General features: G+C 38.8%; 1 protein-coding gene across 2 annotated transcripts; it reads left to right on the top strand.

Annotated features, from left to right (window-relative positions):
• Positions 1-12,059: 12,059 nt before the first annotated feature.
• SLC30A8 (solute carrier family 30 member 8) lies at positions 12,060-55,706 on the top strand. 2 transcript variants are annotated; one of them, XM_078441539.2, is made up of 9 exons: positions 17,911-17,940; positions 18,782-18,823; positions 24,712-24,913; positions 38,657-38,803; positions 41,134-41,287; positions 45,169-45,319; positions 47,773-47,878; positions 53,759-53,893; positions 55,265-55,706. In XM_078441539.2, exons 1-9 carry the CDS (start codon positions 17,911-17,913, stop codon positions 55,408-55,410), a joined length of 1,113 nt encoding a protein of 370 aa, XP_078297665.2. In that variant the 3' UTR covers positions 55,411-55,706. The 2 variants fall into 2 exon arrangements, with proteins under 2 accessions (XP_060467171.3, XP_078297665.2); XM_060611188.3 differs by lacking the exons at positions 17,911-17,940; positions 18,782-18,823 and adding an exon at positions 12,060-12,354 and having other exon boundaries at positions 24,714-24,913.
• Positions 55,707-72,089: the final 16,383 nt, after the last annotated feature.

Raw genomic sequence — 72,089 nt, forward strand, 5'->3', positions numbered from 1 at the left:
TGGTAGATGCATGTCATTATACATTGGTCCAGACCATGGAATATACAGCACCAAGAGTGAACCCTAATGTAAACTACAGACATTGGATGATAATGTTGTGCCGATGTAGGGTCATCACTTGTAACAAATGTACCGATCTGGTCCCGATGTTAATAATGGAGGAGGCCATGCATGTGTGGAGACATGGGGTATGTGGGAAATCTCTGTACCTTTCACTTAATTTTTCTGTAAACCTAAAACTGTTGTAGAAAATACAGTCTATTAATAATTAAAAATGACATGTATGTAATTAACTGTGGACAGGATTTTAAATTATTTCTAAAATGTACATTGAGTTGGACTACAAAAGAAAAAAAGTGTGTGTATCTGTGTGTCTATAAGTGCACAAAGGATTCCATGAAGATATTTAGTTTATCCTTTAAAATTTTTTTTAAAAAACATTTATTAATTTTTGAAAGACAGAGACAGAGCCTGAGTGGGGGAGGGGCAGAGAGAGGAAGTCACAGAATCCAAAGCAGGCTCCAGGCTCTGAGCTGTCAGCATAGAGCCTGACACGGGGCTGGAACACACAAACCACGAGATCATGACTTGAGCCAAAGTCTCACGCTCAACCAACTGAGCCACCCAGGCGCTCCTTCGGTTTAATCTTAAAACTGATTTATTCCCTGAATCCTGGCCTACAATCTTAGCTGGAGGACAAATTGTCCATTGCCTATCTTTTTGAATCTTAAACTTATTTTGCTGTGTATATATTTTACTTTTTAAACTAAAAATATGTTTAAATTTTATTTACATGGTGTTTACCTTCTGGTACATTTTGCTTATTTTATCTACAAATAACTTTTCAAATTTTAATTTTTTTAATAATATTAAGTACTTGGAAATTGTTTTGTTACCTTTGTAGGAGGAAGAGGATTATTTTTACTCACAAGAGTCTTCTGAGGTGACCCAGTAACTGTCATTCAAAGTTTTCTGGTTAGGAAATTGGGGCAGAAAGAAGCAAACTTATTTATTGATTGACATACTGAAAATCAGCGAGAGGAACAGACTGAGATCTTGCAGCCCCCAAATTTACTGACTGGGTACATTCGGTATGGTAGCATGTTCTCCCAAATAGTATCAGTTAAAATGGGTGGCTGGGCTGGATTCAGGTGTCAAACATGATAGTTCTGAGAAGACACACCTTCAGAGAAGAGTTTAATAAGTGGAAATATACCATGTTGTCTAAGCCCTTGGGTAGAAATAAATAACCTCTTCTACCCAGCAAAGACTTTGGATGAGTAGCGAGTGATCAAGGGGTTAGAATGGTACACTGAGAGGCCTGTGATCTTGCCTGTCAACAGCGGAAAGGATATATGTGAACAGACAATGAATCCAACGCGTTCAAATCTTAAGACTGATCAGTATACTTCACTTCAGCTGGAGGGCTGGTCTTTATTAATAAGCTAAGGTAGAAATGGCTGTGTGGTAGAAAGCAGATGAAGAACCATTCTTCGTTTGCTGACAGCAGCATCCATAATAATGATGATTCTAAGAAGTAGTGAAGAATTAGTGTTCTTTGGGACATTACATTAATCATAGAATCGATTTCTCCTTCCTTCAGTAGAAAATGGCCAAAAGGCACCTGACATTACTTACCAGCTTCCCTGGAAACTAACCTGTGACTAGGACGTGCAGGTTAGGCCAAACCCCACTCTAACTAACCAACTTCTATCAAAAACTCTTCCTAGTGTTTTGTCGTATGGATTTTTGTCGCATAAATAATACTGAAAATATGAGGACATTGTCATTGTGCCTTGGATATTAGTTTTTGTGGCAGTCTAATCTGGGCATTAATAATGTTTAAAATGAAATTTTTATTCTGCAAATGATGAATTATCACAATTCTGTTGAAGACTGAGAGAAAAATCCTAGTTTTAAATTCTGAAGGGTAAAGGCGATTATTACCCTAGGTACTTAAAGCTTAAAATAAGCTGTTACAAAATGCAATATTTTTCCATAACTTGCCTGTTACAATTAAATACATATTTCTGTTCTTTTTTGGAGTTAGCTGACTGTGAGGGAGACCCAGGCTCCCATCACCTGCTCAGTGGCCAATATCTGGGTGATCAAGTCGGGAATTTAGGATTGCAAAAGGTAATATGATATCTCACTTGCGTGCACTCGATGCAAATTCAAAGAACACATCCCCTGATGGTGGTGGAGAGACCTGTTACAATTGGATTAGCAGCATTTGAAAATGTTGACTCACTGGATGCAAATTCACTAACACCAAAAGAAGAGATGAATTAGTAAGCAGTGCCTTGTGGTTGTGCTTCCAAGCAGAAAACCCACCTGCCGTCCCTTGATGCATTTTGGGTTTGATGTGAAAAGCAATGGCTCAGTCTTCCAGGGGAAAGCTTCCAGGCAGCTTTTGTCTTGTCTTCTGGACTATCTCCTGAGAGGCAGTCTTGTCAGCCTCGAGTCAAATAAATCCAGACTTCGAGATTCAGAGGAGAAGATGAGCTATGTCTTTGCTCTCTTGGCATTCATCTGGGGACTTGTGTGAAAATCCTTCTCATAAGACGAAAGGGCCCTCAAGGTCTTTCACTAAAGGAAAGTAAACGGTACTCATAAAAATTAAATGGTAGCATTCCAGATAATGACAAAGGGGTCTCTCTCTCTCTCTCTCTCTCTCTCTCTCTCTCGTTTAATTCAGGAATTCAATGCTTTAGGTTTTAGTGATGCTCTGTGCATATATAGATCAAGGAGCTAACATATCAGAAAGTATGTTTTTGTCTACTTTTTTTTTAAGATTCAAATAGGGAAGTACTTTTCCGGGCAGACCAATACAAGTGTTTGTCAGCCACAATAAAAATGCTCAGATAATAGTATCAAACATCCAAGAAATGTCCAAAAGCAGTAACAACAGAAATAAAATTCTGGTGATTAGACAAAACAGACCAACGGGATTGTTGTCCTAAAGCCAGAAACAGAATAAAACTTAGATTGGTTGAAATTTTCTATGTAAACTGAGAGATAGACTGGCTTTCTGAAGTGGTGTCATAGACAAATACTCATTAGCCACTCTGAGGAGTAATCCTCCATAAGCTCTTTCCTTGAAAACTAGATAGTATGCTGGGGTGCCTGGTGGCTCAGCTGGTTAAGCTTCTGACTTTGGCTCACGTCATGATCTTGTGGTGCGTGAGTTCAAGCCCCACGTCAGGCTCTGTGCTGACAGCTCAGAGCTTGGAGCTTGCTTCGGATATTGTGTCTCCCTCTTTCTCTGCCCATGCCCCACTCACACTATGTCTCTCTCTCCCTCTCTTTCAAAAATTAAAATTAAAATTAAGAAAATAAAGAAAATTAGAGATTGCAGTTCCAAATTCTACCTTCGCTTCTAAAAGAGTAGAGATAGGACCAGGGAAAACAAAATGCAGATGGGGAAGAGAGACTCACAAAGTCTCCTAAAAACCTTTTGCAAAACCTAATCTGCCAGACACCTGACAGCAGTGGGCTGGATGGGCAGAAACAACCTCTAGGTGACACTTTGTCTCCACTGGATGTAAGAAGCAATCAGCAAGGGAAAGAAAAACTAATCGGATGAAAAGGACCCGTAGAGACGACAGAGAAGTGATCCTTCTGGAAACCAAGGTCCCTGGCCAGCCATGCACGAGGGTCCTCCTCTCAATGCAGAGCTCTTAAGGACCAGCATCCTCGAGAGCTTGCAAGCTCACCACCTAAGGGCAGCCTACCCTGGTAGCCTTGAGTACTTTCCTTCATGCACACTCCACTGGGATTAAAGCTGTCAGTCCTGGTCTCCCTACTGTCAAAGAAGTTTGTTGCAGTGAATTGTTTCCTGTAATGACTCTAGGGAAGAGACTCTAGGGAAGAGTTTATTAATTCCATCAGTGCTTGGCACAGAGTCTAGCTAAATGAATTAACAAATACACACACAGACAGACACAGACACACACACGTGCACACACACACACACACACACACACACACACACACACATAGAGAGAGAGAGCTTATACATATATAAGCTCTCTAGAGTTTAGTGAGATGCCTGGCTCATAGCAATCACTCGATACCTTCTAAGTAAAATCGGACTTTGAATCATTATAAAGCTCTGATTTTGTTTGTTTAAAATTTATTTAGATCTCTTGCAAAAGGCAGTCAATTGATGGATTTTTTTCCCCTCTGGTAGCCCCAAAAGAACAAAATAATCTTCTACCTCATAGAAGTTTGAAATGATAGTTTGAAAAATCTTTTCTCAAGTATTTCAATTACACTTTTTTCTTTCTGGTTGTTTTTGTCTGGTTAACTTTTTCGCATACAATGATGATCACCTTTATTCAAGCTGATTGAATAAGGATATATACCAGTTTTGTCATCAACATCCTAAATTATCTTTAATTCATCTGCAATCTAACTAGACAGCTAATCTTTGACCTTCTCAAATAGAGAAGGTCAGTACACATAGGCCAAAATGATTGCTAACATCATTGTTTTTTCTTTGCCATTTTTTAAAATAAATTATATATATTTTTAGCTTCTAAGGAACTAGGTGATAATAATCAGGAGGAATATTGAAACTTTTTTTAAAAATTTAAAATTTATTTAAACTAAAAAATAAAAATAGCTCACCCATTTTTCCCACCACTCCCTCTCTCCCACGAGAGAACTTAGATTTTTGTACATATACTTATATATACAAAATTTAAATATTTTAATTTTTAATTAAATTAAATTTAATTAAATATTTTAAATTTTATATATGAGATAGGCCATATGGGATTTATTTTTTTCTGACTTATTTCACTTAGCATAATGCCCCTGAGGACCATCCACATTGTTGCAAATGGCAATATTTCCTTCTTTTTTTAATGGCTGAATAATATTTCATTATATACACATACCACAATTTCTTTACGTATTCATCCATTGGTGGACACTTGGTTTTTTTTTCATATTTTGGCTATCTTAAACAATGCTGCAAAAAGCATGGGGGTTCATATATCTTTTTGAATGAATTTTCCTATTTTCTTTGGATAAACAAATTGCTGGATCACACCAGAGTTCTAGTTAAATTTCTACTTTATTCCATGGTGGCTCCACCAATTTACGTTCCCACCAACAGTGCACAAGGGTTCCCTTTTCTCTACATTCTTGCTAAATTTGATATTTCTAATCTTTTTGATAATAACCATCCTAATGCGCGTGAGGCAATACCTCATTGTGGCTTTGATTTGCATTTTACTGATGATTAATGATACAGAACATCTTTTCATGTACCTATTGGCCATCTGTATATCTTCTATGGGAAAATGTCTATTAAGACCTTCTGCCCATTTTTTTTTTATTTTTTTTAACATTTATTTATTTTTGAGACAGAGAGAGACAGAGCATGAATTGGGGAGGGTCAGAGAGAGGGAGACACAGAATCTGAAACAGGCTCCAGGCCCTGAGCTGTCAGCACAGAGCCTGACGCGGGGCTCGAACTCACGGACTGCGAGATCATGACCTGAGCCGAAGTCGGCCGCTCAACTGACTGAGCCACCCAGGTGCCCCCTTCTGCCCATTTTTTAATGATTATTATCACCGTTTTTGCTATTGAATCACATGATTTCTGTATATATTTTGGATACTAGCCCCCTGTCAGATACATGGTTTACAAATATCTTCTCCCATTCAGTAGGTTGCCTTTTCATTTTGTTAATGGTTTTCTTTGCTGTGCAGTAGGTTTTAAGTGTGATGTAGTCCCACTTGTTCATTTTTACTTTTGTTTTTTTGCTTTTGGTGTCAGATTCAAAATATCATCACTAACACCTATGTCAAGGAGCTTACTGCCTATATGTTCTTCTAGGATTTTATGGTTGCAGGTCGTTTGTTCAAGTCTTTAATCTATTTTGAATTAATTTTATATATCGAGTCAGATAGTGGTCCAGTTTCATTCTTTTGCATGTGGCTGTCCAGTTTTCTCTGCACCATTTATTGAAGAGATTGTCTTTTCTTCATTGTATATTCTTGGCTCCTTTGTTGTAAATTAATTGACCATTGTGTGTGGGTTTAATTCTGGGCTCTCTATTCTGTTCTACTCATCTATGTGTCTGTTTTTATGCTAATACCACAGTTTTAATTACTATACATTTATAACACAGTTTGAAATCTATATTAGAGTCTAATCTCTATTGGATTATGTGATGCCTCCAGCTTTGTTCTTTCTCAAAATGGCTTTAGCTACCTGGAGTCTTTTGTGGTTCCATACAGATTTTAGGACTTTTTGTTCTATTTTTGTGAAAAATGCCATTGGAATTTTGATAGGGATTATGTTGAATAGATTCACTAGGTAGTATGGACAGTTTAGCAATAGTAATTCTTCTAATCCATGAGCATGGGATATTTTTTCATTTATTTGTGTCTCCTTCAGTTAATGTCTTATAGTTTTCAATATACTGGTCTCTCACCTCCTTGGTTAAATTTATTCCTAGGTATTTTATTCTTGTTGATGCAAGAATGGGATTGTTTTTTTTACATTTAGTTTTCTGATAGTTCATTATCGCTATATAGGAATACAACAGATTTTTGTGTAGTGATTATGTATTGTACACCTTTACTGAATTTTTTTTATTAGTTCTAACAGTTTTTTGCCGGGGTCTTTAGAATTTTCTGTATATAGTATCATGTTCTTGGCAAATAGTGACAGTTTTACTTCTTCCTTTACAATTTAAATGCATTTTATTTATTTTTTCTTACCTGATTGCTCTAGCTAGGACTTCCAACACTATGCTGAAAGAAGTGGCAGACTGAACATCCTTGTCTTGCCCCTGATCGTAGAGGAATAGCTTTCAGCTTTTCATCATTAACGGGCTTATAATAAATGACCTGTATTATGTTTAGATACACTCCCTCCATATCTGCTCTTTTGGGAGTTTTTAATCATAAATAGATGTTGTATTTTGTCAAATGCTTTTTCTGCATCTATTGAAATAATCATGATTTTCCCTTTCTTATTCTTTCTTGTACCTTTCTTTTTTTGTTTTTGTTTTTTTTTAACTTTTTTTTTATTTTTTTTATTTTTTTTATTTTTGGGACAGAGAGAGACAGAGCATGAACGGGGGAGGGGCAGAGAGAGAGGGAGACACAGAATCGGAAACAGGCTCCAGGCTCCGAGCCATCAGCCCAGCGCCTGACGCGGGGCTCGAACTCACGGACTGCGAGATCGTGACCTGGCTGAAGTCGGACGCTTAACCAACTGCGCCACCCAGGCGCCCCTCTTGTACCTTTCTTATTCCAATGCCTTAAAATCATAGCTTGGGTCCTTGGAAGCCTCTCTTGCTTGCCAAAGTAAATCAAATAAAAAAGAGAGACATATACAGTTGTGAGAATGTGAAGCCAGCAGACAACTACTTTGGAGTTTGCAAGACAAAATAAACCATACCTATTCTGGAGAGTGCATTTAAGGGTTAATTAGTTTAAGACTGAAGAGTGCTTGTAAAAGGCATTGTGGTACATGGAGGCTAATCAATAAAATATATATTTCATAAACATTTTAACCACCTAGTCCCAGTACTCCTCTCTACCAAAACAGTGCTAGTTTATTTTTGTATTATTTACTTGCATCTATCAGGTTTAATAAAGTACTTCTTTTATTGTTTCAGTATCAATATTTTATCAAGTTTTTCTTTTTTCAGCAAATACAAATTGCATTTGCACTGAAACATTTCTATAGCTCAATCTTTTTAAAAATAAAAATGGCAAAAGAAAGAGTTATATAGTCCCAATTTATCAAGAAGAAAATAAAACTCAGATGGCTTTCAGTCTATTATCACGTAAAGTATGAAATATCAGGAAATGGCTTGTGTTTTATACATGTTTACTTTATATTAAAATGAAATTTTCACAATGTTCTTTAAAATACAATCCAATTAAATTTTCAATGTCTCTGTTTTCACATTCCTGGATGGAGCTTTTGAAAAGCCCACATTGTAGTAATAACCATAAAACCACCTTGCTAAGGAAATGCTACCAAGCTTAGAAATAATATCTTTATAGTCTGTGTGGGAATACAGAAGTCTAGAATCTTCAGCAGGTGATTACACTGATTGAGTTCTCATTTCCTTCCTGTTGTGTCCTTTTTTATGGAGGACACATTCGGAATTGCACTTGGCTGCTAAGTGGGTAGAATGAGGGAGGCATGAATCTATTTGAGAAATCACAAATCACAGATTATTTGAGAATATTGAGCCTAGAGAGTTTGAGGGATTTTCCCCAAACCGTAGAGCTGACAACAGGTTCAAGTCCCCAGGTCTTCTTTGCAATAACTTCTACTTCCTTGATGATTTCTTCTGTTCGTGGGTAATTCTTAGCCTTCTGCTAAGACTGGGGCCAGTTTTTCAGGGACAGCCAAGACATTTTACTTAGACATGGTCAAGTCCATAGCAACTCACTTCTATATGACACTGGTTATATGGCAGATATCATGCTAAGAACTTTTATAGACATTGTCTCTTTTACTCTTCATAAGCACCCTGTAAAGAGGGACTCCACTAGTGTACCATTCTACAGATGAGAAACTGAAAACCACAGAGGCCAGATAACTTGTTCAAAGTCACACATGTATGGAAGTGGTCAAACAGAAACTGAAACTAAGTCATTCTGATTTGAAAGCCCATGCATTAAACCACTTTACTACATTGCCTTTCCACACAAACAAGAACATGCCAAACAGAATGAAAATCCACATTATTATTTTAAAACAAGCACATTTTCATGTCTATTTTTAAAAGACAGGTACATGCGAACAATGGCAATATGAAGTGTTTCTGAAATATGAGTTCAAATTTTGGGAATGCACATCTCAAGAACTCAGTACTTTATTAAATTTTTTTTTCTTTAATGCTTATTTATTTTTGAGACAGAGAAGGGGGGTAGAGGGAGAGAGAGAGAGAGACAGAGAGAGAGACAGAGAATTAGCAGGGGAGAGGCAGAGACAGAGGGAGACACAGAATCCAAAGCAGGCTCCAGGCTCTGAGCTGTCAGCACAGAGCCTGACAGGGGGCTTGAACTCATGAACTGTTTGAGATCATGACCTGAGCCGAGGTCAGATGCTCAATCGACTGAGCCACCCAGGCGCCCTGAGAACTCAGTACTTTAGCGTCTAGGGATGCTCATGGTGGTTTTACATAAATACACCCTTTCTGCAGGTAAAATATCAAATGATGTGTAAGACACATGTGTAGATTATTTTTGCACAGGTATTAGCTACTATTTGTAAAATCCTATTAAGAAATTGTTGCCAACAACAGCTAGCACTGGGGAGCTGAACCAGTTCTTTAGTCATGTCAGTGATGTTCTTGTAGCTGACAGAATATTTATTCCCAGAGGTAACTGCTATAAATTGCATTTTGCCCCTTCAGTTGCTACAAGCTTGAGATGGTGAGTAGGCGGAGAGGACAACCTGTAATTCAGGATGGTTTGGAAGCTAGTTGCCTAGGAAACTGGGAAAAGTAACATCATGCACACCAAGACTGTCAACAGGAGAAAGGATTTTTTTTTTGATCCATGTTGCTTTCCAAATACATATTTTGTGACTTTTGTGAGTCTGATTAGGGCCATTGGTCCTTGGTGGGCAGTGCACGCCAAGTGGGACAAAGGTTAGTCAGAAAGGACGGGAAATTCTTTATAAATATTGTGCTGACAGAATACTGAGGGGGAAGAGATAATGGTGTAGTTCAAATGAGTTTATAAGATGACAAAGTTATCAACAGGTGAATATTTCACACAATGTGACATGCAAGCAATTCTTAGTCATAATTTACATCTAAATTTATAGCAGTGAAAACTTACTTTTTTTTAACATAAAAGTTTTATTTGCTGCAACCCACTCTTTGCTGCTTTTATGCTACTTACACCAGAAATTTTGGTTTACAAGGGAGTAGTTATTTTCAAGGGTAGCACTTGGAAATTCACAAATATTTGATGAAAATAATTTCTTAATATTTTAAAAATATGCATATTTAATTTTTTGTTTTTAAATGTATCACACATGTACACATATACATTTTATAAGTGTGTATATATGTGCACACTATTTAAGTAAATCATATGAAATTGCTGATTTTAGCCTATATTGGGTCTATAAAAATGACAATTTTATATATTTCAACTTATGAATAAATAGCAGAGATCACAGAAGGTATTTTTTTCTTGTCCTTCTTTTCTTGGGTCCCCATTCCCTCTTTTTTCACCTCCACCTTACCCCTACCCCATATCAGTACTACCCTACCCTTCTCATATATCCTCGCCCTATTATTGCCTCACATGAATAACCTAGTATACATCTCTGGGCTCACAGAATCATGACCAGGTGCAAATATGCCTGTGCATCTATGTATGTGTTAGTGACAAAAACTTACGGTGTAGAATCTTAGGCTTCCAGATTAATTTTTTCCCATTGATATTTATAGCTAAATATTCTCTTTCCTGTATTTGAATACTGCTTATCTTCTCTTCCTTGCACTTATTCTTAATGAATCTCAGCCTAATTTTAAGTAGTTTCTTCACTTTTGACATTCATTCACTTGAATTCTATTTTTCTCATATGTGGTAGCAACAGCTCACAAATGACTCAAGCTGCAAAATGTGGCAACGTGTCGCACAGATGGATTAGTAATTATTTTCTGGTTTCCGGCTTTGCATCCACAGAATAACCTATTACTTTGTAAAGTAAAGAGTAAGGAAAAATGAAAAAGAAATACTTTGGATTATTCTACTGACCCTAGACCCAGAATTTCTCCTGCAAGGAAAAATGGCTTCCTCCAGCCATTTATCTGGTTTCCATCTGTCAGAACCAAGTTAATGATTGGTTAGGCAATGGAGTCATATGAAAAGACCTTAGAATTTATGTTATGGATGACACTGTTTGAAATCTTAAAGATGTACAGCTTCACTGAAGATGTGATAGGAGACCTGATGCTCTCACTGTCAGCCAAAGATGACTCTCCCTCCCTGCTACTGCAACTGCCATTGAATTCCATGTTTGTCTTCAGAGACAGTATTTATTTTATTAGGCCATTGTGGCAGATTTCTGCTCGGTATGGTGGACAGATTCCCAAGATGCTGGGCAACTGGGCTATTCCATGACTACCCTACTCTGAGTTTTCTTACTAGAAAGTGAGTGTTGACAGAAGGAGAAGGAAATGAAGACTCAGTGGTTGGAGTTTTATGCCCTCTTCTCCAGTCTGCACTCACCCTCACCCCTCACGTGCATCTGTTCCGGTCCAGGATGTTCTTTGGCCTCCACACAAATGCTACCACAAAGAGCTATTGCCCTTGGGCTACAGTCACTTCTCTTACTTGGAAAGGAAAGTGCTGTATAATGAAATAAAATGTGAATTCCTAGGAGTTTGGGGGTTGAAGTTCTCTTGGGATTAACTCAGAAGATGCCATTCCTGAGTTGTCATTTGTTTGCCTGATAGAGTTTCCTTGAGTGAGTCTTTTATCCTTAGCAGAGGATACCCTGGCCAGGGAGAATACGGATCATTCCAGTTCTTGTAGGTATGATTGAGGGCTGTTACGTATTTAGAAGCTGAGTCTGCCCTTTACCTGCCTGTCAAAAGGGCTTCAAAGCTGCTGCACCAGGAACTGTTTCAGATTACAGACTTCGGTAACTAATGACCCATGTCCTCCCTTCAGTCATAAAATCCCAAAATGGTCCTAGGAGAGGAGAAGTAAATTCTGATGGCTGCTGAGAGGTCATCTTAGAACTAAATCTCAGGAGAAATGCTTTTAGGTTGAGAGAGAGAGGGCCCCCTCAAAAAAAGGAAAGGAAAAGAAAGGGGAAACATGAGACTAGTATACAGAAAGGTGTTTGCGGTTCACCCAGGTGTATTCTAAAGACCAAACCCCCACATCAGCAATTAGCAGGAAACCTTTGAGCTCTTCTACCTCTGAGGAAGCACGATGGAATCAGATAGCATGGGAAGCGTGGGCACACACACACACAAACACACACACACACTTCACCTGATTCTACCTGCCTGTCTCCATAGGAAAGGAGTTTCTGGGGCAGAGAGAATGAGACCAGCTGACAGTCCAAGGAGGCCGTAATTTTAGCAGACCTACCAAGAACATTGATGTAGGAGGCTTGTTATTCTAAATCCCGGAAGCCTTTTTATTTTTTCTTTGGAAAGTACGTGAAGGGTTGTAATGCTGCTTTGCCCCCCAAACTGGACAGCGAGGTAAACAAGAGCAGCCACAACAACAGCAAGGAGCAGAAGCTCTCATCCTGACCACCATGGAGTTTCTTGAAAGAACTTATCTTGTGAATGACAAAGCCACTAAGATGTATGCCTTCACCCTAGACAGGTAACAGACATCTGTTTCTGCTTCACAATTTTCTGTCTTGACTAATCAGTAAACCCTTGGGTCCTACTGCTTCAAAATTGAGAACTTTTGCTGTGCAACTCAGAGGCATTTTGTAAACTTTGGTAAACTTTTGACTGACTTGTATAATTCAAATCCTGAAGAATTCATGATTTAATTCCTTAAATATCCTAAGTGCACAAAGGATACATTTTATTAATATATTTTTCATCTGTAGTTTATCTTCCAGAAAATAGGCATATATACGATCCAATGTGTTTACCTTTCTTTTCTTCAAGTTATTCCATTTTTAAAGTCCTAGGTAAATTTTACTAAATTACATTTAGAAAAAAATTAAGGCTTTTAAACTATGTGACTGAATTGTGATTATACTGATCTTTAAATTAATTGCTATTTTCTTAATCACAAAATAACATAATCAAATATATACAACTATAATAAATATAGCTGAATTTAATGTGATATATAGTTCTGGTTCCATTTAATATCTCCACATTACTACATGCAATATATTCATTCATTTTCCCCTTATTTAACTACTATTGATTAAATACACCTGGATATATAACAGGAAGAAGATATTCCTACTCTCAGATCTCTGTCCTCTTGAAATTTTGAGTCTAATGTGGAACCTATATAGGGAATAGGCAATTACAAAACATCATGCAAGTGTCATTCTGGTGGTGTTTAATGAGAATATCTCAAAGAAAAGGTATTAGCGAGGCTTTAAGGGTCAGAGAAAGCTTTTCAGAAGTGCTAGAGTAAGAACTGAAAAATGAAAAGGAGTTAGACAGTAAGGTTAGGAAAACTCCACAGAGAAAATAGGGTTAGAGAGAGAGAGGCAAACCATAAGAAACTTTTAACTATAGAGAACAAACTGAAGGTTACTGGAGGGGAGGTAGGTGGGGGATGGGCTAAATGGGTGATGGGTATTAAGAAAGGCTCTTGTGATGAGCATTGGGTGTTATATGTATGTGATGAATCACTAAATTCTACTCCTAAGACCAGTATTATAGTATTTGCTAACCAGCTAGAATTTAAATAAAAATTTGAAACACACACAAACACAAAAGAGAGAGAGAGAGAGAAAATAAAGTTAGGGGACATTTTCCAGACTGAGATAATTGCCTGGAAAAAAACAGAGACATATAAGAATAAGAGTTTGGTGTGTTTGGGGAGTTCAACCTGAATGAAGAGCAAAGAGAAACATGCTTAGTACATATGGATGAATGAATGGAAATGTGAAATGAATTCATGTTAGGAGCAGAGCTTAAGAGAATACATACCCACTAATAATATGTATAATGTTTTTGTTTGTTTCGTGGAACCAAATTAATATTCTGAAGAGTAATAACATTGTGTTTGAGAGCATCAAATGTTTGAACAACAGTAAAGGGACTTTTTATAGGACATTTATAATTTTGGTTTAAAAATACATGATAGATTCTAGCACATCTATTATCTCACATTATAAAAATTATTTTTCTTAGAAAAATAATATTAGATATGATTTATTAAGACCATAAATAACCAAACCTCATTTTAGGTCAGGCAGAAATTAAATTTTTTTTAACTTTATTCATTTTTGAGAGACAGAGAGAGACAGAGCATGAGCGGGGAAGGGGCAGAAAGAGAGGGAGACACAGAATCCGAAGCAGGCCCCAGGCTCCAAGCTGTCAGCACAGAGCCCAACGCAGGGCTTGAACTCATGAACTGTGAGATCATGACCTGAGCCAAAGTTGGACGCTCAACCGACTGAGCCACCCAGGCGCCCAGGCAGAAATTTTAGACAACCAATTGTTAACACTATGGACACTATTAATAAAGCATCTCTATGTTATTAAAATAACACTATTTCCCTTCTCATTAAAATAGACCATTAACACTCTGTTACACAAAGCCAATCATTTATAGTTACAGGGTCTCTTTCACTTCCTAAATGGGTATGATTTTCAGGATATGGTGATGATAAAAACTGTCAAACTCATTTTAATTTTGTTTTCATATAAAAACAGTTAAACCTGGGAGAGATGATTTATCCTGATTCCTGATTTATCAGTTAGGAACCTGAATGCCAAAGAGAAAAACTGCCTTTCTTAAGGTCAGATATCTAATTATGACAGAGTTGAGGTCTGGATCCATGCCTCCTGTTTGTGAATTCAGTGTCTGCTACCTCCTCCATATCTCCTGCACACACACTTTCATCTTGTGCCCTCCTGAATCCTTAATCTATTTCCTCCTGAGGTCACATAGACTTTGATTTCCTCAACAATCATTTTATTATTTGTAGTTCTGTGGGTCAGGATTTCCTCAAGGCCCCATATGAGGTCAGTGAGGTTTGCTCATGAGGGTGCATTCTGCTGGTGTCTGAACTGTGCCAAAAGATACAAGATGGCTTTGCTCACATGTCTGGGAGCTTTGTGTCAGCTTTTGGTTAGTCTTCATTCTCCTTCCTATGGCCTTAAATATCCCCTCCCTGTAAAGGAGCCTGCTGTGGACTGGATATTTGTATCTCCCCCATCCCCCAAATTCATATGTTGAAGCCTGAACTCCCATGTGACTTTCCTGGAGGCAGGACTTTTAAAAGGTGATTAAGGTTAAATGAAGTCATTAGGATAGAGCCATGATATGGTAAAACTGCTGCCCTCATAAAAGAGGAAGAGACACCAGAGATATCTCTCTCTCTCTCTCCACCACATGAGGATGTAGCAAGGCAGCTATCTATAGACTAGGAAGAGAGCTTTTGCCAGAAACTGAATTTTCCAGCACTTTAATCATGGACTTTCAGACCATGAGAAAATAAATTTCTGTTGTTTAAGCTACACAGTCTGTGTTATTTTGTTATAGCAGCTTAAGCAGACTAACAAATGGTCCAGCTTTAATTGGATGGGATTGTGGAGAGATTTATGCCTCAGGGCATTGTTGAAAACACTAATCAATAAATGATTACATAGGTCAACTGTTAGATATGATACCCATTTAAGCAGAGCATCCAGAAGCTTAACAATGAGACCATGGAAAGAGAGAGTCACAGCAAACATGATTAAAAAAGATCAGCATCCCTGGGCTGGGGTGGGGGTAGGAGGTAAAGATGACTGTGTGCATCCCCAAGGCTGCACCCTTTTGCAAATGATAACAGAAGCTGTACATGTAGGGGATGTCAGAGGAAATAGATTCCACTTAAGTAGACAAGGCATTGCTAAACAAATAAAAAAGCAAACAAGTAAACAGCAGCAACAACAGGCCCACAGGAGATCAATATCCAGAATTGCTATAGTGTATTATCTAAAACATCCAATTTTAGGCAAAATATTTTAAGACCTGCAAAGAAACAGTGAAGAATAATCCATAAAAGAGCAGGTAATAGAAACTGTCTTTGAAAGGGCACAGAAATGGAACTTAGAATTCAGAGATTTCAGAGCAGTCATTATAAATATGATTAAAGAACTAAATGAAATCATGTTGAAAGAATTAAAGAGAGGTATGATGCAATGTTTCATCAAGGAGAGAATGTCAATAAAGAGACAGAAATCATAAAAAAGCAAAAGAACCAAATGGAAATTCTGAAGTTGAAAAGACAGCATTACCAACAATAGCCAAATTATGGAAAGAGACCAAATGTCCATCAACTGGTGAATGGATAAAGAAGATGTGGTGTGTGAGTACAATAGAATACTACTCGGCAATGAGAAAGAATAAAATCTTGCCATATGAAACAACGTGGATGGAACTGGAGGGCATTATGTTAAATAGAATAATTCAGTCAGAGACAGACAGATATCATATATTTTCACTCATTGAGAAACCTAACAGAAGACCATAGGGGAAGGGAAGGTGAAAAACTAATTTCAAACAGAGGGAGGCAAACCATAAGAGACTCTTAAATACAGAGAACAAACTGAAGATTGATGGAGGGGTGGGAGAGAGGGGAAAATGGGTGATGGGCATTGAGGGGGGCACTTGTTGGGATGTGCACTGGGTGTTGTACGTAGGCGATGAATCATGGGAATCTACTCCCGAAGCCAAGAGCACACTATATACACTGTTAGCTAACTTGACAATAAATTACATATTAAAAAAAAAGAAAAGGACAGTAAGTAGAATAAAAAAATTGTTAAAGGGGCTCAGCAGTAGATATGAGCTGGCAGAAGAATGAGTGAGCTTGAGGATAGATCAATAGATATGCAATATAAAGAACACAGAGAAAAAATAAGGAAGGAAATGTAACAGAACCTCAGGGAAATGTGGAAATCATTAAGTGCCCTAACATAAGCATAATGGGAGTACCAGAAGGAGAGGGAAAAAAAAGGAGGAGAAAAATATTTGAAGAAATAGTGGCTGGAATTTCCCAAAATTTGGTGACAATATTAATCCACACATCCACAATGGTCAACAGATTCTAAGAAGAATTAAGGAAAAATGGATCTACTCTGATATATCACAGTGAAAATGCTGAAAGGAAAACACAAAGAGAAAATCTTGAAAGCAGCAAGAGAGAAGAAAAAGATTCATCATGTTCAAGAGCATCTCAGTAAGATTCACAGCTGACTTCTAGCAGAAACAAAGGAGCTGGAAGGTGGTAGAATGTCATGTTTAAAGGGCTAAAAGAAAGGGCTAAAAGAAAATGACAAAAAGGGCTGCCAACCAATCATCTTATATCCAGCAAAACTATCTTCTAAAATGAAGGTGAAATGAAGACATTCCCAGGTGAACAAAAACAGATGATTTTTTGCTTGTAGACTTACATTTCAATAAATAGTAAAGAAAATTTTTCAAGCTGAAAATAAGACACCAGACATTAACTTGAATCAACACATAAAAACCAAATAGCATCAGTAAATGTAATTATAAAAGATAGTGTATTTACTTTTCTTTCTTCTCTTAACTGATAATAAATTGCATATATAAAATGTATATAATATTAGATGAAATGGAAAATTTATACAAAGATACAAACTACCAAACTAACTCAAGAGAAAATAGAAACTCTGTGTGGATCTATAATAAATAAAAATAATGAATTAGTAATAAGGAGATTTCATGCAAAGAAAATCCCAAACCCAGCTGTCTTCACTGGTGGTTTTTACCAACATAAAAAGTAGAATTAATACCAATTCTTCACAAATTCTTCCAACAAATAAAAAAGAATGAGCATTTTCCAATTCATTTTATATTTCAATATTTCACCAATAGCAAAACACAAAACTATCACAAGAAAATAAAACTACAGGTCAATATACCTTATAAATATAGATTCAAAAATCCCTGCTCCTACTACTAACAAACTGAACACAGCAAGATATAAAAAAATTATAAACCATGGCAAAGTCAGATTTATCCCAGTAATGAATTCTTGATTTAACATTTGAAATATAATCAAAGTAATATACCATGTTAATAGAATAAAGGACAAAAACCACCATATGATTATCTCATTAGATTCAGAAAAAGCATTCAACAAAATTCAACAGCCTTTCATTACAGTGTTCACCAAACAAGGAATAGAAGGTAACTTCTTCAACTTGATAAAAAGCATCTATGGAAAATCTGAAGCTAACATTATACTTAGTGGTAAGGCCTGAAAGCTTTCCCCTAATATCAGGAACAAGACAAGGATGCCCATTATCACCATTTCTACTCAGCAATTTATTGAGTGTTCTAGCCAAGGCAAACAGGCAAGACAGAAATAAAAATGAAAATAAAAGCCATCCAGATTGGAAAGGAAGACATAAAACTTAACACCACGTGCAGATAACATCAACTAGTATATAAAAATCCTAAGGGATCCACTAAAAATCTTTAGAGCTAATGAACAGGTTCAGTAAGGCTTCAGGTAGCAAGATAATATCCAAATAATAAATTGTATTTTTATATGGTAGCAATGACTAATCTGAAAATACAATTAAGACAACAATTCAGTTTATAATAGCATGAAAAAGAATAAAATACTTAGGAATAAATTTAACAAAGTACAAAACTTGTACACTGAAAATAACAAAACACTGAAATTAAAGAAGATTTAGATCTTTATTTAGATCAATGCAAAGATATCCCATGTTTGTGTATTGAAAGACATTTTTAAGGTGGCAATATTCTCCAATGTAATGTAGAGGTTCAGTGCAATCAGTACTAAAATCTCATCTGCCTTTTGAAGAAATTGACAAGATAATCCCACAATTCATATAGAAATAAAAGGGGCCTAGAAAAAGTGAAACACACTTGAAAAAAAATATTTGAAATCATTTCCTGATTTCAAAAGTTAATATAAAGCTACAACAAATGACAGCTAAATGTAAGAGCTAAAACTATAAAACTCTTAAAAGAAAACACAGGCATAAAACCTTATGACCTTGGGTTAGGCTATGGTTTCTTAATATGGCACCAAAAGCATAAGTGATAAAAAAAATAGATAAATTACAGAGCATCAAAATTAAAATCTTTTGTTCTGAAAACAATACAACGAAGAAAATGAAAATACAAGCCACAAATTGAGAGGAAATATTTGCAAATTAAATATATCAGAATATATAAAGGACAATTACAACTCAATAATAAAAAGATAAATTGGCCAATTTAAAAATAGGCTTTGGATAGACACTTCTCCAAGAAAATATACAAATGTGTAATAAACACATGAAAGATGTTTAACATCATTAGCCATCAGGGGAAATGCATGTCAAGACCACAATGAGATAGTACTTCATACCCACTAGGATGGCTATAATCAAAAAACCAAAAACAAATGTTGGTGAGGATACAGAGAAATGATAGCTCTCAAGTATTGAATGTGGGAATGTATAATAACATAGTGTTTTGAAAAACATTCTGGCAATTTCTACAAAATGTTAAATATAGAGTTTCCTTATGACCCAGGAATTCTACTGCTAGGTATTTTTTCAATAAAAATGAAAACATACTTCCAAAAAAGCTTGTATACAAATTTTCATAGCAGCATAATTCATTATTATGAATAAAGTAAAAACCCCAAATCAAAACCACCTAAATACCCATCAAATGATTAAAGAAAACGTTGTATATCCATGCAATGGAGTGTTATTTGAAAATAAAAGGCAATAAAGTACTGATGTATTGATACTTCCTAAAACATGGATAAACCTTGAAAACATTATGCTAAGTGAAAGAAGTCATTCATAAAAACCACATGCTGTATGATTCCATTTATATGAAATGTCCAGAATGGGAAAATTTATGGAGGCAGAAAGCAAATTAGTGCTTGCCTAGGGTAAGGTTGTATGTAAGGAGATTGGGACATTGGGGAAATATTGCTAACGGGTACAAGGTTTCTTTTTGGGATGATGGAAATGTTCTAACTTATGGTGATGGTCGCACAACTCTGCAAATATGCTAAAACCCATTAAGTTGTATACATAAGTGGGTCATATGTGTGGTATATGAATTATACCTTAATAAACCTGTTTCAAAAAGGAGAGGGTAACTGAATTCCTGTTCTGGGATAAGAAATTACATCTGATGCTGCAAACATTTCTATTCTCCACTCCCTCTAGCTTTCCCCTCAAAACACTTCTTCACATCACTCATATATTTCATAAACATCGAATCAAGTATAATCTCAGCAAATATGTACTGATATTTACTGTGTTCAAGACAAGGTCCCAGGAGCTGAATACTTAGGACTCTTTCTAGTGCAGACAGAGCACAGTGGTTGATAAGGGGAAACGGGCCAGGAACAGCTAAGGGATTTATGACTGTTTTCTCCTTCTTTGACATTTATCCTCTCCTTAGGATTAGAGAATCAAGCCCCGGGGTCAATTAATACAAAACTGATGATTTGTATGATTTATTGTCATTGGAGTAGAATCTAGAATGATAGATGTGGACAAAGGGGCAACAAAAGAAAAGCCTGCTTTTTGTTTATTCAAGCTCTGTTATAAAAATGCTTAGCCTAAAAGTTATTTCACAGTAAAACTTGCTTTATTCTTTCTCAAGAACAATGACAATAATGTAGTTTGTGAAAATGGTAGACTAACTTAAAAATTCACATTTTTTTGGTGCATTTACCTTGTTCCAAACACACTTTGAAATATTTATATGAATTAACTAAAGTATCACAGCTGCCCTGTGAGAGAGGTGTTATCATTATCACCATTTTGCAGTGAGGAAATTGAGGCACAGAGAGGTTAAGTCATTTTCTTACAGTCATATGATTAGTGAGTGGTAAAGCTGGGAGGTGACTTAGCAATGGGATGTCAGAGCCCAAATTCGCAGCCCCCTCGCTGTGCTGCCAGTCACTCAGCCCATCTCTGCAACTGGTATTCCCTTATCCTAGCTGCTGTAACCAGAAATCCATGAGCCATCCTCCGGTCGCTCCCCTTCCTCATTCCCCCTTAACTGATGCTATTGATTAGTATGTCCTGTGGATCCTACGTCCCAAATAGCACTCAAATATGGCTACTTCTTCCCATTTACTTTGTCACCGCACTGGTCCAAATCATCAGCCTCTCTGCTTCAGCCAAACGTGGTCTCCATGTTTTGCCCCTTTATACTCAAACCTTCCAAGCATCACCCAAAGTGATCATTTTAGAAATGTGAACCACCTAATGTTACTTCCCTGCTCAAAACTTGCCAACTTCCTTCCTGTAGAATTTGAAGAAAAGTAAATCCTTTTTTATTATTTTTTAATGTTTATTTTTCAGAGAGAGAGAGAGAGAGGAGAGACAGAGACAGAGCATGAGCGAGGAAGGGGCAGAGAGAGAGGGAGACACAGAAACAAAAGCAGGCTCTTGGCTCTGAGCTGTCAGCACAGAGCCTGACATGGGGCTCGAACCCACTAACCGTGAGATCATAACCTGAGATGAAGTCTGGCGCTTAACTGACTGAGCCACCCAGGTGCCCAAGTGAATCCTTTTTTAATGGCTCAGAGTTGTGCATGAGCTAACATCTGCCTACTTCTCTGACATCATCCAATGTTACTCTTTCTTCACACCACAGTGACCACATATGTAGTTCCCTTTCCGTCAAGCCAAGCTTTTGAACAAGACAATCTTTCTTGCCTTTGTGCCCTTGCCCCAGCAACACCCTCCACTTGATGTTTCTCTTGCATGTAGGTCTACTCCCGGTTACCCTTGAACTCACCATGGCAGTATCTCTACAGAAGTGCACCCCCATTACCACTCTGTTTAAAGCAGCCCCACCTTCCCTCACCCAGTCACTGCCCATCATACCACACAGCCTCTGAAACTATCTGCTGGCTTACAGTTTGTGTCCCTCTGCTAGGATACAAGCTTCTTAGGTCAGGAGCTTAGTCTCAAAGACTATGGTGTCATTAGCACCTCTGATAGTGGAGGCATGCTGCAGGCATGCAGCACTTATCTGTTGAATGAATGAATGAATGAATACATGAAGTGTGGGAAATGCATGGTGGGACCCAAGCTTTCATCTCCTGTTCTAACAGTCATAGTGACTGGAGGTTCTTGGGAGAAGTGATGTGAAAGTACAAAATGGGATTGATTTTATATGGTCAACATATGAAATAAGAGGGTGAAAAGTATTACCAGCTCTATTTTTAGAGACATAGAATAAAGGAGTTTAATGTCTATCATCAAGCAAAAATGAAATACAAAAGAAAAAGAGAGGCTTCCCCAAGATTACAAAACAAAGCTCCATTTTCTAATTCATATTTTAAGAAATAAACTCAAATTTGTAGGCTATTACAAGAAAAATTTGGAATATTTCCCTATTTCTCCTGTTTTTCTCCCCCATTTTTTTTCTTTGATACTACAGTAAATTTTTTTGCTCGGGTCTACTATTCCTATCCTTCTGAGCTTCAACCATCTTTGAATTTGTGGGAATCTATGGTAATTTATTCACAATTCGTTTTTTGATGCATCATAGCATTTGCTTTTTAGAACCTTCTTAAAATTCTTAGGATTCACATCATTTTTTATATCAAGAGCCTATTCTGCATCTATAGGTACCCAGGCCATTTTGCTCTAATGAGGTGATGAGAAATGTATTTTAATTTTGGATTTCAAGTTTGGGGAGGGTTATGGACCCTTTTAGGAGCCCAGAGAAGACTGTGGGATCCTGCATCCCCTCCCCCCATCATAAAACACACACAGACACACATATGAACACATTGCATCCAATTTCAATGGACCCTCTGAAGCCCACCTTTGGATCCCCTGCTTAGTACCTCGAAGAGCAATCTCAGCTCAGAGTAAATCCATATTGGTTAATCTCAGAGTCTGGGACAACAAAGCAGGGTTTAAAAGTAAGATTGGCCAGATTCCTTGTACTTTTCTTCTTGTGGCATTGCCCAGAGGCTGCACCCTTAGTGGGATTCCTGCCTTGGTCTGCCTTCTGCACTGCTCCAGAATAAGTTCTTTCTCCTGGTCACCACCTAGTTTTCTCTGACCACAAGATTCATGAAAAGCATAAAATAAAGCAAAGCTTCCTATGGCTTCAGCAAATCATATGGTCATATGAACAGTGCCAGAACAATTGGTGACCTTGTCTTGGTCATGTTGCCTTCTCTGCACAAAGGAAGGGAAACTTCTATCATGCTTCCTTTTTAGTTCTCATGCTCCTCTGAGTTGATGGCCATTGGTGGCCCACACTGCTACATGACATGTTTTTTTTATTATTATTATTCTAAGGGTATGTATCACATTACAAAGGCAAAGACTTATAGATATAAATATTCTATGTGCCTATTGCCAAATGGCTCCTATTCTAAAAAAGGAGATTATTTGGAACTGTTCAAAATCCTGAATGCTATTAACATCATCAGAATCCCAGTTCTGCTGTTTGCTGGCTATTTGGCCTCGGGCAATTACTTAACCTCTCTGAACCTTAATTACTTCAGCTAACTACAAATCAAAACCACACTGAGATATCACCTCACACCAGTCAGAGTGGCTAAAATGAACAACTCAGGAAATTTCAGATGCTGGCGAGGATGTGGAGAAATGGGAACCCTCTTGCACTGTTGGTGGGAATGCAAACTGGTGCAGCCACTCTGGAAAACAGTGTGGAGGTTCCTCAAAAAATTAAAAATAGATCTACCCTATGACCCAGCAATAGCACTGCTAGGAATTTACCCCAGGGATACAGGAGTGCTGATGCATAGGGGCATGTGTACCCCAATGTTTATAGCAGCACTTTCAACAATAGCCAAATTATGAAAAGAGCCCAAATGTCCATCAACTGATAAATGGATAAAGAAGATGTGGTTTATATATACAACGGAATACTACTTGGCAATGAGAAAGACTGAAATCCTGCCATTTGCAGCAATGTGGATGGAACTGGAAGGTGCTGAGTGAAATAAGTCAGTCAGAGAAGGACAGATATCATATGTTTTCACTCATATGTGGATCTTGAAAAACTTAACAGAAGACCATGGGGAAGGGAAAGGGAAAAAAATGATTACAGAGAGGGAGGGAGGAAAACCATAGGAGATTCTTAAATATAGAGAAGAAACTGAGGGTGGATGGGGTGTGGGGGAGAGGGGAAAATGGGTGATGGGCACTGAGGAGGGTGCTTGTTGCCCTGGGTGCAAGCGATGAGCCACGGGAATCTACCCCAAAAAGCAAGAGTCCACTTTACACACTGTATGTTAGCCAGTTTGACAATAAATTGTATATATATAAAAAAAGAAACTATGCGATTGACTAAATGGTATCTATAATCTTTCCATCTATGAAATGCTAGAATTCTATTCCAGCCTGTAAATAATGCTTTATACTTGAGAAGAGCTGATATATACTGCCTGCTTTAGGAAGTGTAAGTAGGTTCAACTCACAATACAGCTTTGATAGATTGGTAGAGAGTGTGTGCAAAGCTGTGTTAAGAAGGATTCTGGGGGTCAACAGGGACTCAACAGGAGAAAGTGCTGTGATCTATTAACAGTGCTGGTGTGGAGAAGAAAGGAAGAGTTTGGGCATGTGATAGTATTTGAATCTTCAGACTGGCTCATACGCACATACCTAACATTGCTCTTCACCCCTGCTTTTTAAAGCAGGGACACAGGGTCCAAAATCCTTTCAAAGTGGAGTAATTTGTAAGGAAATGCATCAAAATGTATCTGCTTCCTTTCTCCTGTTCCTTTAACATCTCTTAATCACTGCTGGTATAGCTTGGCTGAATAAAAAAGCAAAACCTTTAGTAGTTGAGACTTCAGAAGGAAATTTCTTGCTTGTTCCTTACACTTGATATTTCTTATAGAAGGAGCTGTGAACTGTAACTTCCTATCTAGTTAGCAAATGTCCTTCTATCAGTTCTGAGAATGGGTAGGGCTGTCAGTGAGGTATTTGTTTGCAACCGTGTTCACTTCTTGCTTCTGTCAAACTCATCCATAGTGTGGAACTCCAGCAGAAATCCTTGAATAAAAATCAATGTCCTGGAGAGAAGCCAGAGGAGCTGGACTCAGGAGCCATCTATCACTGCCACAGCAACTCCAAGGCCACAGACAACAGAGCAAGCGAGCAAGTCTATGCCAAGTGGAAACTCTGTGCTGCTTCAGGAATATGCTTCGTTTTCATGATTGCAGAGGCCGTGGGTGAGTATTATTCAAAAAGACTTCTCTGATTAAACTAGCAAACAGACAAAACCCCACATCATTGCAGGAGGGTTACATAAGTTCTTCTTTTAAAGAAAGATTTCATATTTTCTGTAAGTATGGAGTAACAATATGCTCATTGTAGATAAGTTGGAAAATATTAAGAAACAAAATAAAATTCATTACCATCCCACATTCGAATACTAACCTCTAATAACATTGTGGAGTATTTTTTATACAATATATTTTTCTATTCAGAACTCGGTTTTTAAAATATAACTGAGGGCATACTGAATGCTTTTGACCATGCCATCAAATATCCTTCAAAAACATTTTTATGCCTGAACAATATTCTATAATATGCTCCACTGTAATTTACATAACCATGTCTCTACTGTTAGAAATTTAAGGAGTTTTTTTTCCCCCTGCTGTGAACAATGCTGCAATGAAAACTCGTGAATAAAACTCCGCCTGCCTCTCTGGTTAATCCCTTGAAAGAGATTCCTAAAAGTGGAAAAATTGATTGAAGGATATAAATATTTTTATTACTTCTTGATTCATACTGCCAAACTGCTACCCAGAAAGCTTAAAACAATTCATATGTCTGCCTGCTGTACATGAGCATTACTGTCCAAATCTTTATCAAAACTTATTTTAATCTTTTATTTATTTTTTAAGCTTATTTATTTACTTTGAGAGAGAGAGAGAGAGAGAGAGCACAAGCTGAGGAGGAGTAGAGAGAGGGAGAGAGGGAGAGAAAGAGAGAGAGAGAGAGAGAGAGAGAGAGAGAGAGAGAGAGAGAATATGAGAGTCCCAAGCAGGCTCCACACTGCCAATGTGAAGCCCAATGTAGGGATCGAACTCACAAACTGTGAGGTCATGACCTGAGCTGAAACCAAGAGTCTGATGCTTCACTGACTGAGCCACCCAGGTGCCCCTTAATCTTTTATTTATTTATTTTTTAAAGTTTATTTATTTTGAGGGGGGGGGGAGGAGAGAACATGCAGTAGCAGGGTTGGGGCATACAGAAAGGGAGAGAGAACCCCAAGCAGGCTCTGTGCTGTCAGCGTGGAGCCTGACATGGGGCTCAATCCTGTGAACCGTGAGATCATGACCTGAGCCAAAATGGGGTTGGATGCTTAACTGACTGAGCCACCCTGGTTCCCCATATTTTAATCTTTTAAAAATCTTTATTCATGTATAGGTGAATATGCTTTATTTTAATATTCATTTCTTTGTTACTGTTAGAATATTTTTTGCAAGCTTATTAGTAATCTGTATTTCACTTTGTTGATGCATTTCCTGCTTGCCTCTTAATGTCTCCTGATCATTTGTTTTTTAGATAATTTATAATGTTCTGTTCTGATCTCTGAGAGCTCTTTATACTGTTAGGATATTGAAATTTTTATACTTGTTATAAGTACTTTTCTAGTTTTTTGTTTACTTTTTAGTTTTTGGTTTGATGTGGGTAAGTTTTAATGTTTTATATATGTAATTGTATGAAACATTCCATTTTGAGCTGATTTCTTTTATTGCTCTCACTACTTTAGTGCTTTGGTTCCTGCCTACTGAGAAGACAAATACCATGTTGTTGTTCAATTTTTTGCATGTAATTTCAAATTATTTTGTGAGATTAAATATTCTCTAAGGACTAAAGATTCTTTTTCTAAATAGTTAACAAAGTTTTCAGCATTATTTATAGAATAATTAATCACTCCTTCCATTGATTTTTGATGTTTTTTTTCATCACTTATCAATATTTTATAAAGAACAGGGTTTGGTTCTAAGGTGGGTTTCATCAATCTGTATTGCTATTCTCTGTTAGTAGTAACATATTTAAATAATGTACATTTACATGTTATAATATCTGTTCTTTCCTTATTATTCCTTGTTTAATAGAAAAAAGGAAAAGGCTACTTATTTCTGTTTATTATTCTAATTGAACACAAGAACCATTGTATTCTGTTCCCTCCAAAATCAAATTATGATTTTACTGGTATGTAAGTTGATTTGGAAACAAAGATCTTTTAAAAATACTCAGTTTTCTCTTCTAGGAACATGGAGTTTCTCCATTTATCCAAATACTCTATGTCTCTCATCAATATCTTGCAATTTTAGTTTGCTTATTTGTTTGTTATAGTACAGGGACAGCCTGTTTCTTGCTAAGGTTATTTACATGTGTTTGTTTTATTATATTTCTCTTTTTTTCAATAAAAATATGTTTCATATTTTTACCATGTTAAATAATATCTTATGCTAAATCAAATCTTATGTTCAAATAGTTAACTGTTAAGTGAAATGCTTCCTGAGAGGTTAAGTATTTTCACTATGTTAATGAAGTGGGTTTTTTTCCCCTTAGTTTTTAAACGATAAACAAATAATCAAGGATGCTTGTTGACTTTTGTCAAGTACCTTTTCTTTTAAACATATTCTGTTAAAAATTTTTTTGACACATTGCTGGTGTGTGTTATATTCAGAGATTTCCTAATATAGTACAATCTCTGCATTTCTGGCATTACGATGATAATAACTAATATTTATTTAATACTTACTATGTGCCAGAAACTGTGATGAATGCTTTCCATCGTGTTACTTTACTTAATCCTGTTGAAATCCCTGAGAGGTAGGTCTATTATTATTTGTACTATGTAGATGAGGAACCTGAAACACAGAGAGTAAAGGTCTCTACTGGAGTACCACAGCTCGTAAATAAGTGGGCAGGCAGTCTGAATTCTGGGGCTCATGTTCATAGGCTCTCATTACATTGCCACTCAAATGGACTGTGGTGGACCATTCTTTCAACGCATTGCTCAATCTGGGCCACTCATATTATCTTTAGGATTTTTTTTATCTTTATTGATAATTGAAATTTAACTATAGTTTTCTGTTATGGGGCTATTTTTCTAAGTTTTTGAATTAGAGTTACACATATGAAAATGAAAAGTTTAGTTTTAATGACACTTTTTATAAGAAAATGGAAACCATTTTTGTAACATTGTAACTATCTCTTCCTTTTTAAGAACTACCTGGTAAGTTGTGTAGCTTTGGAGATTTTCTTGGAAATAATTTTTAACATATGTTTGTTTGCTTCTTCCTCATTTATTGATGTACTCAAAATTTCTACTTCATGAGTAAGTTTGGGTCATTTGTGTTTTCCAAAGTCAGCCATCTCAATGAAATTTTCCATCTTATTATCATACAATGGAACATGACAATTTAATACTAAAACTCTCTAACTTATTCTACTTTCTCATTTTAATATTGTTTAAATATTTTCTTTTCCTTGATTTAACTTGGTAGATGTCTAATTTATTGATATATCTATTTATCGAATATATTATTATCTAATTTTTTTTATTTTTAATTCATAATTTTGCCTTTAAAAATATTTGTTACTTCCTCCATCTTTCTTCAATGTTGTACTCTTATTGCATGTTTTAATATCTTGAGTTATATCCTTCTCTGATTATTTTTATCCCATATTTTTATTAATAATAAAATTATGTTTAGCTATGCACTTAGTCTAAAAGTTTTGACTTTATTATTTATTTGGCTTAATATTTATTTATTTTAAATTATTTGAATTTATATATTATTTTTGAGTTTATTTTATTTTATTTTTTAATGTAAAAGGAATACCAGAAACTACCTGGCATATAGTATCATAAGCTATGACTACCCTATTACCACTATTACCGTTATACTGTTACTAATTTTTTGCCTTCATTTTCTATTACACAAGAGGCGGACCAAATTAGTAATTATTTGAGACTGGAAGAAAACAGAACTTGCTAACTTTTTTTTGTTTGTTTGTTTTTCTCATTTTTGTTTGTTTTTTGTCTTTTGCACTATCATAGATAGCAATCAGAATTAATTGGTTTCTTTTTTTCTGCTTTTTGCATTTATATTTTTTAATATTTTTTTTATATGAAATTTATTGTCAAATTGGTTTCCATACAACACGCAGTGCTCATCCCAACAGGTGCCCTCCTCAATGCCCATCACCCACCCTCCCCTCCCTCCCACCCCCCATCAACCCTCAGTTTATTTTCAGTCTTTAAGAGTCACTTATGGTTTGCCTCCCTGCCTCTCTAACTTTTTTTTTCCCTGTCCCCTCCCCCATGGTCTTCTGTTAAGTTTCTTAGGAACCACATAAGAGTGAAAATATATGGTATCTGTCTTTCTCTGTATGACTTAATTCACTTAGCACAACACTCTCCAGTTCCATCCACATTGCTACAAAAGGCCATATTTCATTCTTTCTCATTGTCAAGTAGTATTCCAGTGTGTATATAAACCACAACTTCTTTATCCATTCATCAGTTGATGGACATTTAGGCTCTCTCCATAATTTGGCTATTGTTGAAAGTGCTGCTATAAACATTGGGGTACAAGTGCCCCTATGCACCAGCACTCCTGTATCCCTGGGGTAAATTCCTAGCGGTGCTATTCCTGGGTCATAGGGTAGGTCTATTTTTAATTTTTTGAGGAACCTCCACATTGTTTTCCAGAGTGGCTGCACCAGTTTGCATTCCCACCAACAGTGCAAGAGGCTTCCCCTTTCTCCACATCCTCTCCAACACCTATAGTCTCCTGTTTTGTTCATTTTAGCCACTCTGGCGTGAGGTGATATCTGAGTGTGGTGTTGATTTGTATTTCTCTGATTAGGAGTGATGTTGAGCATCTTTTCATGTGCCTGTTGGTCATCTGGATGTCTTCTTTAGAGAAGTGTCTATTCATGCCTTCTGCCCATTTCTTCACTGGATTATTCGTTTTTTGGGTGTGGAGTTTGGTGAGTTGTTTATAGATTTTGGATAGTACCCCTTTATCCGATATGTCATTTGCAAATATCTTTTCCCATTCTGTCAGTTGCCTTTTAGTTTTGTTGATTGTTTCCTTTGCAGTGTATAAGCTTTTTATCTTCATGAGGTCCCAATAGTTCATTTTTTGCTTTTATTCCCTTGCCTTTGGAGATGTGTCAAGTAAGAAATTGCTGTGGCTGAGGTAAGAGAGGTTTTTTCCTGCTTTCTCCTCTAAGGTTTTGATGGTTTCCTATCTCACATTCAGGTCCTTCAACCGTTTTGAGTTTATTTTTGTGAATTGTGCAAGAAAGTGGTCTGGTTTCATCCTTCTGCATGTTGCTGTCCAGTTCTCCCAGCACCATTTGTTAAAGAGGCTGTCTTTTTTCCATTGGATGTTCTTTCCTGCTTTGTCAAAGATTAGTTGGCCATACTTTTGTGGGTCTAGTTCTGGGGTTGCTATTCTATTCCATTGGTCTATGTGTCTGTTTTTGTGCCAATACCATGCTATCTTGATGATTACAGCTTTGTAGTAGAGGCTAAAGTCTGGGATTGTGATGCTTCCCACTTTGGTCTTCTTCTTCAATATTACTTTGGCTATTCGAGGTCTTTTGTGGTTCCATACAAATTTTAGGATTGCTTGTTCTAGGTTCGAGAAGAATGCTGGTGCAATTTTGATTGGGATTGCATTGAACGTGTAGATAGCTTTGGGTAGTATGGACATTTGAACCATATGTATTTTTCCAATCCATGAGCATAAAATGTTTTTCCATTTCTTTATATCTTCTTCAATTTCCTTCATAAGCTTTCTATAGTTTTCAGCATACAGATCTTTGACATCTTTGGTTAGGTTTATTCCTAGGTATTTTATGCTTCTTGGTGCAATTGTGAATGGGATCAGTTTCTTTATTTGTCTTTCTGTTGCCTCATTATTAGTGTATAAGAATGCAACTGATTTCTGCACATTGATTTTGTATCCTGCAACTTTGCTGAATTCATGTATCAGTTCTAGCAGACTTTCGGTGGAGTCTATTGGGTTTTCCATGTATAATATTATGTCATCTGCAAAAAGTGAAAGCTTGACTTCATCTTTGCCAATTTGGATGCCTTTGATTTCCTTCTGTTGTCTGACTGCTGATGCTAGAACTTCCAACACTATGCTAAACAACAGCGGTGAGAGTGGACATCCCTGTTGTATTTCTGACCTCAGGGAAAAAGCTCTCAGTGTTTCCCCATTGAGGATGATATTAGCTGTGGACTTTTCATAAATGGCTTTTATGATGTTTAAGTATGTTCCTTCTATCCCAACTTTCTTGAGGTTCTTATTAAGAAAGGATGCTGAATTTTGTCAAATCCTTTTTCTGCATCGACTGACAGGATCATATGGTTCTTATCTTTTTTATTAATGTGATGTATCACATACATTGATTTGTGAATGTTGAACCAGCCCTGCAGCCCAGGAATGAATCCCACTTGATCATGGTGAATAATTCTTTTCATATGCTGTTGAATTCGATTTGCTAGTATCTTGTTGAGAATTTTTGCATCCATATTCATCAGGGATATTGGCCTGTAGTTCTCTTCTTTTGCTGGGTCTCTGTCTGGTTTAGGAATCAAAGTAATGCTGGCTTCATAGAATGAGTCTGGAAGTTTTCCTTCCCTTTCTATTTTTTGGAACAGCTTGAGAAGGATAGGTATTATCTCTGCTTTAAATGTCTGGTAGAATTCCCCCAGAGAAGTCATCTGGGCCTGGACTCTTATTTGTTGGGAGATTTTGGATAACTGATTCAGTTTCTTCGCTGGTTATGGGTCTGTTCAAATTTTCTATTTCTTCCTGTTTGAGTTTTGGAAGTGTGTGAGTGCTTAGGAATTTGTCCATTTCTTCCAGGTTGTCCAGTTTGTTGGCATATGATTTTTCATAGTATTCCCTGATAATTGCTTGTATTTCTGAGGGATTGGTTGTAATAATTCCCTTTTCACTCAGCACCAGGAGGGAGGCAGGCCCGTCAGAGGGATGGATCCACAGGAGCACAGTGTTGGGCGTTTGCGGGGTGCAAGCAAGTTTGGTGACAGGAACTGGTTCCCTTTGGAATTTTGGCTGGGGGATGGAAGAGGGAGATGGCACTTGCCAGTGCCTTTGTTCCCCCTTGAGCTCAGTTCTGTCTCCCGGGTCTCATCCTCTCACCCTCCCCGCTCTCCGAGAGCAGAGCTTTTGACTTGTAACATTCCAGATGTTAAGTCCTGCTGGCTGTCAGAACACACTCCGTCCAGCCCCTCAGCTTTTGCAAGCCAGACTCGTGTGCTCTGCCTTGCCAGGCGGGCTGCCCCTCCACTGCCCCAGCACCCTCCCACCAGTCCATGTAGCGCGCTCCACCTCTCTGCCCTTCCTACCCTCTTCCGTGGGCCTCTTGTCTACCTTTGGCTCCACAGAGTCCATTCTGCTAGTCTTCTGGAAGTTTTCTGGGTTATTCAGGCAGATGTGGGTGGAATCTAAGCGATCAGCAGGACGAGGTGAGCCCAGCGTCCTCCTACGTCACCATCATCTCTCTCTCCCCCCAGAATTAGTTGGTTTCTTAAACCTATGGAGTCTAATGGCTTGTGTACTTGTATTCAGGCTTTTATTTATTTTTTAAATGTTTATTTATTTTTCAGGGAGAGAGAGAGAGAGAACATGCACAGGTCAGAGAGGAGCAGAAAGACAACAGAACAGAGGATCTAATGTGGGCTCTGTGTTGACAAAAGAGAGCCAACATGGGGCTTGGACTCAGGAACCATGAGATCATGACCTGAGCTGAAGTTGGACCAAATGAGCCACCCAGGCACCACTTTTTTTTTCTCTGAATTTTTTGTTTTGTTTTTTTCATTTATTTATTTTGAGAGAGAGAGAGCGCATGAGTGGGTAGGGGCAGAGAGAAAGGGAGAGAGAGAATCCCAAGCAGGTTCCATGCTGTCAGCACAGTGCACCACTCAGAGCTTGGACTCATGAACCATGAGACCATGACCTGAGCTGAAATCAAGAGTTGCATGCTTACCCGACTGAGCCACTAAGGCACCCCTTTTTCAGACTTTTATACTTTTGAAAACTGGAAAAGAACTTCAACTCATCCAGTCCAAGACAAATCCAGGGTTGGCAAATAATTTTCTAGTCAAAGATTATAAAATTAATTGACACCACACAATTTCTAGACCCACAATAAGTCTTTTGAAGGAACCAACTTAATAGCTTGATGAGGTTGCAAAGAATTTACTTTTAGTAGTTCCAATTAGAAAATTCACTTGGAAAAGCTGCTGACACACATGCCAGATGTGTATTCTTTTTTAATTATTCAAATTCATAAGATCATGGACAATACTCTGTTGCTCATATAAGAGATGGACAAAATGGAAAATCTAAAAAACAGAATCCATTCAAAATGTGATTGGAGGGGCACCTGGTTGGCTCAGTCTCAGTCGGTTGAATGAGACTCTTGATTTCGGCCTGGGTCATGATCCCAGAGTTGTGGGATTTAGCCCCACGTTGGGCTCTGTGTTGACAGTGCAGAGCCTGCTTGGGATTCTCTCTTTCCCTCTCTCTGTGCCCTCCCCAGATTGCATAGGTGCTCTCTCTCTCTCTCTCTCTCTCTCTATTTCAAAATAAATAAACTTTTAAAAGTGTGATTTTAAAAGGTGATGTTCTGGAAATTCATAGCTTTCCAGATAAAGTACTGACACCACCCCATGCAAACACAATTCGGTTAGATAAACTGGCTCGTTTTCTCCATTACTTTCTTCCTCTGCTTTCCCCTGAATCCAGGTAGATGGTGAAAACAGATGGCATCTTCTTCCCAGTATGTCTAATCAACAGTCTGAAATGAGATGGTCTCCCATTCATAAAACTCACTTTTCTCCTCATACCTTTCCTATGCCCTGGCATTCTGCTTTAAAATGACATATTTCTAGGAGAGGAGGGAAGAAAAACTATTCACTTGGAGTGAACAAATAAATCTCCCTCTTCCCTCTCATTCTTAATAATTAATTCATCTATGAGTTCTAATCTGGATGTTGTCAGTAAAGGAATTAAATGGATACTCACAGAATCATTTGGAGTTTGAGCTGCATTGATTTTAGGTTGATTTTCCTAAAACATTGCTCTCATCATGTTAATTCTGTCTCCAAAATTCTTTAGTGGCTCCTTCTTGCCTAATTCAGTGCTTCACACCCTTCTCCCTATCCTGGCAAGCACAGGAAATTTTACTGATGACTGGGGTACACCCACAAGGGTGTTGTAGCAGGAAGAGGCTGCTTCAGAGGCTTCCTCTGTGCTAGGTCCCACTTGGCTGCCCCATGTGAAAAGAGATCGGTATGTTCGAAAGCTCTGGCACCCTGGACAAAATGAAAAATTCTTACTTTGACTTTCAAGTCATTCCACCATGTGGCTGCCAAACTGACTATTAATCCTTTACTGCTTCACTACATGACTCTTCTGTTTCAGCTGTTTATTCATCCTATGCAAAATAATCGTGGCACCTTAAAGTCTCTGTAGCTTTTGCTTATGTCTTTTCATCTGAATGGAAAAGGCCTCTCCTCATGCCCCACAATCATCAAAACCCTGCTCATCATTCAAGACCCCAACCAGACCTCACCTCCTCCCTAAAGCCATTCTCAATCAGGTCAGAGAATGCAACTGGTATTCTCAGGTTACTTTTGGGAATCTAGGATGTCCACATTCAGGATATAGGATTTGAGACAGGACTTGAAGTTTGTGTAGGAATTGAGGGGTGGCTAAAAGAGGGAGGTAAAAAAAAAAGGCCTTGCAGAGAGAGGTCCCTGACTATTGCTGTGGTCCAGGAGGTAGTAAATATCAGCCTTGCCTGGAAAGAGTTTAAGTGGGTAGGTCTCAAAAGGACAGGAAATCTGTATTCTTAGAAAGTAATTCAACTGAGGGGCACCTGGGTGGCTCAGTCAGTTGAGCATCCAACTTTGGCTCAGGTCATGATCTCAGGGTTCTTGGGTTTGAACCCCACATCGTGCTTTGTGCTGCCAGAAAGGAGCTTGCTTCAGATTCTCTGTCTCTCCCTCTCTCTCTGTCTCTGCCCCTCCACTGCTCGCTTGCACACACACTCTCAAAAATTAATAAACATTTAAAACAATTAAAAGAAAAAAAAAGAAAGCAACTCAAGTGATTCTTGATGCCACTGTAGCAGCAAATATTGCCTATTCAGGAAGCTTCTTCCTACTCACTGTGCTAATTCCATTTCTGGTCCTCCTGGACCAAAAACCTCATGCTCACAGGCAAGGCTGGGTATGAGATTCCAAGCTGGATTATTCCATCTCTGGGTCTTTTTATAGGGAGGATAGATGGGGGACTCTCTCTATCCTCTGCAAATACTATGCTGTAATGCTATAAACCTGGAGCTTCCAGAGGCCAACCTTTCTTGCTAAGGGTAAAGTAGTCTATCTTCAGTGGGACAATAAATAACAATAGTTAGTGACAGAGCAGAGTCCCTCAAACATTATTTGAACCTTAGGATTAGCCTGCACTAGATCCAACCCCACCCTGATTTGTTCTCAGTTATTTGACCCAATAAATTATCATTTGGTTGCTGTTGTTGAAGCTAGTTTGAGTTAGGCATTTATGATTTACCATTAAACCTATCTAAGAATCTATCTAAGTCAGCGATGTAAGATAAAACACAGTGAATGGAGAATAAAACTAGACTGGTAGTTGGGGGTTCAAGAAAGAGGGTGAAGCCTGGCTGGGGAATCCGGATTAATTCTATAGGCCTTGTGGAATAAGCTGGCATTTAGAACAGGGGAGAACCAGGTCATAGGGCTGTGTTTAGAGAGAGAACTGGTCATGGAGCAGATTGGAGGAAGGAATTAAGGAAGGCCATACGCATCAGCGTGTCCACTCCTAATGGGCCTTTGAGCCTGTTGAATTGGGACTCTTTCTGACTACTTGTGAAAATTACTAGCATGGAAAGGCCCTAACATGCACATGTACGCATGTATCCCTATTTGAAAAGGCAGATGTACAGACACTGAGACCTCACAGAAATCAGCTCAAGTATGGCTATTACTGGCAGCAATTGGGAATGGTCAGGGAGAGATGCCCCGATGCAGGACTGTTTAAAGTGTAAAGAGTGATGGAGAATGCACGACATTGCTAGATTGGAAAAAAGCTGGGGGCTGGCTGGGGAAGACAGTAAGTAGCTCGGCGTACAAAAATTCTCTTAGAGAAAGCTATGGCTGGGGGGTTTGATACCCAGAAGGTTTACTGATAAGGGCGCTGGCTTCATACTATAGTCATGGTGTCTCAGAGCCTTAGGCTACTTATATTCTTTGAGGTTCTTGGTATTAAAAATTTAAGAAGTGTCAAAACACACCTATGTAAACTGTGGTGTGTTTTAATTACTTGTTAAATAATAACTGCATGTGTTTTTGATATGCCACATTATATAGTATAATAATGCTATTCATAAGATAGTTAAAGGATTTTAGAAACATGAATTAATAGCATACAGTAGTTGTCCAGTAATAGGACACAGCCTGATGTTGTCAGAGAGACATTTGCTTCTTTCGATCCTGTCTCTGTCTCCACACAAAATGTTATGTGTATGTAATGTACACCTTCTGGAGCTGAGGTGAATATGAGACCCAGGCCCAGTGGCTCCCCTGATGACCTCCTGTCCTGAAACCCCACAGGCCCTAATAAGAAATTGTTTCTAGAAGGTAGTCCTTAGTGCCTCTTCTATCTTGTTACCAGTGCATTGCTTTCTACATCTTGCCATATCCATAAATGAGTGCTCCTGTCTTACTTCATGACTTCATGGCATTTTCTTGGCTATCACTGTTGTGTCTTAACCTCCAGTTCCTTCTCCCTCTAGGTCAGCCTCCACACTGCTGGCAAAGATGTCTCTCTTAAATACAAATCTGAGCATGTCACAACCTTATGCCTCAATATCACATTAGATTCCCATATCCCATATCCTTATCCATAGAATAGCATTCAAATTCTTTAGCATGACATAATTTCCTATAAGGGGGTCCCCCAACCCACTTTTCAACTCTCATTTCTGGTTTTTCCTCCAACATTCCACACCTCTTGCTATTCCACAAAAGTGCCATTTTCTTTTTTTCTGTTTTTGCTCCTGTTCTTACCTCTTCCTGAAAAACCCTTCCCTTCTGGCACATTCTTACCCTTCTGTCCTCTGAAAAGCTCCTCAATGCTGCCAAGGAGGGCAGCGTTCTGATCCTCTGGCCCATTGTACATGTCTTCAATACAGAGAATGTTAACAGTGAGACCACTGAAGGGAGGGACTGTGATTTGTTTAACTTGAGCAGCACAGCAAGGGCTCAATAAATACTGGCTGGATGACTGTGTTAATTGTTGGTAATACCCCATGCTTTCAGAAGCAAACACAAGTTCAGTCAGAAACTACCTCTTGCAAACAGTTTTATCCATAAAATTCACCTCAATGGCTCACAGTTTTCTGGACTATTCTTATATATAAGCAAGGATGGTTGCAAAAGAGTTCTCACTTCCCAGACCTCCATCTAGGTATGTTTCTTCCAAAGTAAGCCCTTTTTCTCTCTCAGTTGCCTCCTCATTCAGCTGAGCCTGTTGAAGGACCCCTATAGGACTTCATTTCCTTGACTTAGGCTACAATTTGAGCCCAGCACATGGAATCATCACCACCATTCGTTGTTGAGATTGCGGCTGACTATTTATCTATATGTAGTCATTCTCTGTGTAAGAAATAATGCATTATTAACACGGCTTTATTATCAGACCCGAGTTTGGCAGATAGAACAACATTAGAGGGTAATTGGAAGAAAAGCTGATTTGTTAGCAAAATGTTGCCTTTTGGCTAATGAATCATTGTGATTTTTTGCACTGACAGCTCAGTAACAAGCTTGAAGACTACTTTGCTTCAGACCATTAAACTTTGACAAACCAGTGATTAACTACAGCTAGAGCCAGTGGTCTGTGGGGATTATTGCAATTATGAGCCATATCTATAACTTTTCAAAATCATTAGTTGAGACAAGGTGGGTTTGATGATGGAGGGGCTACTGATGGATAGGCTCCATTGCCTCGTCGTACACAGGCAATAAACAGCTGCTGGAAGACAGTCAGTCAGCAACAGCTCTGTTTTGGGGGAAGCTCTAGTGAGAGCAATAAAGACTGCTTTCAGAGAATGAGCCCTGTTTGGGAAGGAAGAGACAAGAATTTCTTCTGACTTGTAGTTGGAGGCTGGAGGTCTTTTCTCTAAAGAGAACTCAAAGGCAGTAGAGAAGGCAAACCAAACAGACAGAAAAGCAAGGTGGGACCACCATGGCTTGGGTTCTCTTCCTATGCTTTATTGGATTGTTGTTACACTCAGGGGCCCCAGTGGAAGGTGCCTGCCCTTTTCTTTACTGCTCCCTACTATTCATAATAGGGATCTTGAAATAAGGTGAATAATATAAATTAGTAGGGCAGAAGGAAGTGGTAAAAGAAACTGTGGTAAAATTGCAAGTCAAATACAAACACAGCTGTGGGCTGTGACTCCTGGGTTACAGGCAAAAGTCCAAGTCCTCAGCCTTACGTGTAAGACTCTTCAAATCCAGCCCTCACGTCTCCAGCCTCATCCTTTTGTATTTTTGAACTCTTATGTCCCAGTCCAACTGTGATGTTCTCTAAATGTGATGTGACCCACACTTTCCAATCTCTGTACCTTTGATCTCCCAGGAATGGCTGCAACCTTGAAATTCATTTCTATTTGTTCAAATCCTATCCACTCTCTGGGTATCTGTTTCTTATAAAATTGGGAAGAAGAGGTGGATTAAATCAACGTTAAGACCCTTTCTCTGATCAAGTTTTGTGAGTCTGTGGCATATTTCACCAACTACGGTTAATATGCATGTGAATCTACTTGCATTCTGGGGCCCTTAATCCCATGTAATGTTCTGTATCCCCCAGGTGGGCACATTGCTGGGAGTCTTGCTGTCGTCACGGATGCTGCCCACCTCTTAATTGACCTGACCAGTTTCCTGCTCAGTCTCTTCTCCTTGTGGTTGTCATCAAAGCCCCCTTCAAAGCAGCTGACGTTTGGATGGCACCGGGCAGGTATAGTTCACCCACTGAGCATTAATGTCAAGGTAGTGCTGCAAGGTCAAACCAAGGATAAAGACAGAAGAGACAAAGCAAAGCCTTGTTCAGAAATCCCTTAGAGGCACGTCTGATGTTCAGGATAAAAAGGATGTGTGTTCTCAAGGGCACTTTGGCAACAAGCCAGATTAATTGCGCTACCTCTATTTCAGTGGAATAACAGGAACACAGGTATCACTTCCGCAACCGCCCTGGCCCAAGGGTAACAGCCACGATACCATTCATCAAGTTACTCTGCATCTGGGAGGGAGGATGGGATAAAGCATCTACCATTTTGCAAAGTCAGGCACAGAGAGCCCAAGAGAGCTAGAGAGATTGAAGAACTTCTCACAGGTAAGTCGAGAATAGAACGTGAAGAAGAATTTAGGGCAAAGCAAGGGTGGCCGACATGCTGACACGGTGGCCAGCCTTCACTGGTGCCTCTAGATACAGACCACAACTTACACACTGACAATTGTGGGCTGTGGTTTTTCAAGTTTAGAATGGTAGGAAGTTCTCGTTTCACACGAAACAATTTATCATAGCAAGTGTTTTGGATCGCCTTTCCTTTAACATTCGGCGGTGGGGGGAGAGAGAGAGATGAGACAATAAACATCAATAAAAAGAATTTGTGACAATGTGACCTGAAGATGCTTTTCAGTCCCTGAACAGTGCTCCACTTGGGAAACATGTATTTTTGGCTGAGCGCCTGTCATTTGTACACATTTTTACACGTACTCTCCCCTTTCTGGTACTATTGGTCAAAGCTCTTTGGTAAACATGGGATGTTTTATAAACACAGGCACAACCCAGAATTTAGAATACTGCTTGTACTTTCTCATCTTGGTGATGGAAGCTCATGAGCATTGACGCTGTAGAAAATCAGGGCTGTTCAGTAGCATTCTCTGCTTTAAGACAAATGTTCTATGATACAGAGTATGATGTGGCCATAGAGCACTTTAAATGTGGCCACTGTTACTGAAGAACTGGATTATTTTATTCTATTCTATTTTATTATATTATATTTTAGAGAGAGCACATACCTGCATATGAGCAGGGGAGGGGTGGAGGGGGAGAGAGAGAATTTTAAGCAGCCTCCATGTTCAGTGCAGAGACCCCGACGTGGGGCTCAATCTCATGACCACGAGATCGTGACCTGAGCTGACATCAAGAGTCAGACATTTAACTGACTGGGCTACCCAGGCACCTGGAAGAACTGGGTTTTTAATTTTTTAATTTAAATGGATACAGCCACATGTGATGATGGTTACTGTTTTAGGCAGGACTGCTTAGACACACAGGTGAAAATGAACTAGCTTGTCAAATAGGTAATTTCATGGATGACTTTGTTTAGGAAGAAGCTAAGTATAAAAAGTGAATTTATTTAAAAAAAGTGTGAAGTGGCTAATAAGACAGGTGTCATGTGGACAGGTTGCATGTAAATGATTGAAGTCTGGGATACAATAGCCCCACACTGGGAAACAATACTTTACATTGTTCTGCTTTGACAGGGGAAAGATCAAAAGTAGGGAAAGTCCCCGGCAACGGACTCTCAGAATACTTCTGTGCCCTGGAAGGCTTTTAGTACCTGCCTACAAGGTTGAGTTAAAGATCAGGGAGAGGTGTTAAGGAACTCCACAGTGAGCAAATGTGCTTTACTCAGCCTGCAGACTGAACACTATCTAATCTTTAAATATTAATATACATGTCTCTGCTCTGATACTTCTTTTCGATATAGTTGCTCTTAAAATGCAGTTAGAGTGTTGATATACCTCTGAGCTTGCCTCCGTGTTTATAATATGTTGGGTTGGCAAATGAAACTCATTTTCATCATGTACCCTCCGAAGCCCTCCCTTGTTACTATTTTATTCCACACAAGGTACCGCTACTGGCAAATTGTAAATGTTTTATGGTGAAATTAAGAGTTTCTAAATACATTTTACTCTTTGCCACTCATTATTTCATCTCCTAATAAGTTTCAATCATTTTAGCACCTGTTTAAATTAAAATCCCCGAGGAAAATAGCAATGGCAGATAGCAATTAATATGCTTTAAAAATTTGCTAGAAATTACTTACTAATATGGAGCATAATGAACTCAGATGCTGGTGTTTAATGAATGCAACACTAAAGTGAATCATCTTAGTGCTAAAATCCATCCACACATTTGGAACTAGTTAGTTTAGAGCCTTTTTTCGCAGGGGGACAGGTTGGGGGGAAGCAAGGAACATCAATGTCTTATGACTCTCGGGAGATCAAGGTGATCCACAAATTCTTTGTGTATGGGTGTCTGTGTGCTCGAATCCCTAGAGATCCTTGGTGCCCTGCTGTCCATCCTGTGCGTCTGGGTGGTGACGGCTGTGTTGGTGTACCTGGCATGTGAGCGCCTGCTGTACCCTGATTACCAGATCCAGGCGACTGTGATGATCATCATTTCAGGCTGTGCGGTGGCAGCCAATATTATGTAAGTCACCCCGCCCATAAAAGCTTGTTTTTAACCCTGTGTGGACATAGATAGTGGGGTTTTTCTTGATGTTCGTTTTTGCTTGATTTTTCCATTTGTGGAGATGGTGAATTGAATAAACTGCCAATGAGGTAGTGCAAAGGCCGGGATCTGAATCGAGACCCAAGAGGCCCAGGACTGAGCTCCTAGCCAGTCTGCGTTCTCATACGTATTGATGGTTCCATATGGGAAATGACTTACTCCTATTTATTTAAAAAATTTTTTTAAAAATGTTTTATTTATTTTTGAGAGAGAGAGACAGAGAGAGAGACAGAACATGAGTGGGGGAGGGGCAGAGAGAGAGGGAGACACAGAATCTGAAGCAGGCTCCAGGCTTTGAAGTGTCACCCCAGAGCCCGATCCAGGGCTCAAACCCACAAACCGTGAGAGATCATGACCTGAGCCGAAGTTGGACACTTAACTGACTGAGCCACCCAGGTACCCCATCCGATTTGGTTTTTGTTACATGATCACATTATGGGTTCCCAGAGTGCTGGGTTGGAAGAGATCTTAGATTTTGTTTACTCCAGTCCCCTTTCTACTTTTGAATTCTCTTTTGCAACATCCCCATAAAATAAATAGTCATTAGTGTCATATATTTTAACAGAACTAGTAACAGGGAATTTGTTCCTCTCAAAAGCAGTCTATCTTATCTTTGTATCATTGTAAGACTGCCTGAAAACTCCTTCTTAAGCTCTATTAGCTAGTCGCTGTCTTTAGTTTCCACCTTTTGGTCCATTCTCTTATCCAGGCAGTCTTAATTCACTCTTATGAGACATGTGATGTTACTGGACATGTGATCATTTCTGTATTGGTCTGCTCTTACCCAAGTAAGCTACTTGATTGTTCATGACAAGGGTGTGGGGTGGGTGCTGTTAAGGCCAGGCCTTTGGTCTTTTTTGGTTGATTTACTCCTTCCAATCTGATAGCCTGATTCTGGGCAACCCGAATTAAAACTGCATCATCTACCTACCTACCTACCCTACCTATCAATTATCTGTGGTGAACAGAATAATGGCTCAAAGATTTCCTCAAAGATTTCCATATTCTAATCCTTGAAACTTCTGAGTATGTTAACTTACATGGTAAAGGAACTTTACAAATGTGATTAAGTTCAGGATGGATCTTGAGATGGGGAGATTATCCTAGGTTATCTAGACAGGCCAAATGTAACCAGAAAGATCCCTGTGAGAGGGACACTTGATGTCAGAGTAAAGGGAAGATGCTGTATTGCTGGCTTTGAGGACAGAGAAAGGATCCTGGAGCTAAGGAAAGTAAGTGACCTCTAGAAGCCGGAAAAGGTAAGATAATGAATTCTCTCCTAGAATCTCCAGAAGGAATGTAGTCCTGCATACCCATTTTAGAACTATAAGACAATATATTTATATTGTTCTAAGCCACAGAAGCTTTGTAATAATTTGTTATAGCAACAAAAAGAGATTCATATACACTATCTGTGTATCATCTATCTATCTTGTGATGCAACATGACACATGCTATGAGATAGGCTTATACCTGAAAGTGAAGAAGAATCACATTTTAAACAGTGTCTTTTAAGGAAGGCACAATGCAATCTCTGATATTAGAGGAAAATCCGAATGTGTACATCTTGAAAACGCTCCTCAGGTCACTCTAATACCCATACCTTTTGCCTGTGTCAGTTCCTCACCTCTTAGTGTGCAAACTGTTGCTCGAAATATCTAAGCTAACCAATTAGAAGAGTGGTATTTGACGCTATTACTGAGTAGATCCCTATTTCCATCCAGCTAACTTGAAAATGTGTTTCATATTGGCACTGGGAGAAAAAGTGTGTAGAGTTCAATGCAAATCTATCAGCACAAGGAGACAAATAAGGCAGAGCACATGTGTTGCTGACTGGGGTCAATAACATTATCTTTGCATAAAGAGAACAATATGTCCCCAAGACAGCAGGGACAATGAAAATATTAATAATTTCCCAAGAGGCATATGTCACATAGGTTGTGTCGATGCTACATGAATATGAAGGATACAGCTAGCTAACTTCCCCATAAATCTAGAACCTTGATAATCGAGTTTGACTTTCTAAATAGATGCCATCCAAATTTTCTTCCTACAGCAACTGCTTTTGAACTTTGATCTTAACATTGCAGGTGCTTTTCCTACTTAGAAAGATAAGGAAATTGAAAAGTGGTGACTTCCCTGTGCAAGTAGGTAGTTATTTATAGAAAAAGATATTGAGTGACTATAATGTTTCTCCTAGAACTGGGATTATAGTTTCAAGTGCTGCTAGATGCTGTGTTGTCTGAATACAGAAATATCAGAACCATAATTTGGGAATAAATCAAATCCTTGCAGACTCCAAATCAGGACAGAAAGTTCTAACAAAAGTTGCAAAGGGATTCTAGGATAAAGATTACTGACAGAGCCTTAAGGCTATTGCATGCTAAGTTTTCTCTGCCTGAAATATTCCCTCCTCTCCAGCCTGTAATTTAAATCTAACATAATCTTTCAAATTCAACTCAATTACTTTGTTTAACTAAATCAGACTTCCCTGTTATATTATCTATAGTACCTGTTCTTACTAGAACATTTTAATAATGAGAATTTCCCACTTATGGGTGTCTTTTTAAAATCTATGCTATCTCCATCATACTTAAAGCCACACCGGGGAAGGTTCACGTCTGTTTCATTCACCTTTATACCCCAAGCATTTAACAGTGGCTGGCACACAAGAGTCCCTAAGTTGTTTTTTTTTAATAAAATGAGTAAAAGAATGAATGACAAGGTGATGAGCACACATGGATAGATCTAGAAAGAGAGTATGTTAACTGCCAGCCATATTAAGCTGTCTGAGGATTCATAAATGGTAATTATTAATTAAGGGTGAATTTCTGTCCAAACACTGACCATCTAAAAACTGTGCATTATGTAACGATCAAATATTGCTGGATAGCAGTCATTCTACTTTGTGGATAATGACCTTGGGTTTCACAGACACTTTACCAGCAAATAGACTGGGATGTGTAGTACTAAATAATATTTTTTTAAAACTTTTGTTCCAAAATAAAATCAGGTGCATAATTTATATGCCTAATACTTATTCTTTGACTTGGGTAGGAGATGTTAAATTTTGTAATATGTTATCTATAGAGAGAGAATGAGGCCACAGCTCATACTCTTAGGACTGTATATACATATGTGTTTATATATATACATTTATATATACATTTGCATATATATACATTAATATATATTTACACACATATATGTGATACATTAATATATTTTAGTTTCTTGTTAATACCTAATATACACAAATGCATCATTGGCCATTAAAAATTATTCAGATTTTAAATTCTCATAGAAATAAACAAAATTAAGTAAAATACAATATTTTTAAAAATCCAAACTTGATTAAATTTTCTTATTTTGTTTTACCCCTTTCTGCCGCTTTTTGTATTTGAAACCAGTACATTTAATTAATCTCCCACCAAAGCTCAGCTTTAAGCTTAGCTCAGTGCCTCGCATTCAGTAGATGCTCAATAAATATTTCCCCTCCTTATTGTCAAATAGTTTCATCTAGGAAGTGATGCTTTCCGGTTTTAACGTGAACCAGAGTAGCATTAGGTAGATGGAAGAGAAAACAGGTGAACCTTTGTTGTCTGTCCTTGTGTAAAAATTTAAAACTTGTATGATACATTTGTTTTCAAAATTAGTCCAAAATAGTACATTTTACAGGATTAATATTTCAACTATCTTCCATCTTGGATAACACATGCTCTTGTCAACTGCTTCATTATGCCGCATAGGTTTTCAATGGCTAATCTCATGTGTGCCAAGAACATGCTTTTCTCTTTCAGACTAAGTGTGATTCTGCACCAGAGACATGCTGGACACAATCACAAGGAAGTGCAAGCCAATGCCAGTGTCAGGGCAGCCTTTGTGCATGCCCTCGGAGATCTATTTCAGAGCATCAGTGTGTTAACCAGTGCACTTATTATCTACTTTAAGGTGAGTATGTTTGAGTTTACTCACTGTCATAGTAAGTTTATAGATTAGGTACTGCAGAAGCTGACCTGCCAGTATGAACCTAAATGAGGGTGGCCAGCCTCTATTTACCTATACCAACTACTTTGCAAGGTTTAAACAAACAAACAACACATATTTAAAGCCTGAAACCTTAGACTTTCCAGATTCATAAGTACTATGTCTCCAAATGTAGGGCTGCCAGTCTTCCAAGAAAGTAGTTCCTTTTGTCATGGAGTTAAGATGAACAGCAATGGAACCATGAATACCTTAGGATTCTTGGGTTGTAAGCAACAGAAAGGATGTCTAGCTTACTTAAGCAAAAATATATTTATTAGGTGAAATGTATTGGATGTACTCTTGGATAGAAATCAAGGTAGAAATAAGGACAACATAAGGTATCTTAGATTTCAGAAACTATCCAAATTCTGTCCCAGGTACCAGTGCAGAAATGACTGCGAGTCAACCAATTTTTTTCCATTTCTTGGCATTCTGCTGGAGATTCTCTTTCTCTGGGAAAGAGAGCCCACCAGACCTAGCTTGGGTCTTGTACCTGCTGCTTGGCTGGGGAGGAAGAGCACCTGATTGACTGTCCCACCAATATCACCCCCCAGTGGGGGAAAGATAATTCTCCCCCTGCCCCCGACAAATCAGGGTGTTAATGGAAAGTTGAGATGGATCTTGGATGAAACTCTGACCCTAAACAAACATTTACTATAGATCTGTGTTTCTTGTACCAAGAACTAACAGAAGTGGGTTGGGGTGTAGGTGGGGGAAATGGAAAAGAAGAGCATTTAGCTCTGTTGTTTGCACCTTGATTGTCCAGTTATCAAGGACTCTTTATTATTTTTACTAAAAAATGAAAACACATAAATAAAAATTATAAAGACATATCTGAATTCAATTGAGCAAATATTCACTGAAAGCTTTAAGTTTAAGGCAAAATCATTCACACTTGTCCTGGGTAGTGGAGTTTGAGAGTTTCTCAGAGGTAATGAGGCATGGACTTTTCTGTGGGACAAAAATTCATCAAAGGCAGAAGGACACGTATCTCTTCTGGAGCTAATGGCTCCAGTGGTGAGACAGGGCAAGAATGAGGCCTCAGCTCATACTCTTAGGACTTAATCAAAGATGCCTGTCTCAAACATTTCTCCAAAGAAGACATCCAAATGGTCAACCAACACATGAAAAAATGCTCAACATCACTCATCATCAGGGCAATGCAAATCAAAACCACAATGAGATACCACCTCATACCTGTCAGAATGGCTAACATTAACAACTCAGGCAACAACAGATGTTGCCAAGGATGAGGAGAAAGAAGAGCTATTTGAACTGCTGGTGGGAATGCAAACTGGTGCAGCCACTTTAGAAAACAGTATGGAGGTTCCTCAAAAAATTAAAAATAGAACTACCCTACGGTCCAGCAATTGCACTATTAGGTATTTATACAAGGGATACAGATATGCTGTTTTGAAGGGGCACATGCACCCCAATGTTTATAGCAGCACTATCGACAATAGCCAAAGTATGGAAAGAGCCCAAATGTCCATTGATGGATGAATAGATAAAGAAGATGTGGTATATATATACAATGGAGTATTATGTGGAAATCAAAAAGAATGAAATCTTGCCATTTGCAACTACGTGGATGGAACTAGAGGATATTATGCTAAGCAAAATTAGTCAGAGAAAGACAAACATCATATGACTTCACTCATATGAGGATTTTAAGATACAAAAAAGCTGAACATAAGGGAAGGGAAGCAAAAATAATATAAAAACAAGGATAGGGACAAAACATAAGAGACTCTTAAATATGGAGAACAACAGAGAGATGCTGGAGGGGTTGTGGGAGGGGGGATGGGCTAAATGGGTATGGGGAATCTACTCCTGAAATCATTGTTGCACTATATGCTAACTACTTGGATGTAAATTAAAAAAAAAAAAAGATGCCTGTCTCGAATATGTGCCATCCTGAGGAGGGAAAGAAAGGAAACAACCCCAGTCTGCCATGACCAAGCTCCAGCTGGGCCTTGGTCATGTGCAACCTCTGGGCAGGTGATACCCTTTCTTCTCATCATAAGGAAGGCTGAAAAGCCATTGACTATTATATAAATGTGTGCATATTTTCATCACATACTCTGTGCTTCTATTAACAGAAAAGTCAAATCAGGCCTTTGGAAAGAACACTCAAGGCCCCTCTCCTTTATGTCTTAAATTTAATTTTTAAATTTCTTCAGCCACTGATAGTTTAAAGCTTAAAAGAAGGATTGAATCTTCAGGAAATCTTGCCTCTGAGTTGGATGTCAAGTTTCAGGGAGGTGAAAGGGTGATAGAGAGAAAAAGAAGCAGGGAGGTTTACTCATTTTATTATAAATCAGAATTTCTGCATGGAAGGCCTGAATTCAGTTAACCTAAGTCCCTATATTTTCTAGCCAGACTATAAAATGGCTGACCCAATCTGCACATTCGTCTTTTCCATCCTGGTTTTGGCCAGCACCATCACTGTTTTAAAGGACTTCTCCATCTTACTCATGGAAGGTAGGAGTGATTTTATTATTATTTCCAGGATCAGTGTTTCTCTTCCCTATAATCACAGAAGGGAATGGCATCAAGGCAAATCCACTGTTAATTTGCATTATAAGGAAAATCTAAATTTATAAGGATTTTTTGTGAAAACAAATATTATGATTTTTCTTCATATGGGAACAAAAAGAATTGCCTTCTCTTTTTTCCTCCAGCAACTATTAAATGATATGGCATACGATAAAAACAATATGTACAAATAATAAGGATAGGCACTGAGGGAGATATTGTGAAAATATACATTTCTCCCTAGATATATGGAAAAGGCCTAAGAAAAATTGAATAAGCTATCTCTTAGGCAGCATTATAGTTACTATAAAGGGCTTGTCTAAAACTCTTGTTAGATCAGGCCAGCACTCAAACTTCAAGGCATCAGAATCACTTGGGGTCTGTTAAAACACAGATTTCTGGGCCCATCCTGATAGTTCCTGAACTGGTGGGTCTGGGGCAGCAGCTGGGAATTTGCATTTCTTTTTCTTTTTTTTTTTTAATGAAATTTATTGTCAAATTGGTTTCCATACAACACCCACTGCTCATCCCAACAGGTGCCCTCCTCAGTGCCCATCACCCACTTTCCCCTCCCCCCACCCCCCATCAACCTTCAGTTTGTTCTCAGTATTTAAGAGTCTCTTATGGTTTGTCACATTCCCTCTCTGTAACTTTTTTTTCTCCCCTTCCCCCCGCCCCTGGTCTTCTGTTAAGTTTCTCAGGATCCACATATGAGTGAAAACATGGTATCTGTCTTTCTCTGCCTGGCTTATTTCACTTAGCATAACACTCTTCAGTTCCATCCACGTTGCTACAAATGGCCAGATTTCATTTTTCCTCATTGCCAAGTAGTATTCCATTGTATATATAAACCACATCTTCTTTATCCATTCATCAGTTGATGGACATTCAGTCTCTTCCCATCATTTGGCTATTGTTGAAAGTGCTGCTATAAACATTGGGGTACAAGTGCCCCTATGCATCAACACTCTGGGAATTTGAATTTCTAACAAGACGCTGATGCTGCTCGTCCAGGGACCACACTTCGAGAACCACTAGAATGACCTTTTCACACTACTGAAGGATTACTACACAAAAGGCACAAGAATGGAACCTAGAAAAGTCCATCAGAATTAGAGGTTTGCATCATATCAAGCAGTTGGATGATCAAGAATATCCAGACATTGGCTTGACCTTTTCTTTTTTGTCCAGCACATTTTGACGTAAGGCAGACAGAGTCTCAGAGTGCACGTGCCTTCACAAAAGCCCACATTTCCTTAGTGTTCACTGCTGAGTACACGTTTAAGAGTTTTGTTCCTTTGGGCACTATAAACGTTGGAGGATGATGATGCTGACAACGGTGAATCACAAGATGGAGTCAAGCGTCACTAACAAATGAACGTCCTCTCTCTGAAGGTGACAATATTTGGTTTGTCAAGTCACAGATGCATCCATTTCCTTTCCTGAGGGCCAAGCACTGAGCTGCAGCTGTTGTTCCTATTAAGGAACTTTGCTGACTTACAGGTGGATAAAAGGCAAATGGGTATCCATCGGAGATGAGTATTTTCCATCCCTGTCTCGCAGCATAGCTCTTCTCAGGTGATTATCTCTTCTTATTTGAGGAAAATGTAGCTAACTTAAAACAACCTTTGTAAACATTTATTTTTGAAAGAGAGTGTGAGAGCGAGTGGGGGAGGGGTAGAGAGCGGAAGACAGAGGATCTGAAGCTGGCTCAGACCTCAGGAGCTCTGAGTGCAGTATTCCAACCCACGAATTGTGTGATCAAGACCTGCGCCGAAATCAAGAGTCGCTTAACTGACTGAGCCATCCAGGTGCCCCAGGAAAATGTAGCTAATTATTGAAGCTGGCAGGTAACTCCTACCTGGAAGATGCTTTTTTTTTTAATGTTTATTTATTTTTGAGACAGAGACAAAGCATGAACGGGGGAGGGTCAGAGAGAGAGGGAGACACAGAATCTGAAACAGGCTCCAGGCTCTGAGCTGTCAGCACAGAGCCTGGCGTGGGGCTGGAACCCATGAACCGTGAGATCATGACCTGATCTCAGACCTTAACCAACTAAGCCACCCAGGCGTCCCATTTTTTAAACTGGGTTTTCAAATTACATTAGCAGGGGCGCCTGGGTGGCGCAGTCGGTTAAGCGGCCGACTTCAGCCAGGTCACGATCTCGCGGTCCGTGAGTTCGAGCCCCGCGTCAGGCTCTGGGCTGATGGCTCGGAGCCTGGAGCCTGTTTCCGATTCTGTGTCTCCCTCTCTCTCTGCCCCTCCCGCGTTCATGCTCTGTCTCTCTCTGTCCCAAAAATAAATAAAAAAAAAACGTTGAAAAATTAAAAAAAAAAAAATTACATTAGCATACAATAATACTTGTACTTAATAAAGTTTTATAAAAATATAGAAAGGAATAAAATTATAAAAAGTCTTTCCATTTTTTTACCTTTGAATTTTCAGTCCCATTCTTCAGAGGTAATGCCTACTGATAAGTCATCCCAAAATATCTGTGCATTCACACACACACACACACACACACACACACACACACACACACACGTCTTTTTTTATACAAACAGAATTTTGCATTGATACATAATTTTGCTTTGCACCTTGCTTTCTTTACTTGGAGGTCTTTCCATATGAGCATATATAGAGATACACCCTATTCCTTTTCATGGTACAAAGTATTACACTGTATGCATGTACTTGCTTATTGATGATATTACAAATTATGGTATAATTACCATGTGCATATATATATATATATATATATATATATATATATATATATATGTATGTATATGTATATATATAGTGCTTGTATGTCTGTGGCATAACTCCTAGAAGTGGCTTTGCTATTTCAAAAGTTATGTGCATTTAAAAATTTGATAGATGTTGCCATTTCTACCAAAAACGCCGTATCAATTTCTTTCCCACCAATAGGATTTGACATTTCCACACATCCTCACCATCACTGAGTATCATCAAAATGTTGATTCTTTTGTAATATGATAGGTGAAATACTATATCTTATTGATTCCATATGCAATTCTTTCATTATGAGAGATATTGAGTGATTTTGCATATATTTATTAACTTGGGTAATTATTTTTTAAATACTAATTAGCTATTTTCCTGGATGCATTGATATTTTGCAGGCTCTCCCTCAGGAAAAAAAGTTTCTAGTATATGATGAAGCACTGAAGCCAGTGGGAACATATCTTCTTGTTTGTTGATATTATTTTACAGAGTAAAATAAGTAACAGTGGACTTGTGTTCTCCATAAAAGTAAAGAGATAACAGAGGCAAGAGAGAAGGGGGTAGTGGAATAGTGCGATTTCATCTCAAGGGTCCTAGATGAATGACAATAGGTCTTCAAAGGGTCAAATGAAACTCCTCAGAGGTGACACATTAGGCCTATTAGTCAGCTTTGGGTTGGTATACTTAGAGTCTACTATTTGCGTAACATTTCACACTGAGAGCCTGTTCTTTAGAGTCTGACATCTCCCTTATCTATATATCCTAAGCAATGCTTCTTAACCTCTCTGATTCCCAATTTCCTCTCCCCAGTGAAATAGGAATTGTAACATTGATAATTAGCTCTTAAAGTTCTTAGAACTACCAAGTAAGATAATCACTATGAATACAGTACTTAGCACAAACCTTGACATATGGCAGTTTCTCAATAAAGGTGTGTTATTATCATTATAATATAACAATGTTACAATATAACAATGCCACCCACGAATCCATTCTATGGCTACTCTGAGAACTCTTTCAATTTGTTTCTAATGCCTGAGTTCACAGAGTAAAAGAACATGTTGACCGGCTCTTTGTTACCCCATGAAACAATATGAAGTGGGATTAAACTAAACTCAAACTGTACAGAATTTTAATATTAGCCTCAAGGAGGAAGTCTCCATGAGCAAGGTTCTTAAATCCTGAAAAAAGAGGGTTAAGGATTCCCTATTCCTTTAGTCCTTTAAAGTTATTCTTGGGGCACCTGGGTGGCTCAGTGGGTTAACTGTCCGACTTCAGCTCAGGTCATGCTTTCATGGCTTGTGAGTTCAAGCCCCGCTTCAGGCTCTGTGCTAACAGTTCAGAGCCTGGAGCCTGCTTCGGATTCTGTGTCTCCTCTCTGCCCCTCTCCTGCTTGCACTCTGTCTCTCAAAAATTAATAAACATTAACAAAAATTTAAAGTTATTCTTGACTAGCTGCTCATTATAATCATTTGGGAAGCTTTTTAAAAATACTTGTGCCTAGGCCCCCCATACCCAGAGATTCCAATTTAATCGACTGGGGTAGGGACCAGTTTTGTGTTTTTTAACATGCAGCCAAGCTTGAGAACTACTGCAAGGCACAGCTGCCCAGTGGCTCTTAATGTTAGTGCAATGGTTCTCAACCTTGGTTGTATGTTAGAATCACCGAATGAGCTATAAAAATACTGATGCTTCATCTTATCCCCAGAGGGTCTCATTAATTGGTCTTGGGTGTAATCTGGTGATCAGGATTTCTAAAATCTCCTCTGATGATACTAATGTACATTCAAGTTGGAGAGCCATATCAACTATATCGAAAGTGTGTCGATTTCAGAGCTCATCCATAGAAATTTTCTTTAGGGGGACTGGAATGAATATACATATGTATGTATATATATATGTGTGTGTGTGTGTGTGTATATATATATATATATATATATATATATATATATATAACAAACACACCAGGTGTTTGTATTGTGTCTATATTATTGAAGTAGAAGCTAAAAGGTGGTCATCCTTAATAATCTTTTCATCCTCTTTGGGTTAGTTGGCAGGGATTTAGTTATTGCATCAAATAGCCTTATCATTGTCATTCTGGTTGAGTTGATTTTAAAAAAATAGCTTTATCATCATTATGCTGGTTGAATTGATTAAAAAAAAACAACTTATGTTAAACTGATGTGTTTTCCAATCCTAACCACCCATTAACTTGCCCTCTCTCTAGGCAAGGCTAGGACCCTTAACACTTCCATATCCTCTCATCTTCCAAATGACAGTCCTTGTAATGTTTGAAGAAAGTGATCCTTCTTCCCTTAGCCTTCACTTCTTCAAGCTAGAGAAACCCCAGTTCCTTTAGTCCAAAAGAATAGCTGATTGGCTGCCAGGGTCCCTCCCTCCCTGTGTGCCCCATACTATTCCTTTAGAAGCAAGGATGGTGTCAAACTTTGATCTTATATGACCCAGACAGTAAACCCTGACTAATGTACCTAAATAAATAAGAATTCTATAAATAGATGGTATTACAATGTTAGGATCATCTATTAACTCAGTTTAGTTAGTGACCTGTCAGATAACTACTATTATGTAGCATTGCAGTATACAAAGAACAGATATTTTCCCATTTTCTCCTCAAAGAATTTAGTGTACATATTGCTCTTATCACCCCTCTTTTACTACAGATGTGCTGAGGATCAGAGAAGTTCCATGATTTGGGTAAATTCATGGTAGTTGTGGTCAGAGTGCTAACCAGGAATTATTTGATTCCAAATCCCACGTTCCCTTATTTTGCTTTTTAGAGCGTATGCAAAGATAACTGGAAAAAGCTCAGTTGGTTTAATAACACACCCTGAAAACCAAGAATGATTACTATTGTTGGTTATTGCATAATAAAGTCTTTCATGTTGAACCCTTTGAAAGAGTCAGGTGAATTTAATTTGTAAACATCTGAAGTAAGAAACCAGAAAAGCGGAAGACAAGTTGATAATCCTGGGGAAAATTTTGCAGCCCCACTTAGCCATGTTAATGAGCTGTATTTAGTTAAATAACAAAGAGCCTCCCTCCCTTTCCCCTTGTCAGGTGTGCCAAAGAACCTGAACTACGATGATGTGAAAGAGCTCATCTTAGCGGTGGATGGAGTGGTGTCTGTGCACAGCTTGCACATCTGGTCTCTAGCAATGAACCAAGTGATTCTCTCAGCTCATGTTGCTGCAGGTCAGTGAGTTTTGTAAACACCCTGCTAAAATTCAGTCCTTGCCCTGTAAACTCAATAATTTCCCTCCTTTCTGTACAGCTGCCCTTCGTGTCTGTTGCCTGTCAAAACAACCGTGGAGTGTTTCCTATTACCAAAGCCCTTTGAAAAAAGCCCTTGTCAATGTTATCATGGCAACAGTGATACTGAGGACATCCCTTGAGGCAGACTGCAGAGGGTAGTGGGTAGAATGAATGGCTAAAATGCCACCCAAAGTTCAAGGTCTTCAACTCGGAAAATTAGATCTCACCTGTTTGACTTGGTGCCCGATGAATTAAATAATGGGATGAGCTCAACAATAAACTTCATTGAATTATTTCCTGTGTCTGAGATGCTCTGCCTATTACAGAAGATTAAAAAAATGAAGGAGACCTAGGTCCCATACTTAAGATTCTAACAGGTTAAAAGATGTGCTAGTAGGAATTAATGGTGATTCCCTCAGTGGATGGTTAGAAATTCTGTAACCATGTGAGATAATTCTTAGGATTTGGGGTTTATTCTAAAAAAGTGCTTTCTCAACTAGAATGTGATTTGTGCACCATGTGTCCTAGAGCTGGGGAGATAGGCAGTGGGGGAGGGGAAGCCTCTCACTGCTTCAGGAGACAGCTCAGGCCAAATGATATGTTAGGCTGCTAAAAAAATAATTCAAGAAGTTACTTAGAGGCAAGGTACAGGATCACTGGCGACAGGCATTTGAGGACTATGCTTTCTCCGATATCCTCGGCTTTGCTGAGAGGCTCAGATGTGGCTACAGGTAATTTATAGCATCTACTACACCAATATTTCACTGCAGATGGAAGAATCTAGTAAACAATCAGGTTACTATGGAGGGAATCTTACAGCTTCCTGATATCTTTTGGGACAAGAGAGAAGATGGCAGTGAGGTTCCTGCTCAAAGAAGAGTCTGTAGGGAGCTCTAAATGCTTCCCTGTTCCTATCACTAGTCTTGGTATAAATGCTGATTAGATACAAGAGCTTCAACGCAAAGATCTCTGGGGACTGGTGGGAAGGGCTGTATAAAAAATCAGAGCTTTGTCTTGGCTTTTTTCAGGCCTTATCTCCCCTTCCATGGTCAGGTTCTAGGAGGGCCAGACCCAAGAGAGAACTGTGGGCAGGAAGAGTTTCCATAGTGATGGGTACTTTGCTGCACTAGAATTTCCCCCTGTCTTGTCTGTGTAGATATAGCTGATTATCAGAGCCAGAGTGCTTCCCCTGAGTGCTCCGCCTATGGCCCTCCCCACCAGGTTAAAGACAAAGTGCTTGAGGCTGGAAGTTTAGCCGTCACCCATGTGTGTACAATCAGTGCCCCTCTCACTGTGGTTCTTTCTCAACAGCAGCCAGCCGGGACAGCCAGGTTGTTCGAAGAGATATTGTAAAAGTCCTCAACAATAGCTTTACTGTGCACTCACTCACCATTCAGATGGAATCTCCAGCTGACCAGGACCCTGACTGTTTTTTCTGTGAAGAACCCCGGGACTAGTTTAGTCACAATGTCAACTTCCAGAGTTCAACGGCCTACTACACACTGCTCTGCAGTTTCTAGAATATAAGAAATAAAGAACCAGGGGCGCCTGGGTGGCGCAGTCGGTTAAGCGTCCGACTTCAGCCAGGTCACGATCTCGCGGTCTGTGAGTTCGAGCCCCGCGTCAGGCTCTGGGCTGATGGCTCGGAGCCTGGAGCCTGTTTCAGATTCTGTGTCTCCCTCTCTCTCTGCCCCTCCCCCGTTCATGCTCTGTCTCTCTCTGTCCCAAAAAAATAAATAAAAAACGTTGAAAAAAAAAAATTAAAAAAAAAAAAAAGAAATAAAGAACCAAAGGAAGAAGTTTGAGAAATTCATGATACAGTACAGTGCACATTTTATTCTTCTTTATTTAGCTCCATCCACCATGAATGAAGATGCATATAGATTCATTAATCAATTGGATTCTCAACTCATCAGTAGCTGTGTTCAATCACAGGAATGTGTGTATGGACTATTCCTGACTGGGGCTGAAGTAACAGCTGTTTGTAACCATAGGCAATAAAAAGTTCATCTCCCTTCAGTGATGTATCCTGAGGATGAGTGGGTAAAATTGAACTTGGGAAAGTCTTATTAGGAATCAGTGCCCAGGAAAAGTCACAAAATTCTCCTCAAATGGGAGAAAAAAGCAAACTAGGAAGAGCTTAAGTTAAAAGAGATGCTGGAAGCTTAACACCCCACTAGAACTTGACTCTCTGGCCAGTTTATAATAGGATTTGGAGCAGTTTCTTTTTACTCCCTATCAGCATCACCATTCCCTAAATGGGGTAGAAATGTCCTCTTTCCTTCTCACAAATTATGTTTTAACATGTCTAAAACTATTGAATGGTATTTTGCTTCTCTGTGTAAAAGCTCTGGACAAATGAAAAATTATGAAATTGCTGCTTTTTGAGTGTTTTCACTTGGTGTGACCTAATAACAAAACAAGGAGGCACAGAGCATCAGAGTTCTTATTCCAGATCATATGGAAAATAATTTAGTCAAATAATTAAGAACTCCCAGGTCTTAAATAATATTTATGGAATACCAAGTATTGTCCAGGTATTGTACTAGGCTTTTCAGATGTGTCACCTCATTTCATTTGAGTGACAACTTTGGAAAGTTGCAATTAATACCATCGTTATATAGACAAGGACATAGGCTCACAGAAGTTAAGTAATTTAACCGATATCATTATTCATTCATTCAAAAACAATTTTTCAGAGCACCTGGGTGGCTCAGTCAGTTAAACATCTGACTCTTGATCTTGGTTCAGATCATGATCTTACGGTTCATGAGATGGAGCCCTGGGTCGGGCTCCAAGCTGACATACTGGAGCCTGCTTGGGATTCTCTCTCCCTTTCTCTCTGCTCCTCCTTCTCTCTCTCTCAAAAATAAATAAATAAACTTTAAAACAATAGATAATCTTTCAATACAGGTTATGAGCTAAGCATTGGTGAACTATGTCAGTATGGCCTTTGTGTTCATGGAGCTCCTCCCCTTTTGTTGGGAAGACAGGCATTCCACCAATAAACACCAAGAATGTACTACAAATAGTGGCAAATGATGAAAGGAGAGAGGCTGATTTAGGTTGGTGGAGGTCGATGGGGAGCCTCTCTGAAGAAACAGCACCCAAGTTGAGACCTGAACAGTAGGTGGTAGCCAAATGAATTGTAAGAACATTCTAGATGAAGCAAGAGCATGAATGGATACCATGAAGAAAGTACTTGGTGTCTGGGAGGAAATGAAGATGGCCATTGTGGCTGGAGGGCAATAAGTGAGGGGTGAGTGAGAAAAACATTGAGGACATGAAGCAGGAGAGAATGACAAGTCCGGCTGGCAAGGCAAAATTCTCTCATTCTGAGTCATTGATTGTATAATACCATGCTTCTAGCGCTGATTGTAACTCAACATCACTTGTAGAGAGTAAAATAAAATAAAGATGTGCAGGCCCACATCCTGGAAATCCTGAATCAATGGATCTGATTTGGAACTTAAACTTCTATACTTTTTTTTTTTTTTTAACATACCCAGAGATGTTTTAAAGAACAGCCAGGGTCTAGAAGAACTTCAATCAAAAGAGGTCACTGAGTATGGGAATTCAGACACATAACCGGGATACTTACAATAATATCTTGAATTGCAAACACATGGATGGGGCACAGAAAAAGTGATGGGCATTGCTGTGTGGGCATGGCTGTTGAGGCTTCATGTCATTGAGGTGACAGTCATGTTGGACTTTGAATAGATCTGGAGTTTCTGTAGACAGATGAAGAAAAGGGCATTCTAGACAAAGGGAAGACTGTATGGAAGGCATACTCAGGGTTACCTGTTAGTTTTTAATTTGAAAAGCAGAATATATGTGGCAAAGGAAACTTTCAACTCTGATTTTAAAACTATATACTTTTTACCACTTTACCATTATTAATATTGTAGAGAATAAGAGTTATGTCTCTGATGATTTTTATGTCACTGTCAGCATCTAGCAGGGTGCTGGAAACCTAACAGGCATTAAATAATTGTCGAGACAATGACTCTGGGGCCGTTCGTGGGTCTTGTCATTATTTTTCATTTACATTTGTATTTTTCTGGAAATTTGAGGGCCAAGAAAACATTGACTTTGACTGAGGAGGTCACATCTGTGCTATCTCTGCAAATCAATCAGCACTGCTGAAATAGCTACTTAGCATTCTGCTGACAGCTTGCCCTGCTCAGTGGAGACAAATAGACTTGTCCCCCACCTCAGTGAGCACGTTTAGGCAACCAGAATTAGAGCCACTAAGGTTCCTAATGTCTCCCGCCTCAGCTGGCTCTCCAAATTCGAGGGATAGTTCATGCCAAATCATATCTCCTGTCTCAAAGACCATTGAATGGTTTTGCTTTTCCATATTTTGTGTAGGACAGAGCCCTTAAGACTTGGCAAACACACAAATTCTGGTGTAATTGTTCACTCTGCTTTCTTTTCAAAATCTCATTTATCTTTTATGTCAGAAACACACTGAATGCCAGGTAATCATAAGGTAGGGGGATTTGTATGTCAACCAAAGGAATTGCCCCATGGCTCCTAGCCATTTCTTCTGTCTCCCTGAAATTCTACTTCTTTTGTTGGCTAGATTGAAAACTCTGGATGGTAGATGTTTTGGGGATAAAGTGCAAGACAATCTGCAATGGGGATTTTAAGGATTTGCAGATGAAAGGGCAGATGACACCAAGGGACTTTATGCGCCATGTGTCAGTTTTGAAAGTCTGCTTCCCCCTTTGTGTCTTCCCTGCAGTTCAGGATCATGAACTCTAGGCCACTGACATTACTGGAATAGTGTAGTGGAATTCTTTACTTTATGCCATTGCATTCTCTCTGCCTGTCAAAACATCTTTCAAGTCATTCAAAGCAAGACGCTTTATTCTTCAGGCCAACTTCACCGCCATCCTCCACATCTTTAATATGCTTCTCTGTCATCCAACATCCAGTCAAGATTTATCTAGGACTCTATGGTGATGTTAGGGCCCATAAAAGAAATTGATGTGTTCCATATGTTTGGTTACAGATGGGAAATGGGAATGTCGAAGGACATGAAGGAGAGAATGTTTGCACTTTGAACATCGTGTTTGTAGTTAGATTGCCTGAATTTGAATCCTAGCTCTTCCCATTATTAGCTCTGTGGCTTCAAGCTGGTTACTTAAATGCTCTGTCCCTCTGTTTGCTGATCGGTAAAAGCTAGCTATTCAGATGTGTGAGAATTTAATAAGTTAGGACACTTAAAGACATTGGACTTGTGCATAGCATGTGGCTAACACTCAGTAAATACTAACTTCTATTTATTCTTATTTACAAAGGGAGTGCATATGAATGTGTGCATGAACACAGATTTATATCATCCTGGCTTTTAAAAGGCTTTGAATCTTCAACACAACTCCCACAAGAGAGTGGCAGAATTATTGGTGAGAATTGAACAGCCCTTTCTCTCATGGAGCAATTGATGCTTGCTGAGATAAAGGTGTCTACTGAGAGCATTGCCTAGTGAGGGAGGCATGGAGTCATTAAAATAAGTCCCTTTCTGACACACTCTGAAAACTTCTACTTTTATCTTTAAAGTAAACGCCTAATTAGTCACTCAAAGTACATTTATTAATAAAATACAGCTGTCCAGTTCAAGAAGGCAGAGTCACAGATCTCCCAGCCCTCTTCCCCTGCTCCTGAGATGTATCCCTTCCTTGGTTTCTTTTTCTCTCCCAGCCACAACTTGGCTCTAGCCATGTGTGTTTCCTCCTTTTGGTTTCTAAATTGTCATTAGCATGTAGGCACCATTTCCTTACCTGTTAAGTTTGGCAGAGCCAACAAAGACCTTTAGCACTCAGGTGTCCCCAAAAAACACCTGGCACGTGCATTTTATAGATTTTTGGAGAACACGGCTCTCTAGCTATAGCTCCACCTCGTGAACTATGAGCCAGAGAATCCTACACAGAGACAAGCCTCATTTTCTGCCATTAGGTTTAAAGTACCTTCAGGAAATGATTTTCTCAGCTCATCTCCCTGAATTCCCTGTTTTGGATCACAGGGCAATCTGTTTAAATGACTAATTAGAGAAATCATTAAAGGCACCAAGCAAATGTCTTTGAATACCCACATCCCAAGTTTTACAAGTCCTGCTTGATGTGACAGTGATAAAACCACTTAACAGTCCAGCACAGGCGGATATTTAAAAAAAAAAAGAAAAGGTGACCATATGTAGCTCAGTTTCTTAACTTTCAGATTTCACACTTAACGTTTGTCATTCTGTTATTGGGCACCTGTTTGAATTCTATTTTAAAATGTTAATGTATGTTGTTTAAAACAAAATCAGGAAAATGAGAGAGTTTGGTTAAGTCATCATCTTTCTGTCACTAAAATCATGGCATAAAATATTTCTCATAACACCAGTCAAGGCTGTAATGAGAATATATTCTTCCACTCTCAATCTTTTATTGGAGGATAGAACCCATTGAGGAAACAGATTGGTCTAAGGGAGATGGAAGATGATCTAAGAATCGTGGGCACTGTTGAAATCATCTTGGTCATTGGTATGAAACTCCAGTGGGGAAAAAGATGGTGGTCAGAGACAGTAGTAGCCCTTGACAGTTGTAAAAAACAAACATACTTGTGCTTCTTCACCCATAAAGGCCAGGAAGCGATGAGAGATGTTGAGCTGAATTGCACTCCTTTCAGGTATGTCAATCAAGCCCTAGGAGACAATGTTTCAGTATAATTGCCCTATATTTCCTTTCTTCAAAGGGATACCCATTTGCTAAAAACATAATTATCCTATTTGAAGCCATTGAAACCATGTGGTTGTTGTACACAGTCCAATGGTCCCTTCAAGTGTTATTTTCCTAGATCGTAGAGTTTAGAAGGTTTTGGGGGTATTACAGAAGAAGAAAGGGCACCAGCCGTACTGAAGAGATTATAAACCACGGTGAGTTAGCTTGTACAAAAGAATCAGGATCAGATGTGACTTTGGGATCTTGTTCAAAGTTGAACAGCATTCTTCAAATGGGAATCTGTAGGCACTTAAGAAGCTAATGCCCTGTTTCTTTTCCATCCTCTCTTTTATTTTTTCAGAGATGAAGAGTGGATTTTATCTGGCATGTACAGGAAAATGATGAACAGTAATTTCTGTTACTGTCCCATTCTCCACTCCACATTTGTCTTTGACATGAAAGAAGGCTATAGTCAAAAAATATGAGTACCCTATGTTGATATTTCTTTAGAGAAATACTTTCTATGAATAATTAATGGCCTAGACAGATTTTTCTAGTTTCCACTTTCTCATAGAGTTTAGCACCTTGTATGAATTTGGATGGGGAAAGGACAGTTCAGATTTCCTCGGCTCCATGAGCTCTGAATTCATAAACAAGAAGCAGATTCTCTTTCTATTCAATCTCTAATCCTTTATAAATATAAAGACATAAAGAAGATTTTTTATGATCTTAGATTAGGTCATCTTTAATGTTGACTAAAGGGAAAATTCTGAGGGAGGCACTATGATCAAATGCAGTTGATGAAGACATCTCCTTCTCCTCCTCTTCTCCTCCTCTTCCTCCTTCCCCTCCTTCTACTCCTTCTTTTCTTTCCCTTCATCCTTTCTTCTTCCCCTCTGTTTTCTCCTCCTCTATTATAATTATTATTTTCATAGCTTTTAAACACTCTGGAATTTACCATTTATACCCCAATGATGGAGAATGTTTTACTTAAGTACAAACATTTGCACAACAGTAGAGACACTTCAATATACAGAGTTTGAAGAATATGACTAATCTCCTACCCTGAGACTTCATTTTATTAATTTTTAACTCATACAATTTATTTTCCAACTCATTTTACTAGTATTTATTGATCAACTACATGTCAGACACAAGGTCAGAGAGTACATTATTGCTTTAGATATGTTTATGTTACTCTAGAAGACTTCCATTTCTATCACGGGTTAAGAAATGACTGCATTACTAAATGCTGAAGGTCCTAAAAAAATTTATACTCAAATGCTACACATCAACTCTGAGAAGTAAACGCACCTGCATGGCTTCTCCCCTGGAAAATATATTTCATAAAGGTATTTCTCAGGTGCAGTCAAGTCATGAAATTAGTCACATTTCCTGATGAAATCTTACTGATTGTTCCAGAACTTGAAGTATTTCACTTCACTTCTTTCTCCAGTTACTGAGATATCAGTGTGTCTCATTGTATAATAGCAAATATTGGGCAATGACTTGAGGGTTAGATGAGCTTGGAATGTTAGTACTGGAACAGGTAAGATTAAATAGGAAAAAAATTAACAAGAAGGGAAATAATGTGCATGCTGAAGACAATATGGCATTGATGAAAGAAATTGAAGAAGACACACACAAATGGTAAGATACCATCTGTTCAGAGATTGCGATATTGTTAAAATGTTTATGCTACCTAAGGCGATCTACAGATTCAATGCAACCTCTACCAAAATTCTAATGACATTTTTCACAGAAATAGAAAAAACAATACTAAATTCATATGGAACCATAAAAGATCCTAAAAAGCCAAAGCTATCTTGAGCAAGAAGAACAGAGCTATAGGCATCACACTCCCTGATATCAAAATATATCACAAAGCTACAGTAATCAAAACAGTATGGTATTGGCATAACAGCAGACATATAGACCAATGGAAGAGAGATCATAAATATAAAGCCATGCATTTATAACCAAATGATCTTTGACGTGGGTGCCAAGAACACATAATTGGGAAAGGACAGTCTTTTCAACAAATTGTTTTGGGAAAACTGGATATCCACATGCAGAAGAATGAAACTGGACCCCTGTCTCACACAGTGTACAAAAATCAACTCATAATGGATTAAAGACTTAAGGGTAACACTTGGAACACTAAAACTATTTGAAGAAACCTAGGGGAAGAGTTTCTTGACCTTGGCCTGGGCAATGATTTTTTAGATATTACCCCCAAATCACAGGCAACAATAGCAAAATAGACAAGTGGGATTACATCAAACTAAAAAGCTCCTGCACAGCAAAGGAAACAATCAGCATAATGAAGAGACAACACATGGAATAAAAGAAAATATTTGCAAACCATAAATCTGATAAAGGGTTAATATCTAAAATATATATGGAACTCAAACAACTCAATAGCAAAAATCAAATAACATGATTGAAAAATGAGCAAAGGGTCTGAATAGGTATTTCTTAAAAGAAGACATGCAAATAGCCAACAGGTATTTGAAAAGGTGCTCAACTTCACTAATCACCAGGGACATGAAATCAAAACCACATGAGACATCACCTCACACCTTTTTGAATGACTATTCAAAAAGACAAAAGATAACAAATGTTGGTGAGGATGTAGAGGAAAGAGAACCCTTGTACACTGTTGGTGGGCATGAAACTGGTGCAGCCATTATGGAAAGTAGCATGGAAGATCCTCAAAAGTTAAAATAGAATAACCCTATGATCCAGGAACCCCAATCCCACTTCTGGGTATATATCCAAAGGAAATGAAATCAGTATCTTCAAGGGATATATGCACTCCCATGTTCTTTGCATCACTATCAATAGCCAAGATATGGGAACAACCTATGTTGTCTGCTGACAGATAAATGGATAAATAAAATATGGTGTGCACATGTGCACATACTCGCGTGTGCGCACACACACACACACACACACACTGGAATATTATTCAGCCTTAATAAAGGGAAATCCTTCCTTTTGCAACAGCGGGGATGAACCTTGAGGACATTATGCTAATGAAATAAGCCGGACACAGAAGGACAACTACTACATGGTGCCACTTATATGTGAGATCTAAAAAAGTTTAATTCATAAAAGCAGAGAGTAGAATGGTGGTTACCAGGGGCTGAGGAGTGGGGAATGGGGAGATGGTCAAAGGGTACAAAGTTCCCATTAACGCAGGATGAATAAGTTCTGGATCTGATGTACAGCATGGTGACTATAGTTAATAATACTATATTATTTATCTGTAATTTGCTAAGAGAGCAGATCTGAAGTGTTCTCATCACACGTACACACATACATGGTAACTACTAAAGTGATGTAAATGTTAATTGGCTTGATTGTAGTAATGTTTTCACATAGTCAAAAAATCAATGTGCACATCTTAAATATATACAATCGTTATTTGTCAATTATACCTCAATAAAGCTGGAAAAAAAGAAAAAGAGAATGGGGAAAGCTGACAGGGTGGGGTGGGGTAGGACTGGGAATCTTGAATTATACAATTTATTAAACAAAAAAGTGAATGGAGCCCCTGGGTGGTTCAGTCAGTTAATTGTCCGACTTCAGTTCCAGTCATGATCTTATGGCTTGTGAATTTGAGCCCCACGTCGGGTCCGTGCTGGCAGGGCAGAGCCTGGAGCCTGCTTCAGATTCTCTTTCTCCCTCTCTCTCTACCCCTCCCCTGTTCATGCTCTGTCTCTCTCAAAAGTAAACATTAAAAAATTATATAAACAAAAAAGTGAAGATGTCAAATAGGCAGTGCTTATATGAGTCTGCATTTCAGGAAATAAATCTGGGCTGCAGTTACAAAAGTAGTGGTTTTCTGGCTCCACATGGTTATACAGGAGGCTATACAGGATGGCCATGAAGGCCATCTTATAATGGTGCCATGTGGAACATTTAGTCTTTGTGGTAAAGGGGGAGAGAGAGGAGAGATATGCTTGTTTTTAACCACATCTTAAACTTGTCACTTGCAGTGCCTTTAAACTGACACATCTCATTTCTGCCTTGAGTCCACTGGCCAGAATTCATCCCAACCCAACTGAAAGGAATCTGGGAAGTATAGGGAAGCACGTGGATTATTTGTACTAATGGTCACTCACTCAGAGAGAGGAGACAATTGCTAGAGTGGTATACGTGGATAAGCAGGAGAGGAAGGATTCTGTGGTGCAAGTGTTGGGACTGGCTCTAGGGGGGCACTGGCTAATTTACCTACAAACCTGAGATTGTACAAGAACAGAGCTCTGCAGGTTGGTGGGCAGATGTGGTGGAGGCAGCCTGGCATGTTCTTCTGGTTGCTTCAGTTTTCTAAGTGAAGGAGGAAGAAAGGTCATTAATAGAGTGTGACAATGGAGGAGGAGGTATTGGGGATTTAAGGCAAGAGGAGGAAGAGTGAAATAGTCACCAAGGACGGGGAACAGTGGAAGGGCAATGATGAGAGAATGACAGTGCTAAGCCTTTGTCTCTCAGCTCCCAGCTGTCTACACTTGGCTTCACGATGCTGGGGTAGGGATGGCGTTAACTACACTTCTGCTTTGTGGGCTGCTTCCTGTTCAGAGGCCCTGGAGGGGGACCAGAAGCCTGCAGGGAAGAAAAGGAGACTTTCTTCTTGTTAGCTTCCTGCCTGATTTTCTCCTGATCAGTGTCAACCAGCAATGCTTCTTTAGCCTGGCTGTGGCAGTTCATTCTGGTTGCAGCGGTATTTCCAGTTTACATTTTATCCACCACTCACAGAACCAGCCTCATCACAGAAACTCAGAGCAAAGCAGCAGCTTGCTATATTCCTTCCTCAGGGGTCTAGACCCCAGCTGCACCATGGCCACCCCAGGCTAAGACACCAGCATCAACTGCTCAGTGCCTCCATCTCAAGGCACAGAGTTTTAGTTTCTTGGGGGTTTCCTTCTCTAGGTCTGAGCTCTATTAGTTTCCCAAGTCCTAAAAGTGTCAGCTGCTTATGGGGTTCTGTGTTTTATATTTTAGTGTTCTCTTTTTGCCTTCCAGTTCTTCAATACCTAGTTAATATATTTATATGAACCATAAAATAATAGAGAATAACTAATGTGGTCTCATTGGACCCTGATCGACACAATGGCTGTCTGACCACGAGAAAGCTATTCGACCTACCTAAGCCTTCATTTCATCACTGATAAATGGCTTAATAATACCCACTTTATTTTGTTAGTCATGACAATTAAATGAGTTGTGAGGATTAAAGTACTTAGCACATTGCACTACTTGGAGTAAGTTCTCAATAAGTTTTAGTTTTTTGAACTAAAATACAAAGTTTACTTTTTTCGGGGGGGGAACCTACTTAGATGGTTCCTTGTCCGGAAAGCTTTCCCTGACAGTCTACCCAATGCCAATCTCCATCTTCAGTGCTATACTTCCAACTAGATACCTGCTTGTGCTTTTGCCTTTGACTCTCTGTATCGTGTCTGTGGTGTTTATATTTGTTCCCCTCCCTGTTAATCATATTTATGATGAATAATAACACCTAGCATATGGCCTAACACAGAAAAGTCTTCAGTGAATTACCTTATTCAGAGTAACATACCCTTGTCCAGCAGACTTTAATGGTTATTAATTAAGATGGCAAAACACTTAATTCTTTCATATGTTTTCTTTTAAACACTAAATATGTGCACTTAAATTCTAGCCTTGGATTCATTCACTCCTGGTTCCAATCCAGTACATTTTTCTAGCTGTTTTGACTACATCATGAAGTAAAATTTCTCACAATAAAATGGGGATACCGACACCTATACCACAAGGTTGTTGTGATCATTAGATAACTAATGTGACATCCTCATTGTGGCCTGCACATAGTATGGACTGAGAACATAAAATATTTCCTCTTTCTGTGAACTAGAAGCCTGCTTTAAAGATAAACTTGTTGGGGTGCCTGGGTGGCTCAGTCAGTTAAATGTCCAACTTCGGCTCAGGTCATGATCTCACAGTTCATGAGTTTGAGCCCCACGTTGGGCTCTGTGCTGACAACTCAGAGCCTGGGGTCTGCTTCGGATTCTGTGTCTGCCTCTCTCTCTGCCTCTCCCCCACTTGTGCTCTCTCTGTCTGTCTCAAAAATAAATAAACATTAAAAAAATTTTAAAATGACCTTGTAAATAAGAACCCTGATGCAGTGTCATAGAAGGTATGGGTTCTTTATTTTAGAAAAATTAATGTGGACACCTGGGTGGCTTAGTGTTGAGCATCTCACTCTTGATTTTGGCTCAGGTCATGATCCCAGAATCTTGGGATCAAGCTCTGAGCTGGGCTCCATGTTAAGCGTGGAAACTGCTTGGGATTCTCTCTCTCTCTCCCCCCCTGCCCCTCTCCCCCACTCGTGCTCTCATAAAATAAAATAAAATAAAATAAAATAAAATAAAATAAAATAAAATAAAAAAATGAAAGATTAATGCACTCACTTAAAGTATCATATGATCAAAATATGCCAGAAAAAAATCTCTGGCCCATATCAGATGACCTTTAAAAATTAGATTAGTTCTGTTGAGTAAACTATTATTTTAAGGAATTGGTAGAAATAAATAGGAAGTGGAAAAATAGAAGGGAAGAAGGAGTTTCCAAACAAAAAGAGTGAGGCAGTTACAGTGCAAACTTGTGGGATCTGACAACATTTGGAAGAATAGATGGAGAGCACGGAAATATAGGGTGAAGGATGGGGTGTGGGGTAAGAGAGAAGGCTAATAGGTTGGGGATAACAAAGGAAAACTGCTTTCTAAGTTACATACAACCTGACCAGGGGACATTGAAATAATGTGATGCAAGGAAGACGAGATGGCATTTCCCTCCATGATTACTGATGTCAAATAGATATTAGGTATTTGAAACACTAATGCTGATGTAGGGCAGAATTTAAGTCACCCTAAAATTGTCTTTGCTTTTTCATTCATTTGTTTATTTAATGACTGTTTGTTTAGTGGTTGCTGAGTATGCGCTAGGCTGTGTGGTAGGCATGGGATCCGAGAGAACCGTGACACTCACTCTCTAGTGGGGAGTATGGACAACAGACCAATCAATGAAGACTTTAATGAGAAATTTTCACATAACAATAAATGGTGTGAAAATAGATAAAGAAAACTTCATTTAAAATGGAGTCAGAAAACCCTGAAGTGGGAGATCTCACACACACGTGGTCCTCACTGCAGCCTGCATCACCAACAGGAAGGAGGAAGATGAAAAATATTTCAACAAGGGAGGGCACTTCTCACATAGGAATTCATCTCCTGCCTTTACAAAAAGGCGGGAAGATCCCTCCCTGCCCCAGCAACAACACACTACTGACCACCTGCAGCCAATGAGCAGCTGCACAACCTCAAACTATTGTTCTCCAATCAACTTTTGTTCAGAATAACCCTCCCCAAGTTTCTCCTAAAACCTAATAAAAGGTGACCTTCCCCTTTCTCTTCAGACTCGCCTATGTTTCACCATAGTTTGCTTTCCCTGAATTACAATTCCTCTGTTATTCTCAAATAAACTCTTTTTTTTTTTTTACTTAAATAAGATTGATCTTCACTCTGTGTAAAGTTAGCAGTGGTAAGAAGAAAACCAAATCAGATGATACAGTAATGAGTGAGATGGCATAGAGGGAAGGAGTTATCTATACAGCATGGTTACATAGGTCCTTTACGTTAGATGACATATGGGATGAGCCTGAATGTCCAGAAGGAGCCAGTCTTGCAAAGGAGCAGAGGAAAAGGGAGGCCAGCTTGAGCAAAGGCCTGAGGTAGGAAGAGCTTGACAGGCTTGAGGAAAAGAAAGGCAGTCACTGTGCCTGAGCCTTGTGAGCAAGGCTGGGAGAAGAGGGACAAGTGGGGCTGGAATGGGTAAGGTCTCTGAAGGCCATGGCAAGGAACTGAAATTTTAGTAAATGCAAAGCTCTCCACTGGATAGAAGGGGAAACTGCAGAAGCTTGGCAGGCTGCAGTTGGGTAGGTTTGTATTGTTTTGGCAAAACACATTTTCAAATAAATTGATCAAAGATTGACCAAGTACCCTAAAACCCCTTATAAAGAAAGTCTTTGTTTTTAACACATACTCAGACTGACACACACACACACAGTAAAGCACCACTCTCGGGGAAATATAACCCATGATCAGTGTCAGGAGAATCACCAGGTGGAGGTGGGGGGTGACATAAGTAGTCAATCACATCTCCATGCTCCTGAGATGCGTCTCTTGTTTGGAGTCCCCACCATTTAAACAAGATAATTATAAATAAACCCGTACTTGGCTATCTTTCCTTTTTGGCTATGATGCCCTGGCTTCCTCCTCTGGGTCTGCAGAAGCTGTCCCTTTTCCTTCATACAGACACCAGGGAAAAGCTATGGTACCCAGTTGATCCTTACCATGGACTTTAAGACCCATATCCTATCCACACCTGATCTGGGACAATCTTGGCCTCCCTCCAGAGAAGGAATTTTAAAATTTATTAACCAAGTACATAGGTACAACACTTATTTACAAATCTTGTGCCTTTTTAAAAATTAAGTTCTGACAATATACATTACACACAGGATTAAAACCTAGACTTCTCATCTGACATGATTTCATTTTCCAGTTTCATCCACTATCACTCTTCCCAAGCATCCTATACTTGTGGCTCACTGAGCGTCTCAAATCTGTTCCCAAGTAGGCCATTCTTGTTCATGACTCTGCACTCTGGCTCACTTCCCGTACCTAAAATACCCTCTCTTCTCTCCTCCTCCTCCTCAAAATCTCGTATTCCGCAAACTTCAAGTTCTAAGATAAATACATTTCAGGGATGTAATGTACAGCATGGTGACTATAGTTAACAATACTGTATTGTATATTTGAAAGCTGCTAAGACAGATCTTAAAAGTTCTCACCATAAGAAAAACAATTTTGTCAGAGTAACGGATATTAACTAAACTTACTGTGACAATCATTTCACAATATATACATCTATCAGTTCATTATGTTATACCTTAAATTTATACAATATTATATGTCAGTTATATCACCATAAAACTAGAAGAAAATAAAAACTCCTATTCATCCTCTCAGCCCTCGCCAAAGATCACATCTTTCCGAAGCTTCTCTGACTTCCACCCTCAGAAGACAGCTCCTCCACCTTCTTTACTTATTCAACACTTTGTAGGCGTTTATTATATTCCACAAAAAAATATTTCTTTCCAAATCTGATTTTCCCAGTTAGGCTTCGAGTGCCTCAAAAGCAGTGATCTTTATCTTGTTTAGCTTTTTATCCTCCCCTAGAACCCACTCTTGTGCCTGACATCCAAGTAATCACAGGATTGCTTGTTGAACAAATAATTATTATAATAATTATACCATATTATATTATATTATATTACATTATATATCCTACATTAAAATATAGGAGTGGGTCATGAATCCCTGCTTGAGCCTTTAAGGAAGTGGGGTGCAGGTAGCAGATGGGAATAAGGGGTGGCAAAAATAACAAGACAGGTGTTGACAGAGCCAATTCTATCATTGTAAGTCATTCATAGATAACTCTGGAGCTGTGTCACTACAAGTAAAATGAGGATAAGCATCTTCTTGACCCTTTTTACCCCTGTACTTGTTGTGGAGATCAAATGGGAAATCATAGGAAAAAGCACGTTGTAGACTGTAAACTATCATATAATCAGCAGTTGTTATTATTATTATTATTATTACTAACTGCCATGAATTCTGCATGGCACTACCTTGTAGAAATTGTAGAAAAGATTTACCTCTTTTCATGGGAGTGTAGCTGCCCCTTCTCCCCTCCTCAATGTTCAACACATCTAAAACACACACAGTCATATACACACTGACTATTTGCTTCTCTGAATTGTGGAGAATTGCTTATTGAGGTCTTCCTGTAAGACCACTTAACCATGAGGTTGCAAATACATATCCTTTTAAGCTGCAAAATAATTATTTTGGTAGTAACAATTGTGCTCTGTTCAGCAAACATTGACTGAGCAGCTCTTATACGCCTGACATTATATCTGAGAAACTTAAAGTAATTCATGGAAAATGAGGCAGAGGTTCTGATCTGAATTTTCCCCCAGCACTGTAAGTCAAATTTATAAGACAAGGTTTTAATAGGAAGGTCTTGCTTAGCTTATTGGGGAGTGTGGACACAGTTAGCCTTTTTGGAATGCCATTTACCTGGCTTAAGCAGATGATAAAGTAAAGAAAGCAAATGCAGGATGCATTTTATGACTTAGAATAAAATCCTGTTACTAATTAATATGTTGGAGGAGACAGCTTCTGTACTGGTGTTATGTTGGAATTAAGAACACCCTTGACCTTCCAACAATTTTTGGAAGGGTTGGAGGTCAAGGACTGCATGGTTCTAGAAGGCACTATTGGCCTGGAAAAAAGCCTGCCCATTTTCCTAACAAGAAAGGGAATCTGTCATCTATTCCAGAAGAAGTATTATTAGAGTGGCAAAGCCATAAACTCCCAAATGTGTTTAGACCTCTTAAAGTGAGGGTTTGGCAGTGGTGTTTATTCAAATTAGGGATTTGATTTATTATAAGGGAAAAGTCTCTATTTTCCAGTGGATCAATCCAGCTGACAGAAGTGAGATGGGGCAGAAGAAAAAAGCAGCAGGCTGATTGATACGGGCTCCTATACATCACACGCCTCTTTATGAGAAATTAGCATCTTAGACAGGAGGGCTTGGAGAATTTCAATGTTAAGTTGATTAGAAGCCAAATAATTTGGTTTAGTCAGAGGCCCCACAGGTTTCTTGGGAGCCCTGATTGCTCTGGTCCAGATGGTCTTTTTTGGCTGTGCTATTCCCAGCCACACACCCCTCCAGCTCTATGCTCCCAGCTCTTCTCAGAGCCAGAGAGGCTGTCCCCACAAATGCTGTAACTTCTCAGTGCTCAGTGAATACTAAATAATAAAAATAGCATTAATAGCTCAAGCTGGCATATCCCTTCAAAAGTCAGACAGAGGTAAGGTACTATCTTGAACTGGCTGCTAGAGGGAGAGAATAGGGTCCAACGTGTTCCTCATTATAAATGATTATCATGATAGCAATATATTATTTTAAAAATTTTTTAAATGTTTATTTATTTTTGAGAGAGAGAGAGAGAGAGAGAGAGAGAGAGAGAGAGAACAAGCTGGGGAGGGGCAGAGAGAGAGAGGGAGACATAGAATCTGAAGCAGGCTCCAGGCTCCGAGCTGTCAGCACAGAGCCTGATGTAGGGGTCGAACTCATGAACCATGAGATCATGACCTCAGCCAAAGCCGGACGCTCAACCGACTGAGCCACCCAGGTGCCCCTCAATAGCAATATATTATTGATATAATATCAGTAATAATGATAATAGTAGCTGGCATGATATCCTTCACATTACAAATGGGAAACAGCTCAGAGAGGTGAAGTGATTTGCCCAA

Source organism: Panthera onca, chromosome F2 (genome assembly GCF_046562875.1).
Source record: "Panthera onca isolate mPanOnc1 chromosome F2, mPanOnc1 haplotype 2, whole genome shotgun sequence".
NCBI classification, from domain to species: domain Eukaryota; kingdom Metazoa; phylum Chordata; class Mammalia; order Carnivora; family Felidae; genus Panthera; species Panthera onca.

Excerpts from the sequence above, each read along its gene's own strand:
- SLC30A8 (XM_078441539.2), top strand. The coding sequence starts at position 17,911 with ATGGAAAATCTGAAGCTAACATTATACTTA. Across the intron at positions 24,914-38,656 it reads CATGATTGCAGAGGCCGTGG|GTGGGCACATTGCTGGGAGT; the intron begins GTGAGTATTATT and ends TGTATCCCCCAG. Across the intron at positions 38,804-41,133 it reads GTTTGGATGGCACCGGGCAG|AGATCCTTGGTGCCCTGCTG; the intron begins GTATAGTTCACC and ends TCGAATCCCTAG.